A 72,089-nucleotide genomic window follows, 5' to 3' on the forward strand; every position below is an offset into this window, starting at 1 on the left:
AGACAAATTCGTAGAACGAAAAAAAAAGACATGGGCCGAAACTGGCTGGCCTAGCAGGAACAGGAGCTGGGGGCATCGCACCATGCCTCATGGGCTGGTCGGTGGAGGAGGCCCAAGAGGGCCGGCTGGCTTGAGGCCAAGGGCGCGGGCGACGTGGAGAGGGGGCCGCCTGGGAAGGGAATGGGCCTTGAGATCGAGATGGGGCACTGGCAGATCGATCAGTTGGATGCGGTCAACGCACGCGAGGCAAGGGCCGGAGACGAAATGAGGGAGGCAGCGCTGCGGGACTTGAGGCGCGGGGCGAAGCAGAAGATGGCGCTGAGCTCGTTCCCGAGCAGGGGTGCAGCACGGGCATGGCTCTCGCTCGAGCAGCGCATGGGAAGAAGGCGCGACGGCATCGGCGGCTAGGGACTTGGCGCAGGGACGGCCCGATCCGAGGCGGGGGAGGCACGGGCTCGTCTGGTTCCCGGCCGGATCCAGTGGAGGACGTGGGTGGAGGCGGGCGGAGAGTTGAGGCCATGGTGGCGACGTCCTAGTACAGAGAGAGGGATGTGAGAGGGAGCAGCAGTGTGAGATGGAGGGTAGGGGCGCCGTGACCTGGTAGGGATCGCCGGATCTCGAAGTGGGAGGGGGGTTCAGTTCAGGGCAGCAGTGGATGGATCCAGCTAATGGAGCGAAAATTCCATGCCTCGGGCGCCATGGACGAGCTCCCTGCATCCTTCCTGTTAAACCAACACAGAGAGAAGGTTGGAGAGATTAGGGAGAGCGAGGAATAAAAGAGAGAGGGGAGCAAGAAAGAGAGTGGGACAGCCCGGGTTCATGTTGGTGCTCACCGGCGGCGAGGTTTGTTTGCGGCGGCGGGATCGCAAGGTGGAGGAGCGCTGCGGGATTGGAGGAGGTGGACGAGGGGATCAGGGAGGATCTCGATGTGGATTCGGTGGAGTGTGGCGGCGGCTGAGGGGGGACAAAAGACCTAGATTTTAGGGTTGCTGCCTAGGGATTGGTCTATATATATAGCACTGGATTTAGTTAGGGGCTAATCCGTCCCTCCGAGCGTAATCGGACGCTCGGGAAAAATAGGCTAGGGTGCCCAAATAAGAAAACGGAGACGTTTTGTAGATGTTTGGGGATGATCCGGACGCAACGGTAGCGACAGCCCGAGTCGGGTCCGGGACAGCTTTCGGACGCGCGCGAGGGGGCTGCGGGCTGACGAGAGAGGTTCGGTTGGGCCTGGCGGTAGGTAGTGGACTGTGTAGACGGTCTCGAGCTGAGATAAGAGAAGAGAGAGACCCGACGACTGTTTCCGGAGACCGAAAACGTCCGACGTTAGACCGGCTATAATGCCGCTATAGTTTAACGGTTGGGCTATCAAACGAACTCCGAATGTGATGAAACTTGACAGGCGGTCTATCTACACTATAATAAGACCACACGCCAACTTTCATCCCATTCCGAGAACATTTTCTGGCCACTTATAAAATAATATTTCGGACATGTCGCGGGCGCGTGCAAGTGTGGTTGGCCTCAGAACGGACAACGGAGAAAACTCGAAGAACCCGGACGCATGCAAGTTTTAAAACATGATGATGCAATGCACATGATAACATGATAAGATGCAACATGCTAGCAAATGACATGGCAATGCTGGCGAATAACTGGACGACAACTGGCACATCGGTCTCGGGGCGTTACACAGATAGTAGGTCGGTGAGAAATAAATGATGGGAGACATATGATAGCTCTACAACATGCATGGCACACTAAATTACTATAGGATTCTATGAAAATAACAGTCGATTGAAAGCAAATAGGTCAGTCCATTTTTCTGCACCGTCCGATGTACAAAGAACGGGCAGATCGCCTTCATCTACTTCTAGCGAGTCAGTGTTGACGATCTTCCTCGAAACGCCAGCGACCACCGGCCCAGTATTCCTCCCCTGCCTGCGCCCTCCCCTCGACCTCACCGCACCGCCGTGCTTGACACCGCCCCCCGGCCATCCATTCATGCCCCACCGACCTCCAGATCGGGTGCAAGCAGCTCCTGCACCCCACACCCCTATGATAGACACCGATGCAGCGCTTCCCCGGGGAACAGGCGGACTAGGTGCTCCACGTGCCTAAGCGGGTGCTGCTTCTTTTAATTGCGGTTCGACTGACCCTGAATTAAAATCCAGGCGGGCTACTGACCTCTAGCAAAGGTGAAATTGTAAAAGGGAGGAAACCTTGTGCATTTAGTATCACGAAGAAGATGCAGTAAGAAGCACTCAACTAGTTTCTTTCGTGGGATGAATACGGTGTGAGCGGAGACGTAAGATTTGCACGAATAAGGGAAGAGGAGTACCTCTTTCTGCTGGCAGTGCTGTGTCCTCCTTATGTTTTTCCGACGATCTTCTTGTTGTTTGCCGGAAACCAGAAGTTGTGGAGGACGGTGAAGCCTTGGACGAACCCATGGCCAAGTTGTTGAGTGTGGTGCGGTGGCCGTCTGTCAGCGGCGGGGAAGCAGATCCGAGGCGGCGAACGACGGTGTAGCGGGAACAACTCTAGTGCGGTGGACAGTTGCGATAGTGGATCCGCAACGGTGAGGCGCAGGACGGCGTGGTTGGAGTGGTTCTGGTACGGCGCACGTCGACATCGGCATCATGCAGGCAGCTCTGCCTCGGCTTCAACTGGTAAGTCCTTGAGGGCGTTGCGGTTGTGTTGGACGATGACGTCGGGGTACCGGCTCCGACGTGATGGAGGAGGGCGGCGGTGGATTGGCCGCTATGGGGTGGAGGACGGAGGAGGCTGGGGTTTCGCGGCTGGTGGAGAGGGCGTTTTCGCGCCCACGGATTATGAATGGGGAAACGGAGGGAGGCGGGGAACTAAGGGGGAACAATATTTCGGTTTGAGACGCGCTTGTTTGAAATTTGGGGAAAGTTACAAACTTTCCCCCATCTAAAATTTCGGACATATTGCGGGTTGGGGGTAGGACAATCATGTCAGGTGTCCCAAATGTGGGCGGGATAGATTTCGGCCGAGCACATGGGTAGGCGCCCACGGCGTATGAATGCTTCTCTGGCGTCTTGGTGAAGTTACAAACCTACCCCGGTTTAGACCTTTGGACATCAGGCCGATAGGCTACACTGGCCAGAGTCAGGACAGTAATTTCCTACCACCAAAACATTAGTCTCACGCGGTTTCGGGTGACCAGAGGCCTATTTGGCGCTTCGTTCAATATTTGGGAGCAGAAGTATTAGGCCTCCTTTGGTTTGTAGGATTTTTGTAGGAATTCTGTAGGATAGGATTTGCAAAGGAAAAATTCCTTTGAATCCCTTTGGTTTGTACGAATGGATTCCTATTCCTATGTAGGATAGGAATCAATCCTTCACATTTTGGAGGAAAAAAACATTAGCCTAGACTCAATGGAAAAAATCCTATCCTATGCACCAAATGACATCTCTTTCTCTATAGGAATTGACATGCATGTCATCTCACTTCCTATGATTTTCCTATTCCTATAAAATTCCTATCCTATGAACCAAAGAAGGCCTTAACGTTTTCGGTTCTCTTGAATTGAACTTTCAGGATTTGTCAAACTTCACAAATCTTTACTCTTGAAAATCCTAAAGCTACGATTATTTTGGAATGGAGGGGGTACATTTGAATATACATTGTACATGAGTATATATTAAAAAATATGCAACTTACCTCAGTTCATGCATGTTTCCAGATATAATCTCCTTGGTTGCAAAAAAAAGTTATGCGTATGAATATATATATATATATATAGCATGTTCAAACTCACAACAAAGATTGATGCCCCCTTTTACATCTGATTTACAAATGCCATTATCTCGGGTTCAAATAGATGAATGCACTTCCTATGAATTCGAATCTTCAAAACCCCCTTTATGTTGAATTCAACATGTATTCTATTTCGTAGCTAGCAATTTGGAATGTATCCATGCAAGTGACAAATGTATAAAGTGCTTCACACTAACAACATGGAGTGCACTAATTAATGTTTATATATGAATTGCAAAAGCATCCATTGCCTGTATTTCAAACCGCTCTCACTCTATGGGTCGATAATATGAAATAAACACATGCACATGCTAGAATTCAATTGCAGTTGAAGAAAGAGCCTACTCCTGGTACTGTATATTAGTCATAGGGGTGTGTACAAAGTACACGTGAATACCAGGCATTGTGTGTGTGTGTATACTATCGACGAACTAGCCCCGAAGCTTGTATAACATACTAAGGGCCTAGGGTTACAAATCATATATAGTCGGCTTATCACCAGTGGGGATAGAGTCCTCCGCGACTCTGGTAGCTTCATGTTGTACGCCGAGTCCTCCACATGGGTCTTCGTATAACACATCTCGGTCCAACCTATATGTGGCGCAGGATGGAACCGACCCATGAGTCTTCATGTTGACCCACCACAACTAGAAATGATGTGCCCACCACACCACACACGCAATCGGCCACTAAGAAAATAATCATATACAATAGTACAACGGTATCTAGCTCACGATACGTCTCCATATTTTGTTGATGACACTAATGGACTTTGCATTTGATGCGTGCTCCGTATTTTCTTGATGACACTTATGGTCATTGTATTTGAAGCGAAAGCACGATATGGTCACTGGACTTCAGAATAAGCTCATCACGGTCACCACATACATTTTGTCGTGCTAACCAACATGTGGTTGGATGGTTAGAGGACAATGGTTTCTCGAGCCCACCAAGGTTAAAGTCCTGGTGCTCGCACTTATCTTGTGTTAATTTCAGTATTTTCCGATGACGTATGTTCAATGGGAGGAGACGTTCCACTCGACTACGAGGCACCTATGGTGACTTCATAAAATCTCAAGATCATATATGCTGGCCCACTCTCTCAAAGGTGCTCATAGGGGTAGGGTTCGCGTGTGTGCGCTTATAGCGGTGAGTGCTTGCGCGTATATATGAGCCCTTGCGTCTGTACCGTGTTAAACAAATACATATCATGATTGTACGGTCACTGGCTCACCCGTACAACTCGTATTTTGTTGATGACACAATCAATTGACCAGTCAAACGTTCCACGCGGCGCAACTAGTGTTGCACCATCGAGGCGCGTAACCGTGGGGCCCACCTGTCAGCCCGTATATGAAAGAAAGAAATGGTAGTTTGAGTCTGTACTGTGTTAATAAAATAGGAGTACATTTTAGGGTGATCATACGGTCACTGGCTCACCATACAACTCCGTAATTTGTTGATACCACGATTAATTGACCAGTCAAACGGTCCACATTCAGCAGCGCACATTACCATAGGGCCCACCCGTCAGCGCGTATATGAAGGACAAAAATGGTAATAAATTAGTGGTCGGTGGGTATTCGAAGTCGTGAGACCTCTGGTTGGCAGTCACCGACGGTTAGGGGGCGTTCATTGGGCTGTGGGGTGGCGATCCCCGGAGAAAAAGCTCGGCGGGGGGGGGGGGGGGGCTAGAGGGATGGCCGGTGCGGCGGTGGACCGGCGGTGGGGAGTGGTTTCGGGGAGGGCGGGTCGGCCGTGGGCGGCGGGGGCTAGCGGTTCGGCCGGTGGTGGCTGGCGGCCCGGGGGGGGGGGGGGTGGAGTTTGATGATAAACTGGAGGCCCTTGATTTCGTATCCAACGGCTGGAAAATCTAATGACCAGAGATGAAAAAGTCAGTCGACTGACGTGTAGCCTCACCCCGCACATACACATGCACGCACGCAAGACACACACGCATGTAGGCGTGCAACACTGACACGTACACACGCACGCATGCTGACGTGCAACACTGACACGTACACATGCACTCACAAACACACGCACGTACGCACCCATGCATGCAACACTGAAACGTACCCTTGCACGCACGCAACACTCGCACGCCTGCATGCACACATCACACGACGCAAGACACACATTCAACCTATACGTGCATGCACCCTTTGTTAAGGACATGGATTGTTATGGGTATTAATCAATCTTATCTGTGATAAGCAGAACATTGATGTTTGCAGTGGTCTTTATGAATCACAATGTATCGAACGGGCTATCAACATAGTAGGCTTATCTACATGAAAAAGATGACGTCACACTCAATGAACAATCATCGGTTTATGAAATGCCCGCTTCTGACCGCCCTGGCCCACCAAAGGTTCCTCTATTGTGCGCTGCCTGTGTTGGGTCACTGACATGCATGCCATGCACCCAAAGAGCCCACATGTTAGTGGAAGAACAGTGCGGTGTCCTAGGTCAGAGTCGAGGCTGCCACTCGCGGCATGCCCGGCTGAACACGCCTCTGTGCCGCATTCAAACGCCTCCAAGAAACCCGCCCGTGCGGAAGCCGAGAAACCCACTCTTACAATGGATTACAAAGAGTAGTTGTTCCGCATCCAAGCCGGCTGGGTAGCCCGCCGGATACGAGCTATGCAGCTCGCTGATCCACCTCCCTCCCCTCGCCCGACGGAGCCAGTTGCCGCCCCAAGCCGTGGAATTTTGCCATGTGTTGTTTTCATGGACTAGCAAGATGCCCGTGCATTGCACGGAACATCAAGATGCATTTTTTACAAACTCCCGCATGCATGCAAGGGATAATTAATGTCCTCCTTTGCTAGTACCACGAGGCAAACACCATTAATATTGCATCGATTAGTGTTAGTGGCCTTGTATATCTGCAAATTGTAATTTTGATAGTGGCCCCTTGTATATAAAAATGGAGGGAGAAAGATGAGAGATAAGGTGAGGAAGAGTGGGGCATGGTGGTGACTGGTGGTCGGACTGGGCGGAGGCATGGGAATGGATGGCGCATTATGTCTAGGTTTGTATCTCTCTCACACACACCCACGTAGGTGGGGGACATGCACGAAGAGAAGAGGTGCACGCACGGCGCATGTACTCCCGTCTCTTTCCCAACCACACCCGCACGGGTACACGGTGGAGCTCATTTCTGTACGAAAAAGGCAGCCCACGTGGTAATTTGGCACGTGTACTGGTTGTCCACTTGGTGGAGGGAGGATCGTCTACCACGGGAGAACAAACAAATTGCGACTTGATGCGTTATGTTAAATTAAAAAAAAGAGGCAAACCATGTGGGGCCTACCTTAGAGGCAAGGCTCTATACATTGGAGTACTTTTGATGTGTCCCGTCAACTCGCAGAATGAGGAGAAGCTTGCTTAGTACGCCTTTCGCCCGCTCCCTCGCCCATGCGCGCGGTGGCTCGCAACACGAGGAGAAAATTTTACTACTCCCTCCATTTACTCCTCGTCCCTACTACGTACTTTGGTTAGTACTCCCTCCATTTACTTATACAAGGCCACTATAAAAAAATACATTTTGCATCTATAGAAGGCCACAAATAGTAATCGAGACAAACGTTACTACTCCCTCCTTTCCACTTTATGGCTTAATTTCAAAATCTCTCCAACCAAGGTAGACGGTGAGTGGTCGAATTAATTTCGTATTTTGCACAAGTAATTAGTACGCTTGTTTTTCTCAAGAAGTTATGTTTACCGAGGCATTAATTAGAACGAATGCATGAATGACCACTAAATTTCCATGAACTTGTACATGCATTGGTTAGTTTCCTCTTGACACTGCTTGCGTCGGGTGATCTAACGCACCTCGAAATCCAACACGTAATGGTACTACTACTAGTATAGTAGAATTGAGACTTATCAAATGAAAAAATGAATGTTTTTTAGATGAGCCCTATAAACCCTAGTGGGTACGTACTCCGTAAAAACATATTTTCCAAAACTAAGTCGCTCCCTTTCATGAATTATATAGTATACTCCTCCGTTGATGCCCCCTTTCATGAATTCTGTACTTCCTATCGCTGACATGTGGGACATATAGTAACCGGGTCGACGTGTCAAGGACCAAATAACAGTGCAGAACAGCAGGGGGGACGCACCCCACTCGTACCGGCCCAGTAGTAGTAATGAGCAATGAGACGTCAAATCACAATGCCGCACTTTCCCAGACGGACAAAGCAACCATTATTTCACACTTTGGTTCGCCATCATCTCAAACCACGTACTAGTATTGCTTCTGCCTCAAGAGGGACACGCGCATCGCCTTGGTACATCATGACACGTGGGACCGCATGACATGCCATGCTCCCCCGCCGACCGCTCGGTAAAATAACCTCATTTTTACTATACTTCCTCCGTATCAGTTTACTACATGGCATGCACGTCGTTCTAGGTTGAGAATTTAACTGGCTATATATGTGATGAACAGTACTCTAGCCTTTTAAAAAAATTATACTTTTGTACAGTAGTACTATCGATGGATTGCGCCATGGAGCAAAAATTGAAATTAAAAAAAAGGTGGTACATATAGAGAGCGCTCGTCACCAAATTATGCATATAGTACTATTAAAAAGGCTAGTCAATAATGGTGTCCAGCACAACCCACCCCTCAAATAAAGCTAAGAGGGTGCTTGGATACGTTTTAGTCCCATGACTAAAAGTAGTGGGACTAAAACATGCTAGCCTCACCCATGCTTGGATCCAGATACTAAAAAGGCTAAAATCAAGTTAATGAGCATTTATTGTCCTCCAAACCCTCCAATCCAGAACTCGCCTGTGTTAAAGGAGAGGAGTTAAATGAGTAGAGAGAGGACTAATCCACATTTTAGTAGGAGTACCCCTGACTAAAAATTTTTAGTGTCAATACTAGTTTTAGCCCCTCTTTAGTCAGGGGTGCTTGGAACTTTAGCCTCTTAAAGAGACTATTTTTAGTCAGAATAAAATAAGTCCCTTGGATCCAAGCACCCTCTAAGCATCCTGGAATTCTTTGACAAAACTAAGCACCCTGAAATTCTTTGACAACTAAACTGCTGGCTATATGATGTTGGCCATATATATTGTACGTATATAATGTGAAGAAACGAGTGGTAGTACTATACCAACTAAAAGATGAAATGTAAGAAATACTAGTATGTACGTACTGAAGAGTTAAAGTAACGAGAAGAAACATAACATAGTTCTGCTGGGGGCTCAGCACAACACACCCCTCAAATTAAATTAACCACACCTGAAATTAAACTTTGCAACTATTCCGGTAGACACTAAATTAGAACCACCATGAGCAACGACACTGCCACCTTACTCGGAGTCCTCGTCCACGTCCTCGACTTCGTCCTTGTCCCTCTTCCTCTTGGCCGACACTTCTTTGCTTGAACCGCACACTTGGCTGTTGCTCTTCATCCAACCCTTGTAGATATTGAAGCAAAGGTAGCCATCCATTGCAGCGTAGTGGATGTGGTCTATATCTAGTACATTCCGCTGCCATGCATGATGATGAAACGTGTAATGAGGTTTCTCCAGTTTACCGTACGTAGGATGAACCATGGCTCTTGCCAGGGTCAGCATTGAAGGCTGACGAGAGGACACCAGCCGATTCTTCTGGAGGTCGAGGGTGTTTCCTACAACGAGGCCTATCCGACGCAGGACTTCTTTGACGTTACCAAAGTCTACAGTAATGAATTTCACTGTTTTGTCCTTGAGGAAGTTCTTAAAATCCTGGCACTCAACGTCGGCATGGCATATGTGGTAGACCAAGCAAACGTTATGTACGCAAACCTGGATCACGAAGGGCTTATTCCTCTCTTCGTCCTTTAGATCCTTCTCTCGTCCCAGGACTATGGTGTACTCAACATCTAGCCCAACGACCCACTCATCATCTGAGTTTTCGAACATGCGGCTGAAGCAAGAAAGGCATCCTTTCACCGTCACGGAAGAATGGGTGTAGATGACGTCGAACTCATCGCCGGTGATGGTTCTAACCTTGTACTCACTGCCGATCGTGGAGATTTGGGACGCCATGGATTTGGGAGGAGGATTAGGATTAGTGAAACTGCCGTAATGTGAATGGACGGGACGACTAGGAGCGAACCGTCGTAGTATTGAAGGACGTGCGGGGACGAGTAGGAGCGAACTGCCAGCGTGCGAATGGCAGGGTAGTGGCTTTCCATTCTCCCATGATACGGGCTTCTGAGAGCCCTTGGATCTGAGATTGAACGGTTGCATGGCGTGATTCGAGACCTATGGGTGAATATCCTATCCTGGAGGGTTATTCTGCAAATTTTCAGCAACTTAGCATGCGACCGTTTGATCTCAGATCCAAGGGCTGCCAGCAGCTAGTATCATGGTCGCGCCTACAACGACCATCACGTCGCTCGCGCGGTCGCGCCCTTGGAGATTTAACACGATGCGTTAGGCTATCTGATGTTGGCATGTCATACATAGTCATCACTTAGTCACTCATACTACAACAAGGTTGGCTATAAGTGTATTTTTTTACTCCTCTCTATCTCTTTCTTCGTACTCAAGGAAGAAATGGTGCTAAGCGAGTGTATTTATTGCATTTGTGAAGGAGTGACCTCTTCCAATGAAATGGTGTTGCTAAGTTTGCTTCATTTAATTAGCTATAGACTCAAAATTGTCTTTTCACCTAGGTACATGCGCTTAGCACCGTTTCTTCCTTGGTTCACCAAACTAGTCTCTCTCTTCTTGATTAACTTGCCACATCATACTTTATGCCTATGTGGCAAGCTTAAGCACCTGTAGGAGCAAGTAAAAGTAAGTACAATAGTGCGCTTTACATGGCATTTTTGCATATGTGGAGGAAAGAGAGGCAAGGAAAAAGTGGAGAAGTGGGCTCTCATGCAAGAGCCAACCTCTACTACATGGTGGAGCATTGGGAGAGGCACCTGTATGGAGGTGGTCAGGAATCTTGGAGACTCATGTCGGTCGTAGCGCCGCAGTTAAAATGATAATGGCAAGTCAAATCACGGGGCCCCACCTGTCCAGCAGTAACTCGCTGTCAATCACACAGCTCTACGTTTGCAGCAGCCTACTCCCTTGTCTTCTCACGTCTCTGTCGAACCGACTAGGCGGAACTGCCCCGCCGCCTACCGCGCAGGAAAAGCCCCGCCCTCGACTTTTAAATACAACTACATACGCTTAAGAGTCCAATGATATACTTTTTGTGACATAGTAACTCATATTTAGTTAGTCAAATGGATGACCTAGAACTACGTGCAGGCCCTATAAACTGAGACGCCTAAAAATAAAAAAACCGAGACGAAGAGGGTAGTTCAGCACGTATCTTTTTAGATCAATATAGTCGGGATTCACCAAGGTGTTGGGGAAGGTAGCAGAAATTTAAAATTTTCTACGCATCACCAAGATCAATCTATGGAGTCATCTAGCAATGAGAGAGAGGGAGTGCATCTTCATACCCTTGAAGATCACTAAGCGGAAGCGTTCAAGAGAACGGGGTTGATGGAGTCGTACTCATCGTGATCCAAATCACCGATGATCCTAGCGCCGAACGGACGGCACCTCCGTGTTCAACACACGTACGGAACGGAGACGTCTCCTCCTTCTTGATCCAGCAAGGGGGGAGGAGAAGTTGATGGAGATCCAGTAGGACGACAGCGTGGTGGTGGAAGTAGCGGGATCCCGGCAGGGCTTCGCCAAGCACAAGCGGGGAGGAAGAGGTGTCACGGGAGGGAGGGAGGCGCCAGGGCTTCAGGTACGGCTGCCCTCCCTCCCCTCCACTATATATAGGGGCCTAGGGGGGCGCCGGCCCCTTGTAGATCCCATCTAGGGAAGGGGGCGGCAGCCCTAGGGTTGGCTTGGCCTCCAAGCCAAGTGGAGGCGCCCCCACCCCTTGGGGTTTCCAACCCTAGGCGCATGGGAGGCCCAAGGGGGGCGCACCAGCCCAACAGGGGCTGGTTCCCACGCCCCTTCAGCCCATGGGGCCCTCTGGGATAGGTGGCCCCACCCGGTGGACCCCCGGGACCCTTCCGGTGGTCCCGGTACAATACCGATGACCCCAAAACTCTCCCGGTGGCCGAAACTGGACTTCCTATATACAAATCTTTACCTCCGGACCATTCCAGAACTCCTCGTGACGTCCGGGATCTCATTCGGAACTCCGAACAACTTTCGGTTTACCGCATACTAATATCTCTACAACTCTAGCGTCACCGAACCTTAAGTGTGTAGACCCTACGGGTTCGGGAGACATGTAGACATGACCAAGACAGCTCTCCGGTCAATAACCAACAGCGGGATCTGGATACCCATGTTGGCTCCCACATGCTCCACGATGATCTCATCGGATGAACCACGATGTCGAGGATTCAATCAATCCCGTATACAATTCCCTTTGTCTACCGGTATAGTACTTGCCCGAGATTCGATCGTCAGTATCCCGATACCTTGTTCAATCTCGTTACCGGCAAGTCTCTTTACTCGTTCCGTAACACATCATCCCGTGATCAACTCCTTGGTCACATTATGCACATTATGATGATGTCCTATCGAGTGGGCCTAGAGATACCTCTCCGTTTACACGGAGTGACAAATCCCAGTCTCGATTCGTGCTAACCCAACAGACACTTTCGGAGATACCCGCAGTGCACCTTTATAGCCACCCAGTTACATTGTGACGTTTGGTACACCCAAAGCATTCCTACGGTATCTGGGAGTTGCACAATCTCATGGTCTAAGGAAATGATACTTGACATTAGAAAAGCTTTAGCATACGAACTACACGATCTTGTGCTAGGCTTAGGATTGGGTCTTGTCCATCACATTATTCTCCTAATGATGCGATCCCATTATCAATGACATCCAATGTCCATGGTCAGGAAACCTTGACCATCTATTGATCAACGAGCTAGTCAACTAGAGGCTTACTAGGGACATGTTGTGGTCTATGTATTCACACATGTATTACGGTTTCCGGTTAATACAATTATAGCATGAACAATAGACAATTACCATGAACAAGGAAATACAATAATAACCATTTTATTATTGCCTCTAGGGCATATTTCCAATAGTCTCCCACTTGCACTAGAGTCAATAATCTAGTTCACATCACTATGTGATTGTAATGAATCCAACACCCATGGGGTTTGTTCATATCTTGCTTGTGAGAGAGGTTTATCAGTCAATGGGTCTGAACCTTTCAGATCCATGTGTGCTTTACAAATCTCTATGTCATCTTGTAGATGCAGCTACCACGCGCTACTTGGAGCTATTCCAAATAACTGCTCTACTATACGAATCCGCTTTACTCCTCAGAGTCATCCGGATTAGTGTCAAAGTTTGCATTGACGTAACCGTTTACGACGAACTCTTATACCACCTCCATAATCGAGAAAATTCCTTAGTCCACTAGTTACTAAGGATAAGTTCGACCATTGTCATGTGATCCATTCCTGGATCACTCTTGTACCCCTTGACTGACTCATGGCATGGCACACTTCAGGTGCGGTACACAGCATAACATACTATAGAGCCTACGTCTAAAGCATAGGGGACGACCTTTGTCCTTTCTCTCTCTTCTGCCGTGATCAGGTCTTGAGTCTTACTCAATACTCACACCTTGTAACACAGCCAAGAACTCCTTCTTTGCTGATCTATTTTGAACTCCTTCAAAATCTTGTCACGGTATGTATTCATTTGAAAGTACTATTAAGCGTTTTTGATCTATCCTTATAGATCTTGATGCTAGCTTAATCCAGGTTTTCCATCGAAAAACACTTTTCAAATAACCTTGCATGCTTTCCAGAAATTCTACATCATTTTTGATCAACAATATGTTAACAACATATACTCATCAAAAATTCTATAGTGCTCCCACTCACTCCTTTGGAAATACAAGTGTCTCATAAACTTTGTATAAACCCAAAATCTTTGATCATCTCATCAAAGCGTACATTCCAATTCCGAGATGCTTACTCCAGTCCTTAGAAGGATTGCTGGAGCTTTGCATACTTGTCAGCATCTTTCAGGATTGACAAAACCTTCTGGTTGTATCACATACAACATTTCCTCAAGAAAAACATCGAGGAAACAATGTTTTGACATCCTTTTTGCAAGATTTCATAAATAATGCAGTAACTGCTAACATAATTCCAACAGACTCTTAGCATCGCTACGAGTGAGAAAGTCTCATCGTAGTTAACTCCTTGAACTTGTCGGGAAACATCTTAACAACAAGTCGAGCTTTCTTAATGGTGACACTTACCATCATTGTCTGTCTTCCTTTTAAAATCCATCTGCACCCAACAGCCTTACGACCATCCAGTAGTTCTTTCAAAGTCTATACTTTGCTTTATACATGGATCCTCTCTCGGATTTTATGGCCTCGAGCCATTCGTCGGAATCTGGGCCCACCATCGCTTCTCCATAGCTCGTAGGTTCATTGTTTTCTAGCAACATGACTTCCAAGACAGTATTACGTACCTCTCTGAAGTAGTACGCATCTTTGTCGACCTATGATGTTTGGTAGTGACTTGATCCGAAGTATCATGATCACTATCATAAGCTTCCACTTCAATTGGTGTAGGTGCCACAGGAACAACTTCCTGTGCCCTGCTACACACTAGTTGAAGTGATGGTTCAATAACCTCATCAAGTCTCCACCATCCTCCCACTCAATTCTTTCGAGAGAAACTTTTCCTCGAGAAAGGACCCGTTTCTAGAAACAATCACTTTTGCTTCCGGATCTGAAATAGGAGGTATACCCAACTATTTTTGGGTATTCTATGAAGATGCATTTATCCGCTTTGGGTTCGAGCTTATCAGCCTAAAACTTTTTCACATAAGCATCGTAGCCCCAAACTTTTAAGAAACGACAGCTTAGGTTTCTCTAAACCATAGTTCATACGGTGTCGTCTCAACGGAATTGTGTGGTGCCCTATTTAAAGTGAATGCGGTTGTCTCTAATGCCTAACCCATAAACGATAGTGGTAATTTGATAAGAGACATCATGGTATGCACCATATCCAATAGGGTGCAGTTATGATGTTCGGACACACCATCACACTATGGTGTTCCAGGCGGTATTAGTTGTGAAACAATTTCCACAATGTCTTAATTGTGTGCCAAACTCGTAACTCAGATATTCATCTCTATGATCATATCATAGACATTTTATCATCTTGTCACGACGATCTTCAACTTCACTCTGCAATTACTTGAACCTTTCAATAATTCAGACTTGTGTTTCATCAACTAAATATACTCAGCATCTACTCAAATCATCTGTGAAGCAAGAACATAACGATATCCACTGCGTGCCTCAGCACTCATTGGACTGCACACATCAAAATGTAATACTTCCAACAAGTCGCTTTCTTGTTCCATCTTACTAAAAATGAGGCCTTTCAGTCATCTTGCCCATGTGGTTTGATTTGCATGTCTCAAGTGATTCAAAATCAAGTGAGTCCAAACGATCCATTAGCATGGAGTTTCTTCATGCATATCTACCAATAGACATGGTTCGCATGTCTCAATCTTTTCAAAAACGAGTGAGTCCAAAGATCCATCAACATGGAGCTACTTCATGCGTTTTATACCAACATGACTCAAATGGCAGTGCCACAAGTATGTGGTACTATCATTACTATCTTATATCTTTTGGCATGAACATGTGTATCACTACGATCAAGATTCAATAAACCATTCATTTTAGGTGCAAGACCATTGAAGGTATTATTCAAATAAACAGAGTAACCATTATTCTCCTTAAATGAATAACCGTATTTCGATAAACATAATCCAATCATGTCTATGCTCAACGCAAACACTAAATAACAATTATTTAGGTTTAACACCAATCTCGATGGTAGAGGGAGCATGCGATGCTTGATCACATCAACCTTGGAAACACTTCCAACACATATCGTCATCTCACCTTCAGCTAGTCTCCGTTTATTCCGTAGCCTTTTATTTCGAGTTACCAACACTTAGCAACTGAACCGGTATTTTAATACCCTGGTGCTACTAGGAGTACTAGTAAAGTACACATTAATATAATGTATTTCCAAAATACTTCTGTCTATCTTGCTAGACTTCTCATCTACCAAGTATCTAGGGTAGTTCTGCTTCAGTGACCGTTCCCCTCATTACAAAAGCACTTAGTCTCGGGTTTGGTTCAACCTTGGGTTTCTTCACTAGGGCAGCAACTGATTTGCCGTCTCCTGAAGTATTCCTTCTTTCCCTTGCCCTTCTTGAAACTAGTGGTTTAACTATCAACAATTGATGCTCCTACTTGATTTCTACTTTCGCGGTGTCAAACATCGTGAATTGCTCAAGGATCATCATGTCTATCCCTGATATGTTATAGTTCATCACAAAGCTCCAATAGCTTGGTGGCAATGACTATGGAGAACTATCACTATCTCATCTGGAAGATTAACTCCCACTCGATTCAAGCGATTGTAGTACTTAGACAATCTGAGCACATGCTCAACGATTGAGCTTTTCTCCCTTAGTTTGCAGGCTTAAGAAACATGTCAGAGGTCTCATACCTCTTGACGTGGGCACTAGTCTGAAATCCCAATTTCAGTCTTTGGAACATCTCATATGTTCTGTGACGTTTCAAAAACGTCTTTGGTGCCACAATTCTAAACCATTAGCATTATGCATTGAACTATCATGTAGTCATCAAAACGTGTATGTCAGATGTTTCCCAACATCTACAGACGACGCTCGAGGTTCAGCACACTGAGCGGTGCATTAAGGACATAATCCTTCTGTGCGGCAATGAGGACAATCCTCAGTTTACGCACCCAGTCCGCATAATTGCTACTGTGAACTCTCAACTAAATTTTCTCTAGGAACATATGTAAAACAGTAGAACCAAAGCATGAGCTACGACATAATTTGCAAAGACCTATTGACTATGTTCATGATAATTAAGTTCATCTAATCAAATTATTCAATGAACTCCCACTTATATAGACATCCCTCTAGTCATCTAAGTGATACATGATCCGAGTCAACTAGGCCGTGTCCGATCATCACGTGAGACGGACTAGTCATCATCGGTGAACATCTTCATATTGATCGTATCCACTATAAGACTCATGTTCGACCTTTCGGTCTTCCATGTTCCGAGGCCATGTTTGTACATGCTAGGCTTGTCAAGTTAACCTAAGTGTATTGCGTGTGTAAATCTGGCTTACACCCGTTGTATGCGAACGTTAGAACCTATCACACCCGATCATCACGTGGTGCTTCGGAACAACGGTCCTTAGCAACGGTGCATAGTTAGGGGGAACACTTTCTTGAAATTATTGCGAGGGATCATCTTATTTATGCTACCTTCGTTCTAAGCAAATAAGATGTAAACATGACAAACATCACATGCAAATCATAAAGTGACATGATATGGCCAATATCATCTTGCGCCTTTGATCTCCATCTTCGAGGCGCGGCATGAACACCATCGTCACCGGCATGACACTATGATCTCCATCATCGTGTCTTCATGAAGTTGCCTCGCCAACTATTACTTCTACTACTATGGCTAATGGTTAGCAATAAAGTAAAGTAATTACATGGCGTTTTCATTGACACGCAGGTCATAAATAAATTAAGACAACTCCTATGGCTCCTGCCGGTTGTCATACTCATCGACATGCAAGTCGTGATTCCTATTACAAGAACATGATCAATCTCATACATCACTTATATCATTCATCACATCCTTTTGGCCATATCACATCACATAGCATACCCTGCAAAAACAAGTTAGACGTCCTCTAATTGTTGTCGCATGTTTTACCTGGCTGCGATGGGTTTCTAGCAAGAACGTTTCTTACCTACGCAAAACCACAACGATGATATGCCAATTGCTATTTACCCTTCATAAGGACCCTTTTCATCGAATCTGATCCGACTAAAGTGGGAGAGACACACACCCGCCAGCCACCTTATGCATCAAGTGCATGTCAGTCGGAGGAACCAGTCTCACGTAAGCGTACGTGTAAGGTCGGTCCGGGCCGCTTCATCCCACAATGCCGCCGGATCAAGATAAGACTAGTAACGGTAAGCAAATTGAACAAATCATCACCCACAACTGCTTTGTGTTCTACTCGTGCATAGAATCTACGCATAAACCGGGCTCTGATACCACTGTTGGGGAACGTAGCAGAAATTTAAAATTTCTACGCATCACCAAGATCAATCTATGGAGTCATCTAGCAATGAGAGAGAGAGAGAGAGCATCTTCATACCCTTGAATATCGCTAAGCAGAAGCGTTCAAGAGAACGGGGTTGATGGAGTCGTACTCGTCGTGATCCAAATCACCGATGATCCTAGCGCCGAACGGACGGCACCTCCGCGTTCAACACACGTACGGAATGGAGACGTCTCCTCCTTCTTAATCAAGCAAGGGGGGAGGAGAAGTTGATGGAGATCCAGCAGCATGACGGCGTGGTGGTGGAAGTAGCGGGATCCCGGATGGGCTTCGCCAAGCACAAGCGGGCAGGAAGAGGTGTCACGGGAGGGAGGGAGGCGCCAGGGCTTCAGGTACGGCTGCCCTCCCTCCCCTCCACTATATATAGGGGCATAGGGGGGGCGCTGGCCCCTTGTAGATCCCATCTAGGGAAGGGGGCGACAGCCCTAGGGGTGGCTTGGCCTCCAAGCCAAGTGGAGGCGCCCCCACCCCTTAGGGTTTCCAACCCTAGGCGCATGGGAGGCCCAAGGGGGGCGCACCAGCCCACCAGGGGCTGGTTCCCATGCCCCTTCAGCCCATGGGGCCCTCCGGGATAGGTGGCCCCACCCGGTGGACCCCCGGGACCCTTCCGGTGGTCCCGATACAATACCGATGACCCCGAAACTCTCCCGGTGGCCGAAACTGGACTTCCTATATACAAATCTTTACCTCCGGACCATTTCGGAACTCCTCGTGACGTCCGGGATCTCATCCGGGACTCCGAACAACTTTCGGTTTACCGCATACTAATATCTCTACAACTCTAGCGTCACCGAACCTTAAGTGTGTAGACCCTACGGGTTCGGGAGACATGTAGACATGACCGAGACAACTCTCCGGTCAATAACCAACAACGGGATCTGGATACCCATGTTGGCTCCCACATGCTCCATGATGATCTCATCGGATGAACCACGATGTCGAGGATTCAATCAATCCCGTATACAATTCCCTTTGTCTACCGGTATAGTACTTGCCTGAGATTCGATCGTCAGTATCCAGATACCTTGTTCAATCTCGTTACCAGCAAGTCTCTTTACTCGTTCCGTAACACATCATCCCATGATCAACTCCTTGGTCACATTGTGCACATTATGATGATGTCCTATCGAGTGGGCCTAGAGATACCTCTCCGTTTACACAGAGTGACAAATCCCAGTCTCGATTCGTGCCAACCCAACAAACACTTTCGGAGATACCCGCAGTGCACCTTTATAGCCACCCAGTTACGTTGTGATGTTTGGTACACCCAAAGCATTCCTACGGTATCCGGGAGTTGCACAATCCTCATGGTCTAAGGAAATGATACTTGACATTAGAAAAGCTTTAGCATACGAACTACACGATCTTGTGCTAGGCTTAGGATTGGGTCTTGTCCATCACATCATTCTCCTAATGATGTGATCCCATTATCAATGACATCTAATGTCCATGGTCAGGAAACCATGACCATCTATTGATCAACGAGCTAGTCAACTAGAGGCTTACTAGGGACATGTTGTGGTCTATGTATTCACACATGTATTACGGTTTCCGGTTAATACAATTATAGCATGAACAATAGACAATTATCATGAACAAGGAAATACAATAATAACCATTTTATTATTGCCTCTTGGGCATATTTCCAACACAAGGAGCAAAACCAAGTGGTAGGCTGCTCCTGTCGTGTTGGCGTAGCAACTCAAGCAGGGTTAGTCCGCACACGAAATGGCGACACACTTAGCAGGACCCCTTTGGCCGAGATGTGGCTCATCCACCGTCTTGTTCCACGTATGATGCACCAAATTATAGTTGGAGCAGCAGTTGGAATTGGAGGCACCCCGGTCGTAGCGCCGCAGTAGTAGAAAATGAGCGACGAGGGGTCAAATCACAAAGCCCCACCTTTCCCACATTAAGCTGGACGGACGAAGCAACCATCATTTCACTCTAGGGCGCAAGAGCATAAATAAAAGAGAAAACAATGATGCGTGCGGCAGCTACCTAGGGCACCCTAGGGTAGGGGTCTCCACTACAGATCCTTTTTTTTGAAAGCGCCTCCACTACAAATCGGCTTCTCCCTCGTCCTCTTAAAGAAAACCGATGATGAGTGCAGCGGTAGGGTTTGTAGGAGTACTACGGCGTGCGGGGCCACGTCGTAGTAAACGGGATCGAGCCGACGCCTTAAATATGTGTGGGCCGCTTGGTTTTATGGGAACGAGGCACCATTTTGGGTTCAGGGACCAGTGGAGATATAGTACGTACAAAAAATTGTGGACGTAGGTTCGATCGAAAGGCAATGATGCATGGGCCCTGCATTTTGATATACCCGGGGACGCGTGAAATTTGCTACTCTACTCAAAACTAGTAAGGTACACATGTATTGAACGCATGAGATTTCGAAACCAAATTATGAATAAATACACACTATAGGATGTAAAGCTTTGAGTCATATATGCATGATGTAGATGTTCGTTTAGTTCTTATAGTTCATCTCATTCAAAATCAATAAGTTTTATAAAAATGTTAAGATTCATGGGGTTGTGCATTTTACTCCCTCCATTCCAAAATAGATGACCCAACTTTGCAGTAACTTTGTACAGAGTTAGTGCAAAGTTGGGTCATCTATTTTGGAACGGAGGGAGTAAATCATAAAGTAAAAAACAAATAATGGCAATTCATTTAGAAAATAATAATCAATTATGATACAAAAAATTCTAGAACAAAGGAGAAGTGCTTGTGTTTTAAGGTTTGTGCATTATGCTTAAGTTCAACCATGGAGACTTCTAAATTGTACATGTGGCAGATCTGGTGGAATGTTGATGATATCCAACGGCCAGTAGTGCTCGGATTTGCCTATCTCTACAATGTCGGGTTAGCTTCATCCAGCGACCATCTTTCAAAGTTATGGGCACACTATATAGTTCTTGTACCATAGTTGCATGTTTTGGAAAAAAGCTACGAGTGGGTTGTACTATCTATTTAGGAATAGAAGATGTATACATGGAAGTTGTCGGGAAAGAGATGACATGGAGCATCTCAATTCCTATGAGTAGGGATTGGAAAAGAGATGTCATTTGGTTCACATCATAGGAACTTTTCTATTGAATATAGAGATGACATGTTTGTCAATTCCTATGAGGAGGGATTAGAAAAGAGATGTAATTTGGTTCATATCATAGGAACTTTTCTATTGAATATACGCTAATGTTTATTTTCCTTTGAAATTAAGGGAGTATAGGAATCCATTCATATGAACCAAGTGGCTCTAAATCTATAGAAATGATATCATGTTTATTTCCTTTGAAATGTGGAGTATATGAATCTATTCCTATGAACCAATTGGCTCTAAAGGAAAAAAATCCTATAAAAATCATATCATATAGAGTTCCTATGATATTCCTCGACACTAAAGGATGCTTGAAATTGCTGCGGGTGATACGATGGTCTTTCTTTGTAGACTCCTCACCCAACTTTATAGTTACCTCTCGAAGATGAATGAAATGATATATACATGGTATTCTACATGTGCAATTTGGTACATGAAAACTCAGTAAAAGTTTGTGGGGTTCGAATTTTCAATAAAGCTATATGCATTGCATTTCGGAACGGAGGGAGCATATGGCAGTTGCTAACACTCATGTGGAAGATTTGTGTGTAGGAGGAGTGGCTGTTCTGTTAAATGACATGGCAAAACTGACACTGTCGGATGCCGATCTAACGGTCCTTATGGCGTTCGTTAGGAAGAGGCTTGTGGCGAACGTTTTTCGGATAATGATTTACGGACACATGCATTCCATTGATACGTGCCCCCCTCTCTCTCACGCACACGCACCCTCACGAGTCATGACTCTCCCGAGTCCTCTCGCAGACTCGCATGTCGCACCCACCGTCTATCTGCAGGTAGACGTCACACACATATGTGCTCTTCACACCCTACCCTTAGAACTTCTAAAAAACAAAACACGGCGCACACATTTTATTTTAGCTCACACGTCACAGACTTGTACTGTTACTCTTGCGGCGAACGTTCTTTGGGCATAGTATATTGTACTCTCACGAAGAGAAGCGGTGCACGCACGCACTAGTTCTCTCACACCCACTCACGGATACATGTAGGAGCGCATTTTTTGAAGCTGGTACAACAAAATCACTCCACTATATATAAAAGCAGGAGCCTTAGTGCTTGCTTTACTAGGGTTCCTCTCGTTCACTCTCTCATGCTCTCCAGATCTAAGCAACACATAGGTGGCCACACTCTCTCTCAGCTCACGGCTGGTCACAAATCCGGCCGGACAACCTCGACTAGGGCAGGGGTGTAGGTGCATCGTTCACGCTGTCGTCGGCGGCGAGGGAGGAGACCAACGGCTGCCCGCGCGTCCCGATCGGCGGCCGTGCCGTTCTCTCCGAGAGAGCGCCGGCTCGGGAGGGCCTCCGACCCCTTCTTCCTCCCTGCGGTATTGTGGCCAAGATGCGGCCTCCCGACGCCGTCTTTGCGACATGCCGACGACCCTCAGGTATATATTCCTTCGAAACCTGCCTTGCTCTACTGCCCCAGCTCCCTTCGTGTGGATCCTTTTCTACTTCCGTCCGCTGTTCCAAAGCCACCTAGACTTCTACTAAGGCACGTGCTTTGCACGTATGTTCTGTATGATAGATACTCATATACCTTATTTTTAGAGAGAGAAATGGGTACTCGTATCTTGAGTAGATATCATAGTGTGTTTGTTTGCATGATCTAAGGACTATTCTGAAATAAGAAGCAAATCACTTGCACAAATCAAACTGAGTTCCAAGTAAGAATTTGATTACAAGATAAAAGTTGTAGTTTTATTATATGTTGTTTCCTGGGTTCCACTGATGTATAGTTCCAGAGTTGTTTGACGGTTTACATGCATGTTTATGGACTATTTTGTGCAACTAAATAAGTCATTTAGGTCTGACAGACACTCATGTCCTGTATTAGCTTGAGGTATAGCTTATGTATGACTGAAATAAAATATTACACTTTTTCTGCGAATAATAAAAATATTACATTTCTCGATGAAGCAGAATAAAACTTTAGCTAGCATCAGCCATGCAATGTTATGTTATGTGAACAGTGTAAACTTTGCAGTATAGCGGCATCTAAAAAATCCATTTTTACAGTAATCTAAAAAAATAAGTTAGTAGTAGAGTGTTTATTTCCCAGGTGACAACGGGGAACCAAAATGTGCTAGCTATTTGCCAACTTGTCGTACTTGCATGTGAGGAGGTGGCAGCAGTTTCTAGACATTTCTCAACTTCAGTAGGTGCAATCCAGATTCAACGGGGACTTCTTTATTTGTTTACTTGGAGAGCAGAGTCGGCCATGTGCACAAGGAGCGGGAGCGAATCCGGCAGCTCTTAGCCGTCAGATCATGTCATCCTTGTTTGATGGATGGCGGTGATATGCATGAGAGGGGAAATGAACGGTGGATTTTGAGCCAATGCTTGTTTGGGCGGGAGAACCGAAGATGGAGTGGTAAATCCAATTTCAAAACTGCCGCATTATAGTAGTAGTAGATTAGAAGTAAAGCTATTTCATACAGTCGACTCAAAGCGTTGGTTCAAACAGGGAAGAAAGTGGGAAAGCTGTAGCATGAATCTAGGACTTGGTTCCAAGAGGAAACGGGGGAAAGTAGTAATATATGTCACTGTTTAAATAACCGTATATTCTTATTTGCACAAACATGGATGTCTGTCTCCATATCGTTTCGGGATGTCTGTCTCCGTATCGTTTCTATCCGCGCAATCAAAAGCACACACCTCAGTTTTAGTACAACTGCGCAAAATGAGATGGCTATCCCTCGCTACCGTCGTCTAACCTCCCGTCTTCAAGGTATCCCTACATTGGTAGTAACTAAGGTAGAATGACCAACGCAATCTAAAAGAAGCTGATTCGTACGTTTTACTACCTGATTGCAGTGCAGGGACGAGCGAAAACAACTGCATCCTAGTCCGGAATGCACTTTCTACCAGTTCATCCATGGACCAAGGACTAGCTGGCACGGCTGCACGGCGGTTTTTTGGACAGGTGCGCGGACAAGAGGCATTGTGGTCTGCTTATTTCTGCAAATAGCGGTGCTTAAATTTAGTGGAATGCACAAGCATTTCAGCTGGTCAGTACACTGCATGGTTCAGTTCAGCATTCCAGCTGATACCACAATTATAATTGGTTATTCTGGAATGAGAGAACCTAACCCTGAATGGTGGCAACAAGAAAAAACCAGAGTGAACTCCAGGAAATTTAAGCCTGCCGGGAGGCCCTTTGCTCAGAGAGAAGCCTTGCTTGTTTTTTCCTGATTTGTAAACCTTCTCACAACTTTGTCTTTTGCTGTGAACTAGTATATGTTTGTTATGTTCTATGAATCATTGAGATGTATAAAATTGCTTAACTTATGCTTTTCAAGTTTTTTATGAAGACGAGTTTAATGTGAGTGTTCCACATGAGCGCTGGACTAGCGTGTGAACGTTTGGAATTTATTACATTGTGGCCTCAATTAACTGCATGAACCACTGTAACAAGATACATAGTTGCTTATATGTCAGACAGCAGATTGTTGATTGTTAGCTGGTCGATAGCCTAGTGTTGAAGCGAGCTGAGCCAATGTGCCGTGTTTTGCACAACTGCTTACAAGTGGGGTAGCACCAACAGTGTTTACAAGTACTTATGTATACGTCGGCGCACGGTTCTCGAACGAGTGCTCTATTTCATCAAAACACACACTGCTCGTATGATAAACCGTGACAACTTATGTCTTACCATGCCATATTCATGAAAAAACTAGTGAGGACGCATCTGTTTCGGCAACAATTACGATGGTTCTCACATGATTCACGGGCACACAAAAGTAGCAGCAGTTCCCATAGACGGATTCAAACAGAGTACTAGCCCCAGAGGGGTCGATAACAGGCAAGGTTCGGATAATTAGACACAATCCAAACTACTATTAAACACTAGCTGGGGCAACTATTTCATGCCTCGATCTAATTTGGGCTGGACACAAGACGGACCTTGCCATGAACATCATCGAGGACGTCCCGCAGCAGCTCAATCCTGTGAACCTTCATGAAGACAACCTTGTGGCCTTGCCACTGATAAACTTGTTTGTGGAGGCATGCCACGTCATCTTCCTGCGTAAGCTTGACAAGAACAGTATTCCTCACAAACGAAGGAGTAGCTTTGAACTTCTTGTGCTTCAGTACACCCTGGACAACACGCCTGACAACAGTGAGGCTGGAATACAACTCTTCATTGGTATAACCGCAAATGGCTTCCAGGATCCAACAGCCTAAGAACTCTGTTTTCCCAGTGCGTATATTCAGGTCGTCCGCCTCATAGCGAGTGACATGTACAACCACACAATCCTTGTCTGCATCAGGGCTCTAATTGAAACAGAAACAAATTCTGAATTACTTTTCAGTATAAGAAACACAAGTTATTTAAACCACTACGTATACCATGGCATCGAAGCTAATAAAATTTTGCATTATTAATCACCACATACTTCCTTTTCTAAAAAAATCACCACATACTTAGATGAAAAACCACAATCGAGATCGGCAAAGAAGGAAATCACCTTGGGCAGCTCAGCGGGGGGGGGGGGGACACATCCTCGAAGGGGGAAAACTGCTCCTGCAGTGCCACGGGGGCTGTAACCTCAAACGGGGCGTTGACCATCTCAGTATCTGGGGTCGCCTCGGTGGTTGCCTCCATCTTCTTGGAGCTCTCTGTCTCGTGGGGATCAGCCTCCCGCGTCTGCTCCAATATCGGCAGATCTTTGCCTGGTTCTCCTTGGTCCATCATGAAACTGACGAATACTAGGAGTCCACTGAAAGGAAAACACAATCGCAATGACAATGAAACAAAAAAGAGAGTGAGGATCAGTTACTGCTGTGCAAAAGTTCTTTTTTTCCTCTAAACGAAAATATACCAACATCACGGATCCGCTTACCTTCCCTTCGTTCGGAGAGAAGAACAGTGGCAGATGCAAGTGTTGCCTTTCTTGAAGACGGTGAGGGAGAAGGGGATTCAGCGAAGAGTGAAATGATGGTTGCTTCGTCCGTCAAACTTAGACTGCGGGGAGGTGGGGTTTTGTGATACGACGGCTCGTTACTGCCGCGCTACGACCGGGGTGACTCTCCGCCTGCATATTGCCTTCTAATTTGGTGGATGGCATTTGGGCCCGCGCGCTGCATGGCCCGCATGTCGGTGAACAAAAGTATAACGACATTCAGTAGAGGGAGACGTTTCAATGACCTAGGAGGAGCCAGAAGCGGTAGAGTGTCTCCACTGTACTAGTAGTAATTGTTTTTCTGGGTAGCTATAGAGTGTCTCCACTGTACTAGTAGTAATTGTTTCTCGGGTCCCAAGACAAAACAGCCCATCCACACTAGTAAATAGTAAAATCAATTCAAAAACCTGGGTGCTCTTCTTCCTCCTCGCTCCCACCCACCTCACGTCAGCTCGCTCCACTCGTACCCCCAAATTCCTCACCTCACTCCTACAGAAAACCCAGCTCCCCTTCTTCCTCACTCCTACAGAAAACCCCAGCTCCCCTTCTTCTTCGCTCGCACTACAACTAGGCTCGTCATTCGTTACTCTGCTCAAATCCGTGAGCGCGACGCGACGCCCTCGAGGAAAATGGAGTCGGCTGACCCCAGCGCCAAGAAGATGAGGCTCCCGCCAGCGGCGACGCCTGTTGTAGATCCCGCACCCGGCAGCGCGGGGAGAAGCGGCGACCCCGCCCCCACCGGATCCCAGGAACCCGTAGAATCTCGGGTGGACCGCATCAGCGATCTCCCGGACGCCATCCTTGGGGAGATCATCTTGCTTTTCCCCACCAAAGATTGCTGCCGCACCCAAGTCCTCTCAATTCGGTGGCGCCCTCTATGGCGCGCCGTTCCCCTTAATCTCGACTGTCGTCAGCTATCTCTCTTCAATGATTTTGAAATCCCCAGAGCCATCATCTCCTCCCACCAGGGCTCCGTTCAAAGCCTCTGCATCCCGTCATGCTACCTGAGCAAGCATACCATGCCCTGCACGGTGGACGCCTGGCTGGAATCCCCTGAATTCACAGAACTACAGCTGCTTGAGTTCTACTATTCCCCTGGAAATCACATACCACATACCGAACGCCATGAACTTGTGCCCTCAGCACCGATGTCCATCTCGGGGTTTTCGTCCTCTCTCCACACCGCCACCTTTGCGCAGTGCTACCTACCAGACAATCTGGTACTAAACCTTCGACTCCCATTTCTCAAGAAACTTTCACTTGTGCGGGTTCGTATATCGGAGGCCTCATTGCACAGCATCATCCACTCCAGTTGCCCTGCGCTGGAGTGCTTGGTGCTTGTTTTCACAGTTAGAATCGGTTGTCTCCAAATAAAGTCGCCTAACCTTGTAAGAATTGGAATTTCTTTTGACGGAAGGCAGCTCATCATCCAAGATGCCCCTTCACTTCAAAGGTTGATCCTTGATTCTAGTTATTCACCGTTGCAAATAACCGTCCTCTCTGCGCCTAAACTGGAGACCTTGGGTGTAATACATGATCTCTGTGCTCATTTCAATATGGTGTTTGGCTCCACAGTTCTTCAGGTACTTTATATTATCATCTACACTTGTAACCATAAGCTGCATTTTAAATTTCTGCGCATAATTTATATATCATCTTGGAGTACACATTTTGTACTAATATTATGTTCTATGCTCAATGAAGAGTTTCTCCATGGATGGCCTATCAATGGTGCTGGATTCTGTCAAGATCTTATATATCCAAATGAATAGTTTTGATCTGAACAAGATTATTGGCTTGCTGCAATGCTTTCCATGTCTGGAGAAGTTGTATATAAAGGTGATAATTTCACGCACATTGGAAGCCCGCATATAGTGTACTAGAATTAACCGTTCAGCTGTTGCTCTTTCGACACTCTTCTTTTAGACCTTAACTGTTTTCAATCTTCATGTCTATTTAGGCAACAGGACGGGGTAAGAAAGTTATAACCAATCGGTGGATTCGTAAGCATCGGGATTTTCTCACTTCTCATGAGATTCGATTGAAGACAATAACGCTAGAACGATATGTAGCCAACCGTGCAAACACAAGATTTGTCACATTCTTCCTGCTGAATGCGAGGTTACTATTGTCCATCAGGCTTAAGTTTATCAGCAGCATGGTTTTGACGGATGGGTATGTCGAAGAGCAAAAAAAGGAGTTTCAGGTGGGCAAAAGAGCTTCTGAACGTGCCGGGCTTCTATTTACAACATATTGTGGTCATAATCCAGTAAATTTTACGACCCAGGATGTTCATTCTATGGACCTGACCGATCCATTTGACTATGACTGCCGAAAACAGTGCTGGAGTATGTTGTTGTTGCCCTTTTCAATCTGGTTTTTTGTAAACCTGATGAACAATTAACCCTCATGCTTTTGTACAGTTTGTAAGCTGGAGTTAGATGTTCCTGCCCTTTTCAACTCGGCTGTGACTGTCATATTTTCTTTGAAACAAGGCAAATGGCTTGCCATTCGTTTAATTTAGAGTGAAATATGTAACAAATCCAAACCAAGGGAAATAACATCACTCTCGCCGGCTGCTTGAGCTCACTGTGCATTACAGAAGCCAAGTGATTAGCCCCCACCAGCACCCACAAACTTATTTCGAACTAGCACATCAAATGGGCTGTAAATTTTCATAGGAAAGGCTGCATGACCATGACAGATTTGGATTTTGACATTTGGGACCCGCGAGGAAATAGCCTATCCAAGGTGGTGTCGACTTACTAGCCAGTCAACAAACGATTTTGCCTACCAGCCGTTGGATTGACATCCAACATTTGTCGTGTATCTTCTATCTCTTGTCTTCTTCTTCCTCCAATCGCCCAAACCAAACCACCCCATCGGCTCCGCCTGCTCCCGCCTCCCATGGCTAGCTGCGCCTCCGCCGCCCTACCGTACGTACCCTCCAACGTTGGCCAGTCCCTCCCTCTATTCCCTCACACGTCCTGTTATTCTCCGGCGATGTTAGCCCCAACACGCACCCGCGCCCGAACCAGTCAACCCTCGTACTCCCCTCCGCCTGCGACTAGACTGGCGCATCTTCAACAGCTCCTGTTCGTTCCGTCTGAGGCCTCGTCGTCGTCCTCCGCCTTGTGTCCTTGGTTCGCTCGCCGTGCGCGATGCGTCGCCCTCTTGCGTTGTCAACGTTGTCAACAACCGAGAGGAACAAGGAGATGAATGTACGTGGAGAGGATGACAGTAGGGACCCACTAGCGTCATGGCAGTACGCAAGGAAGTGCCTCTATAGCACAAGCCCAAAAATATGGTTCCTTATAATGGTTGGACATCTGGGGCTCACGCCATTGTCAACGTAGTCAATAAACGAGAGAATTACACTACGAGCGGCTGACACCAGGGACCCAGCAAGTCGCGCAGTTTTTTTTGAGGAACAAGCAGTTGTTATTTATACTAGTTTTAGTGACGGATCAGGGTAACAACGGGGCTGTGGCCCATCTAGCCAGGGTTTTATTTATGTTTACCACATCATGAGCCTAGTTGTGTTTTTTTCTTGCTGAAAATGGCTAGCCCAATTCTATTTTTTTTAAAGAAATACCCAAACAAGGCCTACTTGCTTTATCGGCCCTGTTGGGCTGCAAATCTTTCAAGACGAGGAGAGTTTCATTCGGTTTGCCCAGAAATGGGCTGTACATTTTTAAAACACATCAAACCGGGAATTAGTCTCAATTTTTTTTCATTACAAGATCTTAAATTCCATTGATTTTTATGCGTGGACAATTATTTGGATTTTATATTTATATACATTATTTTTCAAAATAGTTTGAATGTGAATCGATATTTCTAGATTAAAACAGTTGACCACACCGAAATATGCAAAATTTCGTATACTTTTTAACCGTGGCCACAATATGAGGTGTGATGCTAACAAAAAGAAGATGGGATCCAAAAAAATTCTTAAGAATTAGCAAATGGGCCGTACATTATTAGAAATAATGGCAGATGGGATGTATGCTGTTTTCCATAGATTTGAGGCTGACTTGTGCGCCTACTACAGGTTGACACATATGCTTTCATAAAAAAAGGTTGACGCACACGCAATACCCTGTCAACTTAGTCAACACACGAGAGCAGTGACTGTTGGATGTCCATCCAACGGCTGTCATGCTTCTTCAATCTCTGCTCTTCATGCTCAAGCTGCTCAAACAAGCGCCGGCGGGACTGCCTGCTCCCTCCTCCCGCGGCCGGCCATGCTGCCGCGCAGGCCTCACGGCCCCACCGTACTCCCATCGCTGGCCTAGCCATCCCTCCACTCACCCACACATGCTGTTATTCTCCGGCGACGGTAGATGAACCAGTAAACCCTCGTACTCCTCCGCGTGGGAAACAACTACCGAGTATTCCCCGGCTCCATGTCGTTCCCTTCCTAGGCCTCATCATCGTCCACCGCCCTGGTGCTCTCGGCGCAGCCTGGTCAACGTGGTCAATGAACGACATCCATCAGAAATGGACTGTACGTGGAGAGGCTGACAGCTGGGTCCACGGCCGCATGCAAGGAAATGTCTCCTTATTACGCGCAAAATAATGATTCCTCCACCTGACAGCTAGGACCCACAGGAAGGGCCTCTGTATTTCGCAAAAAAAGTTCCCCCCACTGACAGGTCGGACCCACCAGCTATATCTTCACACGCAAGGAAGTGCCTCCTTATTACGCCCAAAAAATGAATACCCCCTGCTAGCTGGGACCCACCATATTGTTGGGCTGACTTGTGGGCCTACTAAGTTGACAGGGACGGAGACCTTTGTCAACTTAGTCAATACTCCAGTGACTGTATGATGTCCATCCAACGACCATAGTGCTTCTTCAACCACTGGTCTTCTTGCTCCAGCCGCCCAAAGCAACACCGGTCGTGTCGCCTGCTCCTGCCTCCCGTGGCCGGCTGTGCTACCGCGGAGGCCTCACTGCCCCCATACTACTCCCACCACTGGCCAGACAATCCCTCCACTCACCCACACCCCCTGTTATTCTGCGGCGACGGCAGCCTCACACCGCAGCCGAACCAGTGAACGCTTGTACTCCTCTCTGCGTGAGCATCCACTGTCGCGTCTTGCACGGCTCCGCGTCGTCCCCTTCCTAGGCCTCGCCATCGTCCACCACTGTGGCGCTCTCCGCGCGGCGTGGTCAATGTGGTCAACGACCGACTTCCATCCGAAGAGTACTGTACGTGGAGAGGCTGACAGCTGGGTCCACGGCAGTCGCAAGGAAGTGCCTCCTTATTACACGGAAAATAATTATTCCTCCACCTGATAGCGGGGACCCACCGGACGGGCCACCAGTATTTTGCAAAAAAATCATTTCCCCTTGACTACTGGGACCCACCGGACGGGCCACCGTATTTCACGAAAAAACATTCCCCCCGCTGTCAGCTCGGACCCACCGGAAGTGCCTCCTTATTACGCACAAAAAATTAATACTCCCCCGGCTAGCTGGGACCCACCTTGCTGGGAGGCTGACTTGTGGGCCTACTAAGTTGACGGGGACGAAGGGCTTTGTCAACTTAGTCAATATGAATGATTCTAGATCCAGTGACCGTACGATGTCCATCCAACGGCCGTAGTGCTTCTTCAATGTAGCGACCCGACCTTAGATGGTCAAGTCTCTGTGCTTCAGTGTCATCCCTGGATCGGTAATGCTGACACACACAGTACTCGAGGATTTATAACAGAGTAGCAATCACACACTTATTACATCGAATGTCTCCAAAGAGAACTTATTACAATAATATGGCTTAAGGCCATCTAATGCGATAACAGCGGAAGGCTTGGAAGATAAAGTGAGTCCATCAACTCCAACGGCATAGCTGAGCTGCACGGCAATGACCTAACGAACCTTACTCCTCGTCTAAAAAGTCTGCAACATAATATGTTGCAGCCCGAAACGGGTCAGCACATGGAATATGCTGGCAATATAACACAGTAGAGCAGAAACAGAATAATGCTATCACTACATGCATATATGGCTGGTGGAAAGATGTATGGTTGTAGTTTTGCGAAAAGCCAATTTTTCCCTACAACAACGGAATAGATTTTAATTTACTATCATGGTGGTTGAAACATCATTGAGAAGGTATCCCCAACTCAATCCCAATTTAAAGTATATTATCATCCCAACAGTTTTAATTAAGCATGGTGAGATACATGCGATAACCCAAGTACTAGATACTCAAGAATTGTCCATAACCGGGACACGGCTAATCATGATTAGTTTGTACACTCTGCAGAGGTTTGCGCACTTTTCCCCACAAGACTCGATCTCCTCCGTTGGATTTCTCGCACTACATGATGTTTGAGAAACGGATGACCGAGACACAGTCTTTCAGAAGCATTAACTCTCTACTCCGGATAGACTATACCACCTACAACCCACTACCTGCTAGTCTATCTCTTCAAGAGCTTCACGCAACTTACTCAACTATGCTAGAGCCCACAATAGCTTGTGGCTGCACACGGAATTTTCTAGCATGAATAATCTTATGATCCCTTTGAGCCTAGGTGGCGGTCAATAGGAAGATCACACGGGTACCCCGGGATTTCCAAAAAAACAGACAACACTGGGTTCCCCAGGTGCCTCAGTCCACCCAGTTGTTTGATTAAGTTGCCACCTTAAGTTGAACCATTAATTAACAATCTCACAGCTGACATGAATTTCACTCAAACCCAAACCACGTCTACGAGCATAGCATAGCAATATAAGCAATACGTAGAAGTAACTCCCAAGGGTTTGAATGTAACAGGGCAATAGGTTCTATCTCAGCAACTACTTCCCAACCCACAAGTTAATGACATCCTAATCATGAAATGTTTGATGATTGGAACTAATGCATAAAAACTGGGTAATAATGGGATATGATCAAAGTGTTACTTGCCTTGCTGACGATCCGCGAATCCTAGAGACTCGCAGTAACACGCTTCGCACTCCGGGAATTCTATCACAAGCAAACAATAACATACATAAGTAACAAGCAACGATGCATAAGCAAAACTCAAATAAGAGAGGTTGACCAGAAAGTTCAACTTTAAGAACTCCGGTACGCAAAAAGAATCAAATCAAATGGAGCAACGAAACTCGAACGGCGAAAGAAAGAAGCTTCATTTACTAATTTGAAACTAGGTCAAATTTTACAGTAACAAAAACTTGTTTGAGTTGGTTAAACGGAAAGAGGGTTTCGAGACGAAACTCCAGGTGCTTGAATCGCCTGATTCCGACTAACGAGCGAAAAGATAAACATAAACTAAGATCGGATCAGAAATCGCGATCAGGAAAAATCGCGGAATAAATCCGATCAAAGAAAACTGACGAACGGACTAACGAACACGTGTTCGTTAGCTGTATCTAACGGGCGAAAAACCGTTCGTTAAAACGAACGTTCGGACGAACGTCCGCTAACTAGAAGAACCGAGAAAAACTGGTGAATCCGAGAAAAAACGGATCTAGGGTTTTCAAAAAAACCGAACGGTAAAAACCGGCGGCGGGGCGCGGCGGCTACCTCCGGCGGGAGGTCCGGCGAGGCAGGCAGCGACGGGGCGGCAGCTTGCGGGGCAACGGCGCTCGCGGCAGGCGGCGGCTAGGCGGCGCGGGCGGCGGGGCTTGGCGCGGCGCGGGCTGTGGTGGTGCGGTGGGTGTTTGGGGCGGCGGGGCGGCAGTATATAAAGGGCGGGGCGGGGCGGCTTGGAGGAGGGGGCAAGGTGCGGCGGCGGAGAGGAGTCCGGCTCGGACTCCTAGTCCGAGTCGGCGAAGGCGGCGCGTGCGTGCGCAGGAGGCGGCGGCGGCCTGGCACGGCTAGGCCTTAGGCCCAGCCTGCGCGGGAACTTTTTTTTAAATAATTCCGCCGACAGAAGAAAAATCCTAGAAAAATAAATAAAAATGTCAAAATGTCAAAACAAATTTTCACCGTCTAAACAAAATATTTAGGACGAGTTGAACATTTTCTTGGCCCTAAAATGCAGTTTTAAAAAACATGCAATTTTTCTAATGCAAATAAAATCCAATAAAAAATCAATTTAATGATTTTAATATTTTTCCTCCAATATTTCTTTTATTTTGGAGAAGTCATATTATCTCCTCTCTTTAATTTTTAATGTGAAATATTTTCGGAGAGAAATAATTAAAATCAAATCCTCTTTTCATTATTTGATAAAAGCATCAAATATGAAGACCGAGAAATCCCCAACTCTCTCCGAGGGTCCTGGAGATGCTTAGGATTTCGAGGATTACAGAACAGAAAAGCAATAAAACATGATATGCATGGATGATCTATGTATAACATTCCAAATTGAAAATTTGGGATGTTACAAACCTACCCCCCCCCTTAAGATGAATCTCGCCCTCGAGATTCGGGTTGGCTAGAAAATAGGTATGGGTGGTCCTTGTGGAGATCATCCTCTCGTTCCCAGGTAGCTTCATCCTCGGTATGGTGGCTCCACTGAACTTTACAAAACTTGATAACCTTACCGCGGGTGAATCTGCTGGAAAACTCAAGAATCTTAACTGGTTTCTCCTCGTAAGTCAAATCACTGTCCAACTGAATCGCCTCCAAGGGTACTGTATCTCTTAATGGTATTTCTGCCATCTCAGCATGACACTTCTTCAGCTGTGAAACGTGGAACACATCATGGACTGCTGACAATCCCTCAGGTAACTCCAACTTGTAGGCGACTTCTCCCATCCGTTCCAAAATGCGATACGGTCCTACAAATCTCGGGGCTAACTTTCCTTTAACTCTAAAACGTTTCACTCCTCGCAAGGGCGATACTCGCAGATATGCTCTATCTCCAATTTTGTAGGTTACCTCCTTGCGTTTTGAGTCTGCATAACTTTTCTGCCTGGACTGAGCAATCTTCAGTCGGTCTCGGATCAGTTTTACCTTCTCCTCAGATTCTTTAATCAAGTCTGGTCCAAACAACTGTCGGTCTCCTACCTCATCCCACATCAACGGTGTTCTGCACCTGCGTCCATACAGGGCTTCAAACGGTGCCATCTTCAAGCTGGCTTGGTAGCTATTATTGTATGAGAACTCTGCATACGGCAAATTGTCATCCCAACTGGATCCATAATCTAGCGCACAGGCTCTCAACATGTCCTCCAAAGTTTGATTGACTCTCTCAGTCTGTCCATCTGTCTGCGAGTGAAACGCTGTACTGAACTCCAATCTCGTTCCCAAAGTCTGGTGTAACTGATGCCAAAACTTTGAAGTAAACTGTGTTCCTCGATCCGATACGATGGTCCTCGGAACTCCATGCAGACATACGATTTTGGACATATAGATCTTGGCCAACTTTGCACTTGTATAGGTGGTTTTCACTGGGATGAAGTGAGCTACTTTAGTCAAATGATCAACTACTACCCATATGGAATCATATCCTGCTTTAGTCCTGGGTAATCCGGTGATAAAGTCCATGCCAAGTTTATCCCACTTCCATTCGGGTATCGGCATAGGCTGTAACAGTCCTGCTGGCTTCTGATGTTCTGCCTTAACTCTCTGACATACATCACATATGGGTACATACTCGGCAATATCCTTCTTCATACCAGTCCACCAGAAACGTTCCTTCAAATCCAAATAAATCTTGGTGTTTCCGGGGTGTATCGAGTATGGTGAGTCATGGGCTTCTTGAAGTATTAACTTCCTGATCTCCTGGTTGTTGGGCACATAAATTCGGTCCTCAAACCATAGGGTATCGTGCTCATCCTCACGAAAACCTTTGGCCTTTCCTTTTCCCATCTTCTCCTTTATCTCGGCAATCTCTTTATCATCTTTCTGAGCTTCCCAAATCTTGTCCAGCAATGTCGACTAAACCTCCATTGCGGCAATGAACCTTCTAGGTACAATCTCTAACCGAAGTTCCACGATGTCCTTTGCTAATTCCTTCAACAGTCCTTTACTTTCAACGGTATTAGCATAACTCTTCCGACTCAATGCGTCTGCTACGACATTGTCCTTACCTGGATGATATTGTAGCTTCATGTCATAATCCTTTATAAGCTCCAACCATCTCCTCTGCCTAAGGTTCAGCTCCTTCTGGGTGAAGATGTACTTCAAACTCTTGTGATCCGTGTACACATCACAACGGTTTCCAATAAGGTAATGTCTCCAAGTCTTCAACGCATGCACTACGGCTGCTAGCTCCAAATCATGCGTGGCATAATTCAACTCATGAGGTTTTAGTTGTCGTGAGGCATACGAAACAACTCTTCCGTCCTGCATAAGCACACATCCAAGTCCTAAGCGAGAGGCGTCGCAATACACTTGGAACTCCTTATGTATATCTGGCAGTACTAGCACTGGGGCTGTAGTCAAACGTTTCTTCAACTCCTGGAAACTTGCTTCACAATCTTCTGTCCATTTAAACTTGGTATCCTTCTTCAACAGTTCAGTCATTGGTTTTGCAATCTTGGAAAAATTCTCAATGAATCTCCGGTAGTATCCTGCGAGTCCAAGAAAACTGCGGATCTCGCTAACTGAGGTGGGTGCCAACCATTCAGTGACTGACTGAACCTTGCTGGGGTCTACTGCTATACCTTCTCCTGATATCATGTCCAAGGAATCCGACTTCCTTCAGCCAAAACTCGCATTTGCTAAACTTAGCATACAACTGGTGTTCCCTGAGCTTCTCGAGAACTAAACGCAAATGCTCTTTGTGCTCCTCCTCGTTCTTTGAGTATACCCTGATATCATCAATAAACACCACAACAAACTTGTCCAAATACTCCATGAACACCTTGTTCATCATGCTCATGAAATAGGCAAGGGCGTTAGTCAGTCCAAACGACATGACCATGTACTCGTATAATCCATATCGCGTTGTGAACGCCGTCTTTGGTATGTCCTTCTCTCGTATCTTCAACTGATGATACCCCAATCGCAAATCGATCTTTGAAAACACTTTAGCTCCTTGTAACTGATCAAACAGATCATTGATCATCGGTAGTGGGTACTTGTTCTTTTCATTCAATGCTCGATAATCAACAACCATCCTTAGGGATTTATCCTTCTTCTCAACCAAAAGTACTGGGGCTCCCCAAGGTGATGAACTTCTTTGGATATATCCTTTCTCCAATAACTCCTTGATCTGTTTCTTAATTTCTTCCAGATCATTTGCGGGCATCCGATAGGGTCTCTTGGATATTGGTCCTGTTCCTGATAACAGCTCTATCAAAAACTCAATATCTCTGTCCGATGGCATGCCTGGTAACTCCTCTGGGAAAACATCCGGGTAATCCTTCACTACAGGCATTTCCTCCTGAACAACTCCCGTAAGGGCATTCACTTGACTCCTCCTAGGCACATGCCTAGATACATACTTAATCCTTTTTCCTTTCGGGGTGGTGAGATAAATCGACTTACTAGCACAGTCAATGCTTCCTCCAAACTTTGACATCCAGTCCATACCCAATATCACATCCAATCCTTGTGACTCCAAGATAATTAGGTCGGACGGAAAAACATGTGTACCAATTGTTAAGGGTATCTGGTCACACCATCGGCTAGCCATATACTCTGCTCCGGGTGAACTCACTAAAAGAGGGGTCCTAAGGGTTTGGGTTGGTAGTTTAAACTTATCCACGAATCCCCTTGATATGTATGAATGCGATGCACCAGTATCAAAAAGAACAAGAGCGGTAAATGACTTAACCAAAAACTTACCTATTACCGCGTCCGGCTGCTCTTCAACCTCCTCCACGTTAACGTGGTTCACTTGTCGTTTGTTGAATGGATTGGGCTTCTTCCCAGTGCATCCATTTCCATTTCCATTCCTTCCTTCGGGGCAATCATTGGTATAGTGCCCTGTCTTCCCGCACTTAAAATAGGTAACCTGACTTAGGTCTCTTTTGGCGGGAGTGGACGGGTTGGAACGGTTTTGATTGTTGTTAGCTCTGTTCCCATTCCCATTCTTAGCACCACTGTGGTTATGTGATCCTCCTCCAGTGTGGTTGTGACCTCCATGGTTGTGAACAAGTCCTCCCGTGTTCGGGGTTAGGCGAGGCTTCTGCTGAGCTCCTGAGTTATACTTCCCTTGTCCATACTTTCTCTTGCGGCTCTCAATCTGCTGCTGTTTCCCTTCAATCATAAGAGCCTTATCTACCAACTCTTGGTAGTTGTTGAAGGTTGCTACCATCAAATGCATGCTCATCTCATCATTCAGCCCTTCCATAAACTTCTCCTGCTTCGCGGCATCTGTGGCCACATCATCAGGGGAGTAGCGAGATAACTTGCTAAACTCATCCACGTACTGAGCCACAGTACGGTTCTCCTAGCGTAAGTTGCGGAACTCCCGCTTCTTCATTTGCATAGCTCCAGTGGAGACATGGGCTGTGCGGAAAGCTTGCTGAAACTGGTCCTAAGTTACATTGGCTATATGAAAAGTGGCTGTGTAATTTTCCCACCATGAGGCTGCTGGTCCATCCAATTGATATGCGGCAAAGCGCACCTTCTCAGCATGTGTGCAACCTACGGCATTCAACTCCCTTCCAATTCGGCATAGCCAATCATCAGCAACTATAGGCTCGGTGCTACTAGAAAACACCGGCGGCTGTAACCTTAGAAAACGGGCTAGGTTGTCCACTGGCGGTGGGTTGTTGTTGTTGTTGTTGTTGTTGTTGCCCTGGTTCTGAACTAGCAATTGCATCAAGGCATTGTGCTGCTAGATCAACTGGGTGAGTTCCGGCGGGAAGGCAAAACCGGTGTCACGTCTGAGAGGCATCTGATGGGTTTAGATGGAAGAGATTGGAATAGAAGAGGGGTCTAATGAGAAAGCACTACCCATATGCACATGAGACAAACACAATCATTTCACTCAATCAATCAAGCAAGGGCATACAAACGGTCTAGAACTATCGCAAAAGTGCTCACTACTACTATATACATGGGGGAAATACTACTAATATATGGTAGTCATCTAGAAATTTTGATCGGTGGAAGACTCCATGATGTCTGCTCCAGCTTTGTCTTCAAAGTCATCATCACTACGGTCAGAGTCGGTGTCGTCGATGATGATGTAGTCCTCGGGGCGTATTTCCTTGGGTTCTTATTCTTCTTCTATTGGCGCTGGTCCTCCCATGAATACTCCGATCTTCTTGACTAGGTCATCATTCTTCTCCAGTAGTGTCTTGATTTCCTCCTCATATCCATCGCGGGTAAACTTGAGTTCTTCCTCCAGCTCGGTGATCCTAGTCTTCGCCTTCTTCAAGTCCATCATGTCCGCACACATCTGGTTCTCCTGACGTCGAATGTGCTGGTTTAACTCCTGGATGAAAGCTGCAATGGATCTATCCTTCCAGGTGTTGATTACTTCCCATTGCTCGTCTCGGCGCCCACATATTTGGTAAATAGTGTGCTTAAGCTCCCTATTGTAAACTTCTCCAATGCATCCCATGGTGATGTGAGCTGCCATACTCTTTCCTAATCTCCAGGTTGGTGCGTCGAAGGAAAATTCTATGGGTTTAGAAGTGGGCGAGAACGTCCTTCCTGGAACTTGTACTTGAATCATCCAGTGCTCCTCTTCAGGTAAAGTGGCGTTGTACGTCCCGGTGAAGCTTGGTATTCCAATGTTCAAGTACCTAGTGACTTCCTTCAAGTGGCATCCAAAAGGTGTGTCTTCATACGGTTGTGCAAACTTGTTCTTCATCTCCGTCATCCTAAAGAGTAGAAAATGGAGAGGAGTCAGAAATGAGAAGAGAAATGTGACCTAAGGTTTATCTTAGTGGTCGTGTCCTACACTCAGCGTGTGCGCTGATACCATCTTGTAGTGACCCGACCTCAGATGGTCAAGTCTCTGTGCTTCAGTGTCATCCCTTGATCGGTAATGCTGACACACACAGTACTCGAGGATTTATAACAGAGTAGCAATCACACACTTATTACATCGAATGTCTCCAAAGAGAACTTATTACAATAATATGGCTTAAGGCCATCTAATGCGATAACAGCGGAAGGCTTGGAAGATAAAGTGAGTCCATTAACTCCAACGACATAGCTGAGCTGCACGGCAATGACCTAACGAACCTTACTCCTCGTCTGAAAAGTCTGCAACATAATACGTTGCAGCCTGAAACGGGTCAGCACATGGAATATGCTGGCAATATAACACAGTAGAGCAGAAACAGAATAATGCTATCACTACATGCATATATGGATGGTGGAAAGCTGTATGGTTGTAGTTTTGCGAAAAGCCAATTTTTCCCAACAACAACGGAATAGATTTTAATTTACTATCATGGTGGTTGAAACATCATTGAGAAGGTATCCCCAACTCAATCCCAATTTAAAGTGAATTAACATCCCAACAGTTTTAATTAAGCATGGTGAGATACATGCGATAACCCAAGTACTAGATACTCAAGAATTGTCCATAACCGGGGACACGGCTAATCATGATTAGTTTGTACACTCTGCAGAGGTTTGTGCACTTTTCCCCACAAGACTCGATCTCCTCCGTTGGATTTCTCGCACTACATGATGTTTGAGAAACGGATGATCGAGACACAGTCTTTCAGAAGCATTAACTCTCTACTCCGGATAGACTATACCACCTACAACCCACTACCTGCTAGTCTATCTCTTCAAGAGCTTCACGCAACTTACTCAACTATGCTAGAGCCCATAATAGCTTGTGGCTGCACACAGAAGTTTCTAGCATGAATAATCTTATGATCCCTTTGAGCCTAGGTGGCGGTCCATAGGAAGATCACATGGGTACCCCGGGATTTCCAAAAAAACAGACAACACTGGGTTCCCCAGGTGCCTCAATCCACCCAGTTGTTTGATTAAGTTGCCACCTTAAGTTGAACCATTAATTAGCAATCTCAAAGCTGACATGAATTTCACTCAGACCCAAACCACGTCTACGAGCATAGCATAGCAATATAAGCAATACGTAGAAGTAACTCCCAAGGGTTTGAATGTAACAGGGCAATAGGTTCTACCTCGGCAACTACTTCCCAACCCACAAGTTAATGACATCCTAATCATGCAATGTTTGAGGATTGGAACTAATGCATAAAAACTAGGTAATAATGGGATATGATCAAAGTGTTACTTGCCTTGCTGACGATCCACGAATCCTAGAGACTCGTAGTAATACGCTTCGCACTCCGGGAATTCTATCGCAAGCAAACAATAACATACATAAGTAACAAGCAACGATGCACAAGCAAAACTCAAATAAGAGAGGTTGACCAGAAAGTTCAACTTTAAGAACTCCGGTACGCAAAAAGAATCAAATCAAATGGAGCAACGAAACTCGAACGGCGAAAGAAAGAAGCTTCATTTACTAATCTGAAACTAGGTCTTTACAGTAACAAAAACTTGTTTGAGTTGGTTAAGCGGAAAGAGGGTTTCCAGACAAAACTCCAGGCGCTTGAATCACCTGATTCCGACTAACGAGCGAAAAGACAAACAGAAACTAAGATCGGATCAGAAATCACGATCAGGAAAAATCGCGGAATAAATCCGATGAAAGAAAACTGACGAACGGACTAACGAACGCGCGTTCGTTAGCTGTATCTAACGGGCGAAAAAACGTTCGTTAAAACGAACGTTCGGACGAACGTCCGCTAACTAGAAGAACCGAGAAAAACCGACGAATCCAAAAAAAACGGATCTAGGGTTTTCAAAAACCGAATGGTAAAAACCGGCGGCGGGGCGCGGTGGCTACCTCCGGCGGGAGGTCCGGCGAGGCGAGGCAGCGGCGGGGCGGCGGCGCTCGGCGGTGGCGGCGGCAGGCGGCGGCGCGGGCTGCAGGCGACGGTGGTGGCTAGGCGGCGCGGGCGGCGGGGCTTGGCGCGGCGCGCGCTGCGGTTGTGCGGTGGGGTGTTTGGGGCGGCGGGGCGGCGGTATATAAAGGGCGGGGTGGGGCGGCTTGGAGGAGGGGGCAAGGCGCGGCGGCGGAGAGGAGTCTGGCTCGGACTCTTAGTCCGAGTCAGCGGCGGCGGCGCGCGCGCGCAGGAGGCGGCGGCGGCGGCCTGGCACGGCGGCCTGGCGCGGCTGGGCCTTAGGCCCAGTCGGCGCAGGAACCTTTTTTTTAATAATTTCGCCGACAGAAGAAAAATTCTAGAAAAATAAATAAAAATCTAAAAATGCCAAAACAAAATTTCACCATCTAAATAAAATATTTAGGACGAGTTGAACATTTTCTTGGCCCTAAAATGCAATTTTGAAAAACATGCAATTTTTCTAATGCAAATAAAATCCGAATAAAATCCAATAAAAAATCAATTTAATGATTTTAATATTTTTCCTCCAATATTTCATTTATTTTGGAGAAGTCATATTATCTCCTCTCTTTAATTTTTAATGTGAAATATTTTTCAGAGAGAAATAATTAAAATCAAATCCTCTTTTCATTATTTGATAAAAGCATTAAATATGAAGACCGGGAAATCCCCAACTCTCTCCGAGGGTCCTTGAGCTGCTTAGGATTTCGAGGATTACCGAACGGAAAAGCAATAAAACATGATATGCATGGATGATCTATGTATAACATTCCAAATTGAAAATTTGGGATGTTACCTTCAACCTCTGGTCTTCTTGCTCCAGTCGCCCAAAGCAGCGCCGGTCGTGCCGCATGCTCCTGCCTCCCGTGGCCGGCTGTGCTGCCGCAGAGGCCTCACCGCCCGCTACTATTCCCACCGCTGGCCAGGCCCTGCGGCGACGGCAGCCTCACACCCCAGCCGAACCAGTGAACCCTCGTAGTCCTCTCCACGCGGGCTTCCACTGCCGCGTCGTCCCCTTCCTAGGCCTCGCCGTCGTCCACCGCCGTGGTGCTCTCCGCGCGGCGTGGTCAACGTGGTCAAGGAACAACTTCCATCGGAAGAGTACTGTATGTGGAGAGGCTGACAGCTGGGTCCATGGCCACAACCCAGTTTTTTTGTGATTTGCCAAGTAAGTCGCTTTGTCAGGCCTGTTGGGCTGCAAATCTTTCAAGACGAGGAGAGCTTTCATTCGGCTGGCCGGGAAAATGGCCCATCAGTAATGAGAAATGGGTTGTACATTTTTAAAATACATCAAACCGGCAATTGGTTTCAAATATCTTTTTTTCATTTCAAGATTTAAATTACATTAATTTTTATGCGTGGAGAATTTGTTGGATTTTATATTGATATACATTTATTTTTAAAATCAGTTTGAATGTGAGTCGAAATTTTGGGATTAAAAACAATTCGGACCGCAGCGAAATATGCAAAATTTTGTATAATTTTTTAACCGTTGCCACAATATGAGCTGTAATGCTAACAAAAAGAATATGGGCTCCAAAAAAACCTCAAGAATTAGCAAATGGGCTGTAAATTATTATAAATAATGGCAGATGGGTTGTATGCTGTTTTCCACTGATTTGAGGCTTTCTTAAAAAAAGGTTGACGCACAAGCACTGATTGTTGGATGTCCATCCAACGGCCGTTGTGCTTCTTCAATCTCTGCTCTTCCTGCTCCAGTCGCTCAAACAAGTGCCGGCGGGACTGCCTGCTCCCTCCTCCTCGTGGCCGGCTGTGCTGCCGCGCAGGCCTCACCGCCCGATCGTAGTCGCATCGCTGGCCTAGCCATCCCTCTACTCACCCACACCTGCTGTTATTCTTCGGCAACGACAGACGAACCAGTAAACCCTTGTACAGTCGTACTCCCCTCCGCATGGGAAACAACTGCCGAGTCTTCCCTGCCTCCGTGTCGTCCCCTTCCTAGGCCTCGCCGTCGTCCATCGCCCTGGTGCTCTCGGCGCGGCCTCGTCAACGTGGTCAACGGCCGACATGCATCTGAAGTGGACTTTACGTGGAGAGGCCGACAGCTGGGTCCACGGCCGCACACAAGGAAATGCCTCCTTATTACACGTAAAATAATGATCCCTCCACCTGACATCAGGTACCCACCAAAAGGGCCTCTGTATTTCACGAAAAAACATTACCGCCGCTGACAGCTCGGACCCACCAGCTATATCTTTGCACGCAAGGAAGTGCCTCCTTATTACGCACAAAAAAATGAATACCCCCCTGTTAGCTGGGACCCAGTATAGTGGCAGGCTGACTTGTGGGCCTACTAAGTTGACGGGGACGGAGGGCTTTGTCAACTTAGTCAATATGCATGATTCTAGGTCCAGTGACCGTACGATGTCCATCCAACGGCCGTAGTGCTTCTTCAACCTCTGGTCTTCTTGCTCCAGCCGCCCAAACCAGCACCGGTCGTACCTCGTGCTCCTGCCTCCCGTGGTCGGCTGGATGCGGCGGAGGCCTCACTACCCCCTACTACTCCCACCGCTGGCCAGGCCATCCCTCTGCTCACCCACACCCCATGTTATTCTGCGGCGACGACAGCCTCACACCGCAGCGAACCAGTGAACCCTCGTACTCCTCTATGCATGGGCATCCACTGCCGCGTCTTCCCCGGCTCCGTGTCGTCCCCTTCCTAGGCCTCGTCGTCATCCACCGCCTTGGTGCTCTCAGCACGGCGTGGTCAATGTGGTCAAGAAACGGCTTCCATCGGACGTGGACTGTACATGGAGAGGCTGACAACTGGGTCCGTGCAAAATAATTATTCCTCCACCTGACAGCGGGACCCATCAGACGGGCCACCGTATTTCGCGAAAAAATGTTTCCCCCTGACTGTTGGGACCCACCAGCTACATCTTCACACACAAGGAAGTGTGTCCGGGCAAAAAAAATGATTCGATCCCCGACAGCTGGGACCCACCAGCTACATCTTCGCAGGCAAGGAAGTGCCTGACAGTCGGGACCCACCTGGTCGAAATGTACTAGCGTTGTCATTCTGGTCACGAACGTGTACGTACATACTGGTCGATGTAGAGGCGTGCACGTGTCGTAGTAGAGGTGCGCACGTAGAATTTACACGTACGTACAGCGGCCAGGGTGCAAGAAAGAAAATACGGCCACGTATGTGTACATACGGGCGGGGTCTCGAACGCCTACTCGCGCATACGTATGGCCAGGGCTCGTGCACATGGCTGGGTCGGAACGGAGAAACAGCGTCGTCGTCGTGTTCATGGGGAGGCAACGGAATGCGTCGTGTTCATGGGGACGCAACGGAATGCGTCGTGTTCATCGGGAGGGCTTCGACGGAACATGCAATGGAAACGAGGCCTGGCGTACCACAGAACGGAGGAAACAACCTTGTGTTCGACCAGCCACGTTCGAAACGGGATCCTGTTCATCGGGAGGGGTCTGGCATACCGCAAAACGGAGGAAACAGACCTCCTACGGTCGAAACGGGGGTCCTGTTGATCGGGAGGGGTGTGGCGTACCGCAAAACGGATGAAACGGACTTGTGTTGGAGCGCTACGGTCGAAACGGGGGTCCTGTTCATCAGGAGGGGTGTGGCGTACCGCAAAACAGGACTCCACGACATACTGTTCATCTCCACCATCGACCCCCTCCAGCCTCCACGAGCTACTGTTCATCCACCGTCGACCTTCTCCAGCCTCCAGCTACGGCTGTTCATCCACGGGCTCCTGTTCATCCAGCCTCCACCGCGCGCTACTTCACCAGCTACTGTTCAACCAGCCCTCTCCACGGGCTCCTGTTCAACCACCCCTCCACAAGCTACTGTTCATCCTGCCCTCCATCGTCTACTGTTCATCCTGCCCTCCACGGGGTGGTCCTGTTCATCCAGCCCCATCGGGAACTGTTCATCCAACCCCCCCTGCAACGCTCACTGTTCATTCAGAGGCAGTATCGATCGTCTTTAGTTAGCAGCAGTAGCGAAGGAATCGCTCGATCGGGTTCAGTTAACAGCCATTGATCGATCGCTCGGGTTCAGTAACGCGTAGCCTGCAATGCAATCGCTCGGGTTCAGTTAGAGCCCAACGCCTCACTCGGGTTCAGTTAGAGCCAATGCCTCGCACACACGCGCGTACGTGTATGAGAGAAACGTGCTTCGCTCGGCCCCCGACCTCCCACCGTAACCGGGAACTCCCCGAAATTTTCCTCGCCCTCACTTCTACCACGGTTTTTTCCGTCATGGACGGCCCAAAGAATGTCATGCAGCTGCGTCTCCGGCCCGCCTAGGACTAAAATCCCATTTTCTATCATGATTTTTTGTCATAGAAGTAGGAGCCCACCACATCTATGATGATACTGGGTTTTGTCACAATTATCGTCATAGAAGTGCCATATGTATGATAGAAAAAAATTCGTTCGGCCCAAAATGTCACGGATGTGTCTTTTTTTGTAGTGCAAGAGTGGAACAAAACACCAGACATAAGGCCGAGCCTTCCACCCTTTACCAAGTATATAGATGCATTAAGGTAAACAAGATATAATAGTGATATCCCAATGATGAACATGTTCCAACAAGGAACAAACTCCAATCTTCACTAGCAACTAGCAATGCTATAAGAGGGGCTGAGCAAAGCGGTAACATAGCCAAACAACGGTTTGCTAGGACAAGGTGGGTTAGAGGCTTGACATGGCAATATGGGAGGCATGATAAGCAAGTGGTAGGTATCGTAGCATAGGCATAGCAATAGAGCGAGCATCTAGCAAGCAAAGAGAGAAGTGATTTCGAGGGTATGATCATCTTGCCTGCAAAGTTCTCCGAGTGGACGTAAGATTGATCCTCGTAAACGTCGTCAACGGATTCCTCGATCACGTACTCGTCTCCCGGGTCTACCCAAAGCAAGAACACAAGCAAAGGGAGACACAATCAACCACGGTGCAATGCGCAAGCAACATGATGCAAAACATGGCATGATATGCGGGATGTGATATGCAATGCATATGCATGCTTCGTAAAGGAAAGATTGAACCTGGCCTCAACCTGGAAAACCAAGAGTGCCGCAGGAAAGATGAGTTGATTCCGGTCGAAATCGATATAAAGATCATCGGAATCGGATGCACGGTTTGCAAATGGCAAGCAAAACAAATATGGCACCGATCTACGATTAACAGCACGATGCCATCTAAATGCATCAAGAACAACAAGCTACTACACTCTAACATAACAACAAAGCACATGGCAGTGATCCACTCAAGATGCTTGACAAAAGATGAACACTGAACTACGGCTAAATCACACAATAGCAGGTTCAAACAAGCATGGCAAAAGTGCAAAAGATATCAGGTTCGCAGACTTAGTGAAGATAACATGATGTCAGGAATTAACATCAGGAAGCAATGTTAAGAGCAAGATAACAACATGCTATGGGGACATATCATGGAAAAGCAAGGCATGGGATAAAACTACACAAAGCATATAACAAAAGTCCCTTACTGACCATAAGCCAAAAGGGATCCGAAAATACAATGGCAACCATGTGAACATAGCAAGTTTCGTTAATAGATTCAGACTTTGCAGAAAACTGGAATATGGCAAAACAGATTTATATAGGCATGTTTACGAGCTCGATGCACTCACCACAAGGCATTGCATGACAAACTAAGCATACACCCAGCAAGTAGACATGATAAACAAGCTAACCATGGCAAGAACACTCTCATATCATGCTTGGATAAACTATAACAACCTCGGCAAAATTGCTTAACATGTAAACAATCTGCCAGGAACATTTTATAGCAAAAGTAGAGCAAGATTTAGTCATGCTAGGGCACCCCATAGTTGCAAACAAAGACATGGATGGATAGAGCATAACAATATCTCAAAATCATCCTTACTGAACATGCTCAAAAGAGGCATGGATCACGCCGTAGCAACAAGAATACATGGCATAAAAATATTATCAGGGAAAAGACTTGGAAGAATTCTAAGTCCCTGAAATCAACAACATCACGAGAGCTACTTTTCATGCTTATGCTAGTCACCACAAAGATCACAAAAATACATGGCATACACCCCTGTAAAGATGGCATGACATACTTCAAAACACATGTAGGGCTCAAGTTCATAGGAGGCCCACATTAAACGTGGCAAAAATGACAAATGTCCATAATGTGATAAGAATCTGAAACTAACATTACATAGAACTCTCGCAACAGCATTTAGGGCATCAAGATGAACTCAAATGAACATGGTGCAATGGAATGAAATGAAGTACACATCAAGACGAACAATTTGATATGCTACACGCCCAAAACGGAGCCACGGATGCAAAGTTATGACATGGTGAAGTATGCAAAAAAATGCAAAACTGGGACAAAAGTCAACCCTTAGGGTTCGTCCAGATCTGGATCCGAGGCACGGAAAACGAGGTTGACCGGGGCTTCGTCAGAGTTACTATAGAGGAAGAAGAGCTCGCCGGAGAGGGGGTAGCCGGACTTGGAGGAGGTCGGGCGAGGTCGGCGCCGGCGGGAGGAGGCAGGGCGGCGGCGAGGTGATGCGGTGGCGACAGGGGAAGCCGGTGGAGGTGAGCGGCGACGGGCGGCGGCCGGTGACAGGCAGCGGGGCGGCGCGATGGTCGGCGGCGACAAGCGAAGGGCGGCGCGGGTCGGTCGGGCGGCGGGGAGAAGACCGGGTGGCGCGGGGCGGCGGCGATGTGGGTGCCGAGGGGCCACGTGTCGGCTCCGGATTGGACGCGGGCGGCGGAATTTCTGTCCGATGGCGGGTGGACATGTCCGGCCACACGGAGGGGAGAGGGAGCTAGATTTAGGGTGGTATGGATCCGGGATTTTTGGTGGAGGTGCCTTTTTATACATAGAAGGAGCTAGGAGGCTCCAAATTGAGCACGGTTTTCGGCCACGCGATCGTGATCGAACAACCGAGATGATGGAGGGGGTTTAGCTGGGCTTTGGGCTACTTTGGAGAGGTGTTGGTCTACAACACACACGAGGCCTTCATGATTCCTCGGTTAACCGTTGGAGTATCAAACGAAGTCCAAATGGCACGAAACTTGACAGGCGGTCTACCGGTAGTAAACCAAGGCTGCTTGGCAAGTCTCGGTCCAATCCAGGAACGTTTAACACCCACACACGAAAAGAAGAAAAAGGGGACACCGGAGGACATAGGAGCGCCGGAATGCAAAACGGACAACGGGGAAAATGCTCGGATGCATGAGATGAACACGTATGCAAATGCGATGCACATGATGACATGATATGAGATGCATGACAAAGACAAAAGCAACACGAAGACAAAACCCCACAACGAGGAAATAACATAACTTAGTGCCGAAAATGGCAAGAGTTGGAATACAAATATGCAGGTTACATATGGGGCGTTACAACACTCCACCAGTACGAAAGGATCTCGTCCCGAGATCTAGGACTGGAAAAACTCCGGATATTCGGAACGGAGGTGGTCCTCGCGTTCCCAGGTGGCTTCATGGTCGGAATGATGTGACCACTTCACTTTCAGGAATTTGATAGACTTGTTGCGAGTCTTGCGCTCAGTTTCTTCAAGAATAGCAACGGGATGCTCATGATAAGACAGGTCTTCTTGGAGATCAATCTCTTCAAAGTTGATGGTGCAGTCAGGAGTCTTGAAACACTTGCGAAGTTGAGACACGTGAAACACGTCGTGCACGTTTGCAAAGTTGGATGGGAGCTCAAGTTGGTAGGCTAGATCGCCTCTTTTGCCAATGATCTTGAAAGGAACCACGTATCTAGGGGCAAGCTTCCCTTTGATACTGAAGCGACGAGTACCTTTCATTGGAGAGACGCGGAGGTAGACATGGTCTCCGATCTCGAAAGCCAATTCACGATGCTTGCTATCATAGTAACTCTTCTGGCGCGATTGCGCGGCTTTGATATTTTCATGAATGACTTTGCACATTTCTTCAGCCTCTGTGATCAATTCATTTCCAAGAAATTGGCGTTCACCAGTCTCTGACCAGTTAAGAGGAGTATGGCACTTTCTGCCATAGAGAATCTCGAATGGGGCCTTGCCCGAACTCGCTTGGAAGCTGTTGTCGTAGGAGAACTTGGCATATGGAAGACAGTCTTCCCACTTCATACCGAAAGAAATGACACAAGCCCTGAGCATATCTTCAAGAATTTGATTGACTCGCTCGACTTGGCCACTAGTTTGAGGATGAAAAGCTGTGCTGAAGCGAATGCTGGTGCCCATGGCCTTCTGAAAAGAATCCCAGAACTTAGAAGTGAAGATATCAACTGCGGAATGCCGTGCAGAGAGACAATCCTGGAGGTATATAGCTCTGCCAACTGAGCTGCTGTGATAGACTCTTTGATAGGAAGAAAATGAACCACTTTAGTGAGCTTGTCGATGACAACTAAGATAACATCATTGCCACGCTTGGACTTGGGAAATCCAGTCATGAAGTCCATCTCAATATGGTCAAACTTCCATTCTGGAATGGCAAGAGGTTGGAGGAGACTAGCTGGTCGTTGGTGTTCTGCTTTCACTCTTCTGCAGACATCACATTCATTCACGAACTGAGCAATCTCGCGCTTCATTCGAGTCCACCAATACGACTGCTTGAGGTCATGGTACATCTTTGTACTTCCAGGGTGAATAGAGAGGAGTGAATTGTGAGCTTCGTTCATAATGACTTTACGAAGGTCACCTTTAGGAACAACAATGCGATCCTCGAAGAATAGAGTATCCTTGTCATCAAGGCGATATCACTTGTGCTTGGGTTGACTCTTGGCAATCCCAATCTTCACCTTCTTCACCATAGCATCAAGAAGTTGAGCCTCACGAATCTGATCTTCCAAAGTAGGAAAGACTTGGAGGTTGGCAAGGAATCCTTGAGGAACAACTTGGAGATTAAGCTTGCGGAAAGCTTCACAAAGCTCTGGTTGGTAGGGCTTGATAATCAAACTATTGCAGTAAGCCTTCTTGCTCAATGCGTCAGCAATGACATTGGCCTTGCCTAGAGTATATTCAATACTCGGATTATACTCTTGAATCATTTCGACCCAACGAGTCTGCCTGAGGTTGAGGTTGGGCTGAGTGAAGATGTACTTGAGACTCTTATGGTCAGTGAAGATGTCCACTTTTCTTCCCAACAAGAGATGTCTCCATGTTAAAAGAGCATGGACAACTGCCGCCAACTCGAGGTCATGAGTGGGGTAGTTCTTTTCGTTGGGCTTCAATTGGCAAGAGGTATAGGCCACAACTTTCTTCTATTGCATCAACACTGCACCGAGACCTTGAAGGGAAGCATCACAGGAAACCTCGAATGGTTTGGATTCATCATGAGGAGTCAGAACTGGAGCAGTGACTAACTTCTCTTTGAGGGTGTTGAAAGCGATGTCACACTCAGGCGACCAGACATACTTCACATGCTTCTGGAGGAGGTTTGAAAGAGGCTTCGCGATATTAGAGAAGTTCTCAATGAACCTTCGACAATAGCTTGCAAGCCCAAGGAAGCTACGGAGTTGCTTCACATTCTGAGGCAGTTCCCAATTCACAATTGCAGACACCTTCTCAGGATTAACAGATATGCCCTTGGCGGAGATGATATGCCCAAGGTAGAGAACCTCATCGAGCCAAAACTCGCACTTTGAAAACTTCGCATAGAACTGATGTTCTCTGAGCTTGTCCAGCACCAATCTCAAGTGCTTGGCATGATCCTCCTTGTTCTTGGAAAAGACCAAAATGTCATCGAGATAGACCAAGACGAAGTCATTTGTGTAGGCATTGAAGATGAAGTTCATCATGCGAGAGAATGTTGGAGGAGCATTGACAAGGCCGAAAGACATGACAGTGTATTCATATGAACCATAGCTTGTTCTGGATGCTGTCTTGGGGATATCTTCTTCACGAATGCGAATCTGATGATAGCCCATACAGAGGTCAAGCTTGGAGAATACTTGAGCACCTTTGAGTTGTTCGAAAAGCTCATTGATGTTGGGAAGTGGGTGCTTGTTCTTTATGGTCTTCTTGTTCAATGGACGGTAGTCGACACAAAGTCGGTCCGTTCCATCCTTCTTCTTGACGAAAAGAACTCCACAACCCCATGGAGAAGAACTTGGCCGGATGAGACCCATACGCTCTTGAATGTCGAGTTGTTTCTCCAGCTCGTTCAACTCTTCAGGTCCAAGCTTGTAAGGACATTTGCAAACAAGTTCCGTGCCAGGCTCAAGATCAATGACGAATTCAACTGGCCGGTTAGGAGGCATTCTTGGAAGCTTTTCTGGAAAGACGTCTTGATATTCACAAACAACTGGAATATGAGATATGGCATCCAACTCGCCCTTCTCATTGAGAGAAAACAGTCGAATTGTATCATCACGAGCGGCAAAGACGATTACATCCTCAGACGAATGTGTCAATTGAATCTGCCTGGCAGCACAATCAAGCTGAGCCTTGTGCTTAGAAAGCCAGTCCATTCCGAGAATAAGATCGATATTCGAGCACTAAGAACATTAGGAGAAGACAGAAACTTAGAGTCGCCCAATGTGATAGAGACATCCGGAACGAAAACTCTGGAAGTCATTTGTCGGGCCAGAGAGACAATAGACAACGGTCTCGGCAAAACTTGAGTAACCAAATCATGCATAGCCATAAAAGGTCTTGAAATGAAAGAATGCGATGCACCAGTATCAGAAAGAACTCTTGCAGGAATATCGTTAACAGGAAGGTTACCCATAATCACTTCTGACGAGTCCTCTGCCTGAGCTGCGTTCATCATGTTGACCTTTGCAACCTTGGGATTATGCTTGACCACTGCGGTGCTAGCAGATCTCACAGGAGGAGGAGGAGGGAGACACATCTGATTGAAGCATTTGTTGGCATAGTGACCCTTCTTCTTACACTTGTTGCACGTAACCTCCGAGAGCGGACGGTGATACGGAGCACTTGATCTTGGAGCATGAGACGAAGTCTTGTTCTGAAAGCCTGGGTTGGGTGGGTGGGAAGATTCATTGCCACCTTTGCTCTTCTGCTGATAAGGCTGACGGAATGGAGGAGGAGGAGGCAACCAATACTTTTGCTGCTTAGTTGTCACTTGAGTTGAGGAAGAAGGAGTTGCATCCTTGACTCGCTTCTTGGAAGCATCGCACTTGAGCTGAGCAGCCTCTTGTTTTAGTGCCATGTCGTAGAACTCATCATACTTCTTCGGCTTGAAAAGCACAAGGGCTAGTTGCAGATCTTCTTTCAGGCCACCTCTGAACTGATAAATCATGCTCTTCTCATCAGGGACGTCTTGCTTAGCGAAACGAGCGAGCTTCTGGAACATGATGTTGTACTGGTAAACAGACAAGCTGCCTTGCTTCAGATTGCGGAACTCCTCACGCTTGCTCTCAACAACATTCTGAGGAAGGTGGTGAGCTTTGAAGTCTTGGCAGAATTCATACCAGGTAAGCACACGACCTCCTCTGGAATCTTTGTATTGCTGATACCATTCTGCAGCTTGGTCTTTGAGTTGGAACGAAGCAAAATTGACAAAGTCCTCAGGCCTGATGTTGCTGCACTCGAAATGCTTGCAGATATCCATGAGCCAATCATCAGCGTCTGTGGCCTCGACACAGTTACTGAAGGTCTTTGGCTGGTTTGCGAGGAACTGGTTGAGTGTAGCAAACTGATTCTAATTGTTGCCATGGCCTTGATTTCCTTGGTTGCGCTCTTGCAAGAGTTGCATAATCAGCTGCGTGTTGGCGTTGGTAGCGGCCATCACATCTTGCCATGCCTCCGGAGGTGGAGGTGGTGGCGGCGGTGGTTCCGGATTCTGACGTGTTGGAGGAGCCATCCTAAAGAGGGTGACATCCGTTAGCATCTTGACAGATATATATTCAAGCTGAATCAATGGATTGAAATTGCAACATATAGTCTTAACATTCTAACAAGAATGAACGAATGCACTCAAATTAAATGGTCACACTTCCATAAATTGAGAAGCCACTTATATAGAGGTAGATGAATAAAACAACAAGTTACGAACATGAACAAATACTTGGTGAGGATTACCCAATCACAAACCAAATATCTGCGGAAGAAATACTAGAGCTACATGAATTCCCACCTATGAAACTCCCGAAATTTTCCCGGTTATGCAATCAGGTGTTGGGGATACAGGGGAAGTATAATATCTCGCCCAAAACTAGCAAATCCTACATCCTGCTGTATCCATCCTTCAGCACATAATCAAGAAACCTTCGGAAATCATTTACCTCAACCTTGGAAAAGCATCCGTTATACGAGTTATGGCAATACTCCCGAACTCCCACCCCAGTACTGGGCGGCGTCGAGGTTATCTCACCAACAACTGCATAAAAGAGATTTTTGATGTCGGCGAAACTCAGGTATTTCAGAACTGCCACGATAAAATTGTGACAACAACACCTCGGAGCTCAACTCCCCGGGACACTGCCACAACCCCTAAATGTCAGGAGGCACAAAGAACAATGTTCTCGTCACAAAACCATCGAAACAATTCCAAGATACCCGCGTGATCCTAATTTTTTTGGTGAAATTTGAGAAGAGAAGAGTCAAAACTCTACGTCAGGATGCCTCACCAGAGCGATGAAGGGACTAAGGAGTAAAAAGAATCCTACTCTCCGATATATATAATCCTAAAAGACTCAAAACATTTCTCTAGACTCAACCACGCCAACGATTCGATCAAGCAGGGGGCTCCTAAGTCGGGGAAGGCTCTGATTACCAACTTGTAACACCCACGATGCGGCTATATCTCCCACGTGTCAGAGCACGACTTAGAGGCATAACCGCATTGTAGGCAATGTCGCAAGAGGGTAATCTTTACACATCCCATGTACTGAATAAGGAAAGAGGTACATAGTTGGCTTACAATTGACACATCACACAATACATAAATATATCATTACAATCATCCAGATACAATCAAGGTCCCACTACGGAACCAAAATAAAGACAACCCCAAATGCATAATGTCCCCGATCGTCCCAACTGGGCTCCACTACTGATCGTCTGGAAAGGAAACGTAGCATCGTCCTGAGTCCTCATCGAACCCCCACTTAAGCTCAATCGCATCTCCTGGAACAGTATCATCGGTCCCTGCATCTGGTTTTGAAGTAATCTGTGAGTCATGGGGACTCAGCAATCTCACACCCTCGCGATCAAGACTATTTAAGCTTATAGGTAGGGAAAAGGTATGAGGTGGAGCTGCAGCAAGCACTAGCATATATGGTGGCTAACATACGCAAATGAGAACGAGAAGAGAAAGCAAGGCACGGTCGAGAATCTATGATCAAGAAGTGATCCTAGAACAACCTACGTTCAAGCATAACACGAGACCGTGTTCTCTTCCCGGACTCAGCCGAAAAGAGACCATCACGGCTACACACGCTGTTGATCCATTTTAATTAAGTTAGGTTTCAGGTTTTCTACAACCGAACATTAACAAATTCCCATCTTCCCATAACCGCGGACACGGCTTTCGAAAGTTCAAATCCCTGCAGGGGTGTCCCAACTTAGCCCATCACAACTTCTCACGGTCAACGAAGGATATTCCTTCTCCCAGGACGGACCGATCAGACTCGGAATCCCGGTTACAAGACATCTCGACAATGGTAAAACAAGTCCAGCAAAGCCACCCGAATGTGTCGACAAATCCCGATAGGAGCTGCACATATCTCGTTCTCAGGGCACAGCGGATAAGCAATCCGTACAACTAAAACCAACCCTCGAGTTTCCCCGAGGTCGCGCTGCAAGGGGCTCTAGTTTGGACCAACACTCATTGGAGCACTGGCCCGGTGGGGGGGGGGGGGTTAAAATAAAGATGACCCTTGAGTTCGCGAAACCCAAGGGAAAAAGTCTAGGTGGCAAATGGTAAAACCAATGTTGGGCCTTGCTGGAGGAGTTTTATTCAAGGCGAACTGTCAAGGGGTTTCCATTATAACCCAGCCGTGTAAGGAACGCAAAATCAAGGAACATAACACCGGTATGACGGAAACTAGGGTGGCAAGAGTGGAACAAAACACCAGGCATAAGGCCAAGCCTTCCACCCTTTACCAAGTATATAGATGCATTAAGGTAAACAAGATATAATAGTGATATCCCAATGATAAACATGTTCCAACAAGGAACAAACTCCAATCTTCACCAGCAACTAGCAACGCTATAAGAGGGGCTGAGCAAAGCGGTAACATAGCCAAACAATGGTTTGCTAGGACAAGGTGGGTTAGAGGCTTGACATGGCAATATGGGAGGCATCATAAGCAAGTGGTAGGTATCATAGCATAGGCATAACAATAGAGCGAGCATCTAGCAAGCAAAGATAGAAGTGATTTCGAGGGTATGATCATCTTGCCTGCAAAGTTCTCCGAGTGGACGTAAGCTTGATCCTCGTAAACGTTCTCAACAGGTTCCTCGATCACGTACTCGTCTCCCGGCTCTACCCAAAGCAAGAACACAAGCAAAGGGAGACACGGTCAACCACGGTGCAGCGCGCAAGCAACATGATACAAAACATGGCATGATATGCGGGATGTGATATGCAATGCATATGCATGCTTCGGAAAGGAAAGATTGAACCTGGCCTCAACTTGGCAAACCAAGAGTGCCGCTGGAAAGATGAGTTGATTCCGATCGAAATCGATATAAAGATCATCGGAATCGGATGCACGGTTTGCAAATGGCAAGCAAAACAAATATGGCACCGAACTGCGATTAACAGCACGAGGCCATCTAAATGCATCAAGAACAACAAGCTACTGCACTCTAACATAACAACATAGCACATGGCAGTGATCCATTCAAGATGCTTGACAAAATATGAACACTGAGCTACGGCTAAATCAGACAATAGCAGGTTCAAACAAGCATGGAAAAAGTGCAAAAGATATCAGGTTCGCAGACTTAGTGAAGATAACATGTCAAGAATTAACATCAGGAAGCAATGTTAAGAGCAAGATAACAACATGCTACAAGGACATATCATGGCAAAGCAAGGCATGGCATGAAACTACAGAAAGCATATAACAAAAGTCCCTTACTGACCATAAGCCAAAAGGGATCCGAAAATACAATGGCAACCATGTGAACATAGCAAGTTTCGTTAACAGATTCAGACTTTGCAGAAAACTGGAACATGGCAAAACAGATTTATATAGGCATGTTTACGAGCTCGATGCACTCGCCACAAGGCATTGCATGAAAAACTAAGCATACACCCAGCAAGTAGACATGATAAACAAGCTAACCATGGCAAGAACACTCTCATAGCATGCATGGATAAACTATAACAACCTCGGCAAAATTGCTTAACATGTAAACAATCTGCCAGGAACATTTTATAGCAAAAGTAGAGCAAGATTGAGTCATGCTAGGGCACCCCATAATTGCAAACAAAGACATGGATGGATAGAGCATAACAATATCTCAAAATCATCCTTACTGAACATGCTCAAAAGAGGCATGGATCACTCTGTAGCAACAAGAATACATGGCATAAAAATATTATCAGGGAAAAGACTTGGAAGAATTCTAAGTCCCTGAAATCAGCAACATCACGAGAGCTACTTTGCATGCTTGTGCTAGTCACCACAAATATCACAAAAATACATGGCATACACCCCTATAAAGATGGCATGGCATACTTCAAAACACATGTAGGGCTCAAGTTCATAGGAGGCACACATTAAACATGGCAAAAATGACAAATGTCCATAATCTGATAAGAATCTGAAACTAACATTACATAGCACTCTTGCAACAGCATTTAGGGCATCAAGATGAACTCAAATGAACATGGTGCAATGGAATGAAATGAAGTACACATCGAGACGAACAATTTTATATGCTACACGCCCAAAATGGAGCCACGGGTGCAAAGTTATGACATGATGAAGTATGCAAAAAAATATGCAAAACTGGGACAAAAGTCAACCCTTAGGGTTCATCCAGATATGGATCCGAGGCACGCAAAACAAGGTTGACCGGGGCTTCGCCGGAGTTACTATAGAGGAAGAAGAGCTCGCCGGAGAGGGGGTAGCCGGACCTGGAGGAGGCCGGGCGAGGTCGGCGCCGGCGGGAGGCGGCAGGGCGGCGGCGAGGCGATGTGGTGGCGACGGGCGGCGCGGGCGGAGCCGGTGGAGGCGAGCGGCGACGGGCGGCGGCCGGCGACAGGCAGCGGGGCGGCGCGGCGGTCGGCAGCGACGGGCGAAGGGCGGCGCGAGTCGGTCGGGCGGCGGGGAGGCGACCGGGAGGCGCGGGGCGGCGGCTGGGCCTCGGGGGCCTGCCCTGGGCTTAGCGGGCCGACGGCGATGTGGGCACCGAGGGGCCACGTGTCGGCTGCGGATTGGACGCGGGCGGCGGAATTTCTGTCTAGCGGCGGGCGGACACATCGGGCCGCGCGGAGGGGAGAGGGAGCTAGGGTTAGGGTGGTATGGATCCAGGATTTTTGATGGAGGTGCCTTTTATACATAGAAGGAGCTAGGAGGCTCCAAATTGAGCACAGTTTTCGGCCACGCGATCGTGATCGAACGACCGAGATGATGGAGGGGGTTTAGCTGAGCTTTGGTCCACTTTGGAGAGGTGTTGGGCTGCAACACACACGAGGCCTTCACGGTTCCTCGGTTAACCGTTGGAGTATCAAATGAAGTCCAAATGGCACGAAACTTGACAGGCTGTCTACCGGTAGTAAACCAAGGCCACTTGGCAAGTCTCGGTCCAATCCGAGAACGTTTAACACCCGCACACGAAAAGAAGCAAAAGGGGACACAGGAGGACATAGGAGTGCCGGAATGCAAAACGGACAACGGGGAAAATGCTCGGATGCATGAGACGAACACGTATGCAAATGCGATGCGCATGATGACATGATATGAGATGCATGACAAAGACAAAAGCAACACGGAGACAAAACCCCACAACGAGGAAATAACATAACTTAGTGCCGAAAATGGCAAGAGGTTGAATACAAATATGGCAGGTTACATATGGGGCATGACAAGCCAAAGAAGAGATGGAAGAAGCCAGAAATAAGCTAGCAGAGGCAGAGCAGGCTAGGTGCCTCCTGCTATCTAAAACTGTTGTCAATACAAAATTTCCTTCATAATAGCTAGGTTCAAATGTTTATCCAGTCAGCATGCCTGTTGTGATGTCCGTGCATCTACTGATGTGGCACAAAATGTATTTTTTCGGGCCATGTAATAACAGCAATTACTTTCCAAACAATAACAGACTAAGCATTGGACATGGTATAGTTCACGTGCAAGCCTGACATTCCAAGTTCAACTTCCACATCAAACTCATGTTCACAGATATCTGCACATTCATACATAATGTCCACAACCATGATTCACTTCAAAGCCAAAAAATGTGAGGAGAGTTATAAATAAAGAAAATCCTCTACTAGTTCCTGCTACCAATGCGAGCACAACAAGTTAATACCATGCGTAAATTAATTATATTTTAGTCATTTTTTGTGTTCTAAAATGCCTGCCGGCTCGCGGAAGGACGTGTTGTCGGCACACGCGCAGATTCAATGAAGGCGGGCGGGGCAGTCTTAAGCTGGTTGCACGCGGCGAGGAGGCGTGCTCAGCCGGGTCTGCAGCGAGTGCGGCCCTCTTGGCCGGCGCGCCGGTTCAATGCCTGCGCTATGAGAGGTCGCGTCCGTGTTAGAGCAATTACGCAGTGAGGAGGCGTGCTCAGCTGACTATTCCTACAAAGGTGCTCCACCACGTACCCGGTACCCGCGAATGCAGCAATCATGCACCTAGGGTTTTAGGGTTTATTTGTTAACGTCGCCTTTACGTAACACTCATGTGTGCGAGACAGCGAGAGGCCGACTGCGTGCCTGCACCTCTTCTCTTCGTATATGTACTCCACCGTTTGTCTGGTGTCCAAAAAATTATAATAACTACTAGCAATGTGCCAATGCGTTGCCACACGATCAAAGTAGATGAATACATATTCACCGATTTGATAGAAAAAAAGTCTAGTTCTGAAATACGTATATCACTAAAAATATGTTATGTTTCACACAAAATATATTCCTTTGGCGGTTTTGATGAGATAAGGGAGGAATGTTGTTGGTTTCAAGATTTGAGAAGTGGTATATGTCTAATTTCTACTCTTACTAGCAAGATGCCCGTGCGTTGCACGGAACATCAAGATCTTGTGGGAGAAAAGGATGAACGAGGGAAGGCCTTATCTGCAAATGTGGTGAAGAGTGTGGGTAAATTGCCATATTTTCCTTCCTATCTATCAAATATAAATCGGACGACCTACATTGCAGGATGGCAGGCCCACCATCATCACCAACTCTATTTTTTATCCCTACTCTTATAAAGAGCATTGTCGGTGATGATCGTGTGCCTGCCATCCTGCAATATAGGCCGTCCGACCTATATCTGACGGATAGGAAGGAAACTATGGCAATTTTGTAAAAAGATACCCACACCCCTCTCCACATTTGCAAATAAGGCCTTCCCTCGTTCATCCTTTTCCCCCACAAGATAAACTACTCATACAATGCATCTTGATGTTCCGTGCAACGCATGGGCATCTTGCTAGTTGTTGCAAAAAGCCCATGTGTGTGTGAGAGAGGAAGAGTGGAGGAGGACGGAGTGCATGTGTGACAAAGACACAAGGAGGGTGTGTGCGATAGGTATCAGCTTAAAATGAGGCGATAGTGTGTGTGTGCACGATCAAGAGGGCGTGTCTAAAGAAGGGAAGAAAAATCTACATAGATACAAGGAGCGGGAGAGAGACATGTATGCGATGGTGGAAGCACGAGTGTGCGGGTGTATAAACCTATCTAGAGGCTAGCTAGTCGATAAATGTTTGTGAGAGAAATACGAGAGTCAGGGTGCGAAAGCGAGAGTTTTGTGTGTGAGAGAGAGAGACGGTAGTCGGGAAGGGGAGTGGAATTAGGAGTTGTGTGTGTGTGTCTGTGTGAGAGAGAGAGGAGACGGTAATTGGGGTTGTCTGATCGGTAAACAAATGAATAATGTCAGTCTGGGATGGAGACGAAAAGGAGACCACAACAAATGTTGTGTCTACAGGAGAGAGAGAGAGAGTGATTTTAGTGGTATGAGTCATATGTAGAGACATATAGGGTGTGTGAGAGAATCCCATAGAGAGAAAGACAAAGTGAAATACGAGTGGAGACTGTGTGTGCGGCGGCGAAAAAGAAAGCTTAGGTACCGAGTGATACCAGAGAACAGTAGAGACGTGAGAGATAATGAAAACCATGTAATGTATAATCATAGGGAGAGTGTGACACTTCTCAAGGGAGACGTCGAGAGACCATGTTTACAAGGATAGGAGAAACATGAAGTGAGCGTGCGGGTGAGCTGGAGAAAAGAGAGTGATAGCTACCTGAAGGAGCATGCATGCGAGAGAGATGGGCGTGAAAGGAGTGAACAAAAAAGGGATTCAAATATTCGCATTCGAGATGATGATACATGTAATCCATACTCGAACCAAAATTGATCTATCAAACATGCATACTCATATGAATTCACGCACATCTATGTTATTTAATATGTAGATACTACTGATCCATACATTTTAGTAGAACATAACTTGGTTAATTTTTTTCGAATTCAACCTTAAGATTTCGAGATCGTTGTATTTTTAAATCATATTATACATATAAAGGAGCAGAATTCTTTGTTGTGCTTTTGAAAGTATATATAAAAAATGATGTATATAGAATGTAATTCCAATTGAAAATGGATCCAGCCCGAAAAAAAATAGAATACAAACGGGATTCGAATTGAGTTGGCACGGTAAACGTGCACTCTGCAAAATTTGAACGAAGCAGGGAAAGTCGCAGTAACCGCCCGAAACCAAAATCTGCGAAATGGAAATCACTACTGCCTATCCCTGCCACGCAAAGCCTATCTGCTGGATTTCTATAGGTTTCGATAGGGGTAGGTTTGTAATTTCACCCAAACGTGACGTAACCGCCTCTCACCCAGATTCATACACGGTGGGCGCCAAAACACAGTGTGTCCTTGGCCGAACTCCCAATTCATATTCATACACGGTGGGCACCAAAAACAAACTCTCGTAGGCAAATATTCAGTGTATGCGAGATTACCGTCCTATCCCCAACCGACTAATGTTGCTGTGATGTAGTAGAAATTTGAAATGGGGGCTAAGTTTTGTAAATTTCCTCGCATTTGAGACAAGCGCGCCATGAATACATGGTTCCCCCCTTCCTCTCTACCTCCCTATTCCCCATTCGTACTCCATGGGCGCCAAAACACCCTCTCCACCCCACCCTCCTCCGTCCGCCGCCGTCCGCCACCCCATCCACTGCCGTCCTCCTCCACCATGCCGGAGCTGATACCCCGACACCGCCGTCCATTACAAGAGATCGACCTCTCTCATCCACGGCTTCGGACCGGGACCCTTGCATCCCGTCCTCTCGCTTCATCCCCGCTGTCGTCCACCTTGCTGGCGCCGCTCCTACGACCATCTCGTCCACCATGCCTTGCCGCCACCGTCTACCCTCCTAGATCTACTTCCACGCTGCCGACAGCCATCGCTACCGCAGCACCGTCAAATTCTCAGCAGATGCGTACACGGCGCCGCACCAGAGGCGGTACTCTTTCGTATCTGCTCAACTTATTTATCACAGCAAGAAAATAGATGGCCACTGCTTTACTTTGATTTCTTGTCTTGGTTGCGAAGTTGCCTTTGTCCGGTTTGCACCTTCAGATCTGCCATGGCAGCTCAACACTATACTCCCAATGCTTATGGTTTTCCCCTTTTATATTCCACACTAGTTAAATCACAGTAGACTAAATTTCAAAATTGGGTCAGTCGATTTTTCAGAGCTCGCCGGAGTTCGCCGGTGCGATCGAAGGGGCTCGGGTGGTTGTGGGGCCTTGCCGAATGAACAAAAACTCGACGCGGGTGGGGGTTGGGGCGGGGGTGGGGGTGGGGGTGGCGGAGGAACACAGGCGGTGGGGGCCGGTGGTCCGGACGGCGGCCCGTGCGGTGTTCTGTATGGGAAGAATCAGAGACGAGGAAGAAGAAGGGTTAGGAGACGTAGGATCTTCATCCAACCGCCTGAAATGGTTGAGAGACAGCTGGGAGTTGCATTCTTAATGCGCTCTGGTTCATCATTTGCGGGCACTACGCAACCAACATTTTATTATCCAAAATCTTCTTGCTCTTCTTTACCATGTTCCTCTTCCGTTCTTCTTTAATATGTACTCTCTCCGTTCCTAAATACAAGTCTTTGTATAGATTCCACCATGGACTACATATGGAGCAAAATGAGCGAATCTACACTCTAAAATGTATCTGGATACATCTGTATGTGATCCATAGTGGAAATCTCTACCAAGACTTATATTTTGGAACGGAGGGAGTATGATAGTAGTACAGTATGTTCCTTGTACTGAAGATGAGCAGGGACATTTGCAGTGTAGAGGTCTATACGGTCGGTTGTGATGGACACTTTGAGCCTCTTTGATTCGTAGGATCTCGTAAACATAGGAATAGGATTTGTAGTGGCCTGCCCACTTGAATCCTATAAGAATAGCAAGGAAATGCGGGGAGCTATGTCGCCTTTGAGAGTTACACTGATATTAATAGTACCGCACCTTCACTTGAAGAGAGCTGGTATCCGAAGCCTTTCTAGCTGTACCGGCAATACTAGCACATATATTCCAGCAAGTTCCACTTTTCTGATTTTACTCTGATGCTTAAGGTTTTCCCGTTATATCTACACTATGATCTGTGTAGCTGCTTTGTGTCGCACTAGCAGCATTCCACTCTTGAAGCTAAACACTGTAATGACTTACAAAATTGGCACCAAGGCATTGAGTGCCATTCTGGATGCAATGAAACTCATATGCTCCCCACCTGTTGATTCTTGTTCAGAATATGATCCTAATGACTATTCTAACCTCGAGGAGTTAAAGGCAGATGGCCTGTCCCGTTCACCCATCAAGGTGCCTGTTCTAATTTGGCAACATTTTATTGATTGCGGGTATCTTGCATATGTTGTCTTGCATTTCTTCTACTTTGTTGCACCGCCATCTGCTTAGTTTACTCATCATATATGTCGAGATGCCATGCCCATCCATTATCAATACATATTCCATCTGTCATCATACCATGTTTTTCCACTCAAATGTTGTTCTTGTGCATCAGACATCAAAAAGGAAGAGGGTGATTGCCGAACCTGAAGGAGCACCAGCAAAGTCCTTGAAAAACGTGATGGTGCCGGAGAAATCAGACAGCACCCCACTTATATTGGTTGTACAACCAGTGACACAAAACGTAGGACCGACTCCAGTAGACTGTACCCATACTTCACTGGCCACACCACTAGCCCCACCACACAGGACCTGCACTCCAGCAAAAGGTATACCGATTTCATTTGCCATAGCACCAGCTGTACCACAGAAAAATCCCACTCCAGCAAAAAGTACAGCAAGTCCATCGGCCGAAGACCTATCCCAACTGCAAAGACGGCCAATTTCTGCAGATTGGAACCCCATTCCATTTATTCCCAGTTTAAAAGACAATGCTTTCAATGTTGTTAGGGACTACGTGAATATATTCCCATCATGGGAAGATTATTATGAAGACAAACACCATTTTCACATCTTCCTGTCCCACTTACGTGTAAGTGCTATTATTCATGGTTACTATTTTCCTGTTTTCTACTGATTGAACACATCAATGATTTACATTACATTGTTGTAACTAGGTGAAAGATCGTGGATGTCGCCTAGAGGGGGGGTGAATAGGCGCTTTAAAATAATTGCAGTTTAGGCTTGAACAAATGCAGAATAAACCTAGCGGTTAATTTGCCAAGCACAAAACCTAAAACAACTAGGCTCACCTATGTGCACCAACAACTTATGCTAAGCAAGATAAGCAACTATGTGATAGCCAAATATATGACAAAGAACAATATAGCTATCTCAAAGTAAAGTGCATAAGTAAAGGGCCCGGGTAAGAGATAACCGAGACACGCAGAGACGACAATTTATCCCGAAGTTCACACCCTTGCGGATGCTAATCTCCGTTTGGAGCGGTGTGGACGCACAATGCTCCCCAAGAAGCCACTAGGGCCACCGTAATCTCCTCACGCCCTCGCACAATGCAAGATGCCGTGATTCCACTAAGGGACCCTTGAGGGCGGTCACCTAACCCATACAAATGGCAACCCTTGGGGGCGTTCACCGAACCCGTACACTTTGGCAACCCTTGGGGACAGTCACCGGTACCCGTCAAATTGCTCGGGGCGATCTCCACAACCTAATTGGAGACCCCGACACTTGCCCGGAGCTTTACACTGCAATGATTGAGCTCCGAGCACCACCAACCGTCTAGGGCGCCCAAGCACCCAAGAGGAACAAGCTCAAGGGTACCAAGCACCCAAGAGTAATAAGCTTCTCAACTTGTAACTTCCACGTATCACTGTGGAGAACTCAAACCGGTGCACCAAATGCAATGGCAAGGGCACACAGAGTGCCCAAGTCCTTCTCTCTCAAATCCCACCAAAGCAACTAATGCTAGGGAGGAAAATGAGAGGAAGAACAAGAAGGAGAACACCAAGAACTCCAAGATCTAGATCCAAGGGGTTCCCTCACATAGAAGAGAAAGTGATTGGTGGAAATGTGGATCTAGATCTCCTCTCTCTTTTCCCTCAAAAACTAGCAAGACTCCATGGAGGAATTGAGAGTTAGCAAGCTCGAAGAAGGTCAACAATGGGGAAGAACACGAGCTCGAAGGATAAGGTTGAATGGGGAAGAAGACCCCCTTTTATAGGAGCTCCCGAATCCAACCGTTATGTGCTCAGTCCGCGCATGAGCGGTACTACCGCCCGGGAGGTAGAACACGGAGAGCGGAGCGAAACAGAGTGCGTGGCGGAGCCGTATGAGTGGCACTATCGCTGGAGCCAGCGGTACTACCATTGGCTGCAGCGATACTGCCGCTTGGGACAGCGGTACTACCGCTTGTCGCGATAAGCGATACTGCCGCTCCGGCCCGACGGTACTACCGCTGGGACCACGCACAACGCCTACCACGAGCACAGGGAGAAGGAACAAAGAGGAGGGCCATTGAGCGGCACTAGGGGTGGTGGTAGCCGCGGTACTACCGCACATGAGCGGTACTACCGCTCCTACTGCCGTTGAACCCGACACGAGAAAACCACGTCTCGAGTCGAGGCAGTACCAGCGCGGAACCGGAGCCGTACTACCGCTTATGGCCATGGGCGGTACTACCGCTGTGGGACAGCGGTACTACCGCTTGTGGCGATAAGCGGTACTGCCGCTCCGGCCTAGCGGTACTACCGCTGGCGCCATCCTTATGCCACTTCCACGAAAGCAAGTAAACTCCACGGAAAACCAGAACTGCCATAACTTCTGCATATGAGCTCCGAATTGAGCAAACTCAAGCTTGTTGGATACAAGCTTTTTGGATAGTAAGAAGAGGCAGGGGAGGTATGCAAGCAAATAGAGGAGTGAAACCTCCAACCGAGAAGAACCGGCAAAACCTCCAACATCAAAAACAACATAGAAGATGCATGTGAACTCCGTTTTTGATGAACTCGAGCTTGTCATCAAGATGACCATAAGCTCCAAAACTCACAAAGAGAAGAACCAAACAAGAACCAATAAAGATGATGCAAGGATGCAATGGTTTGAGCTCTCCACGAACGATACGATCAAGCTACTCATCAAGAGCCCCCTTGATAGTACGGCAATCGATCCTATAACCCGGTCTCCCAACTACCACTATGAGACCGGTAAAATAGAGAACCTATCAAGGGCAAACCTTTGTCTTGCACATAGTCCACTTGAGATAGATGATGACAATCTTGACTTTCTCAAGTTGGACCACCTTTCTTGATTGTGTTGGCTCGATGAAGACTAGTTGATTGCTCCCCCATACTCCACTATGGGTGAGCCACTCTTCGGCACATCTTCATAAATCCATTGTTACCATAATGGACGGCAAGCTTCAAGCATTTGATCTCTTCATGATGCTGCACTTGAACTTGCACATCACAACCTAACCCCACAAAGAACTCTCTTGAAAACCATGGGTTAGCAAACAAAGCGTAATGGACAATGCTTACCATACCATGGGATCTCTTGATCCCTCAGTACATCTTGTATGCTTTGTGTATTGATCAACTTGATTCATTCTTGACTTAATCTTGATCAACCTTGAATCTTTCCAATTCTCTTCATTTGGATGATGTATGACCAATCTTTGGATAATTCCTTGAATAGCACCTTGGTGGACACAAACTCTCCTTGAAACCAACATATGTACTCCAAGAAAAGCCTATGGACAAATCCTTCAAATATAACTCAAGGCAACCATTAGTCCATCGAGATTGTCATCAATTACCAAAACCAAACATGGGGGCACCGCATGTTCTCTCACTAGGCGAGGGTCAATCTGGATAGTCATGACGAGCAAAGCTTGCTTTTGCTTTTCAAGGAAGCATTGCAGCAGTATCAGTGTTACCTGAGGAAATCAGACTTTGATGGCAAGTCTATAAATGAATTTCCGGTGAAGTCTCATGTGCTAAATTTAGAAGACATTGAATGGAAAAACCTTGTTATGCACTGGTCTCATTCCCAGGATGAGGTACTGTCTATGAAATCACATGGAAATTTGAACTTCTACTTTTCCGCATGTGCCTTACAGATCTTTTTTGTAGGAAATCTGCTCGAAGAAGAATTCCGGTTTGACAAGAACGACAGGATATCGCAAATATACTGCCTGCTGCTTTGCTCTTGTTAGTACCTGTTGTCCTGTATCACTGTACTTGCATACATACCTGGTTCATTATGTGACAGCAGTATGCATGATAGCTTGCTTATCAATTGTTCGCTCCAAATTATCTGATCTGTATGAATGGTTACATTAGTGTAGAATATATCCAATGCCAATGTTTTTTAGCTCTTCATTGTTCTTGTAAGTACATGTTGTCCTTAATCAGTGTACTTATAATGACAGGTAGTTGTTCATGTACCATCACTCTGCAGCTTATTTTCCTTTGCCCTCCATTTTCTACACATCAGATCTATATTTAATCTTACCATAAGGTTGGTACTGAAGAAGTTTCACTGTGCATTGCTCTTGGTTGTACCTTTTGCCTGTATCGCTGCACTTACATTTATAGCTACTTGGTTATGTAGCATCACTCTTCATCTTATCTTAAATATTCTCTATGTTTTTGTATATGATCACATCTATATTTACTCTTAACAAAATGTAGAATAAAGGCAATGCTTTTGAAGAAGATTCTGTGGTAAACTTCTTGAATTGCCCCCCCCCCATCAGCATGGACAAGGCCTTTATAGAGCCTGTCTTCACCAATAATGTAAGTTTGCCCTTCTCAAGCCTTCAAACTTTGTTGCATATATTTGGTTAGGCATGACTGCAACAGCTATTTATTTTTGGTGTTTGCATCAAATTGCTTGTTTAAAGTTTATTATGTAGTTCATAAACAAAAGTTTGTCCTTCCTCAATTTAATTTTTCAGTTGTACAACCAAGTTCCTTCTTCATACCATGTAAATTAAACTATACAGAGCAAGTGATCTTCTTTTGCACTGCATGTATGCTTCTGTTCTTCATTCGTAATCCAGTGGTGTGGTGAACCTACCCACTATAGCACAATGTCATATTCTGCAATGTCTTAACTATGAACAATGTCATATCATTCTACTATTATTTAAATCGTCTCTTTATTTGCTAATCTGAAATGGTATAAATTGACAGCACACTAACCATTGATACTTATGAGTTCTTGATCTGTAATCCAGTGGTGTCGTGAAGCTGCCAACTCCTTCACAATGTCATTTCCTGCCATGTCTTGACCTGAACAATACCATATTGTGTTAATGCAATTTTAAACTGTGTCACTTTATTCGTTAGTAAGAAATGTGATGAATTGTCAGCACTGATACTTTTATGTGCAAAACCTGTCATCTGTCTGCTTGTTTATCTTTCAGAGTGAGGAAGATATAAGTGTTGAACAAGCATAGTCTCATCATCTTGCTCAGCTACTTGCGCTGCAGCTCCCCAGCAGGGCTAACCTTTCTTGAGCTCTATTGAAGTGTTGTTGGTTTTGTATATTATTTTGTCAGCGTGTTTATTTGCACTGGTGGCGATTGATGCCCCGTGTATGTAATCTGATGTCTGCTTGTGCTTTATTATCATAGTGGCGAACTTTGATGCCCAGTGGATGTAATATGCCGTAATTTCTTTATTGTATAGTGTAGGTTTTTTCTTATTCACGATGCTGCAGTTATTTTACTGTATATATATCCTGTCTTCGCAGTAAACCGGCCAAACCGTAAAATTACGGTACATAATCGAGTCGTCATGCAATCACGATGTAGGTTGGGCCTGAAACGTGCCGAACAGCTCACGGGCCGGCAGCAGCCCGAAATGAACCCCGATCCATGATTGTGCGAATCAAATCACGGGCTTTTAACAGGCCAAAATTGTCTCGGTCCTTGTTTGTCCCAATCAGATATCGGCTACAAGCAGGCCGGATGCAAACCGGGCCGTAGTTAGGCCCAACTATATGACGAGCTTTTAACAGGCCGAAATTAATATAGGGCCGAAATGTTAAACGGGCCCTTAACAGGCCAAAACTAATATCAGGCCGAATTACTAAGTGGGCCTTTAGCAAGTGGGCCCAAAAGCATAGTATCCAGTTGACGGGCCGAATCTGATATGGGCCATAATTGAGCCCAAAGCCTCTTAAAGGGCCGGACCTGATCTAGGCCGTAATTTGGCCCAGAACGTGGTAGGCTTTTAACGGGCCGGATCTTATATGGGCCACTATTAGGCTCGGAGCGTGGCAGGCCATTAATGGACCGGATCAAATATGGGCCGGCATTTGGCCCAAAACATGGCAGCCAGATAATGGGCCGGCCTACTAGGGTCCTCAAAATCTTGTGGGCCTATAGCTGGGCCGACCCATTAATGTCGGTGAAATCTCATGGGCCTTTAGCTGGGCCGGCCCATTATGATCCGCAAGAATCTTGTGGGCCTTTACCTGGGCCGACCCATTATGGCACACAAAAATCTTGTGGGCCTTTACCTGGGCCGGCCCATTATGGCCCGCAAAATCTTGTGGGCCTTTAGCTGGGCCAGCCCATTATGGTCCGCAAAATCTCATGGGCCTTTAGCTGGGCTGGCCCATTATGGTCCACAAAATCTTGTGGGCCTTCAGTTGGGCTGGCCCATTTAAACTTGATGGGCCGGTCCACGTGTCAACATATCATAGGCGTGTCTCGCCCATTGGATGAGTGACACCTGTGCCAACGCGGACCTTACACGGGTCTCCTCCAGCCAATGATGATTTTACACATGGAAAATCCCCATTGGTCGGGGCTGTTAACGGGTTATCGGATCCAAAACCCAACCCGATAGCTTAACAGCGTTCCGTTACAGTGGATGCCACGTGTCGGTGACCCTTGACGAAAGCACTTCTGTGACGCGCGATTTATCGTCATGGAAGTGGACACTTCCGTGATGATAATTTTGGTAATGTCATGGAACACTTCTACGACAACACAGGTATGACTATCTTTATTCTGTCATAAATTTGTCATGGATGTACATGCATGACAAAAAACGCGACCTACTGTGACAAACACGTATCATCACAGAAGTGTATTTTTTGTAGTGCTACCTCGTGGCCTCCTCTCTTGTTTCTTAACGTAGGGTCCAAGTCTCCCGGGTCTTGTTCGTTGAGAAAATCTCGTTCCCGAAGGTTTCATTCCGTTTGGACTCCGTTTGATATTCCTTTTCTTCGAAACCCTAAAACAGGCAAAAACAACAATTCTGGGTTGGGCCTCCGGTTAATAGGTTAGTCCCAAAAATAATATAAAAGTGGATAATAAAGCCCAATAATGTCCAAAACAGTAGATAATATTGCATGGAGCGATAAAAAATTATAGATACGTTGGAGACGTATCAAGCATCCCCAAGCTTAATTCCTGGTCATCCTCGAGTAGGTAAATGATAAAAACAGAATTTTTGATGCGGAGTGCTACTTGGCATAATTTTAATGTAATTCTTCTTAATTGTGGTATGAATATTCAGATCTAAAAGATTCAAGATAAAAGTTCATATTGACATAAAAATAATAATACTTCAAGCATACTAACTAAGCAATTATGTCTTCTCAAAATAACATGGCCAAAGAAAGTTCATCCCTACAAAATCATATAGTTTAGTCATGCTCCATTTTCGTCACACAAGAATGCTCTCATCATGCACAACCCCGATGACAAGCCAAGCAATTGTTTCATACCTTAGCAATCTCAAACCTATAAACTTTCACGCAATATATGAGCGCGAGCCATGGACATAGCACTATGGGTGGAATAGAATATGATGATGAGGGTTATGTAGAGAAGACAAAAAGGGAGAAAGTCTCACATAAACGAGGCTAATCAATGGGCTATGGAGATACCCACCGATTGATGTTAATGCAAGGAGTAGGGATTGCCATGCAACGCATGCACTAGAGCTATAAATGTATGAAAGCTCAACAAAAGAAACTAAGTGGGTATGCATCCAACTTGCTTGCTCACGAAGACCTAGGGCACTTGAGGAGGCCCATTGTTGGAATATACAAGCCAAGTTCTATAATGAAAATTTCCCACTAGTATATGAAAGTGACAAAACAAGAGAATCTCTATCATGAAGGTTATGGTGCTACTTTGAAGCACAAGTGTGGCAAAGGATAGTAACATTGTCCCTTCTCTCTTTTTCTCTCATTTTTTACTTATTTAGGCCTTTTACTTTTTTTATATGGCCTTTCTCTTTTTTCTTCCTCACTTGGGACAATGCTCTAGAAAATGATGATCATCACACTTCTATTTATTTACAACTCAATGATTACAACTCGATGCTAGAACAAAAGATGACTCTATATGAATGCCTCTGGCGGTGTACCGGGATATGAAATGAACCAAGAGTGACATGTATGAAAGAATTATGAATGGTGTCTTTGCCACAAATACTATGTCAACTACATGATCATGCTAAGTAATATGACAATGATGAATGTGTCATGATAAATAGAATGGTGGAAAGTTGCATGGCAATATATCTCCGAATGGCTATGGAAATGCCATAATAGGTAGGTATGGTGGCTGTTTTGAGGAAGATATAAGGAGGTTTATGTGTGAAAGAGCGTATCATATCACGGGGTTTGGATGCACCGGCAAAGTTT

Source organism: Triticum aestivum, chromosome 6A, assembly GCF_018294505.1.
Source record: "Triticum aestivum cultivar Chinese Spring chromosome 6A, IWGSC CS RefSeq v2.1, whole genome shotgun sequence".
Taxonomy (NCBI): domain Eukaryota; kingdom Viridiplantae; phylum Streptophyta; class Magnoliopsida; order Poales; family Poaceae; genus Triticum; species Triticum aestivum.